Here is a 72,089-nt window from a genome sequence, read left to right as displayed (position 1 = left end):
GCCAAAAAAGAAAGGAAAAAAAAGATACTTAGAAAATATAGTAAGTGTCTTAATAAATACTCATGGATAAAGTGATATTTTAGAAGACCTTATCTTATTGATTCTTTAGCAGAAAAGACAGTTCCAATGAAAAAGAAATGCACATTTAGAACGGTATCCACAGTCCCCAGTGGATGTGTCTGGAAAGACACATGGAATCCTGTCTCCTGTAGTTTGGTTCCAATCAAAGTGAAAGAATGCCTGAAAGGAAAATTCATATACCTTGTGGGAGATTCCATGGCCCACCAGTGGATGGAATACTTCAAAAGTAGTATCAACAGTATGCCTCTGTCTAAGCTATTATTCATATCCCTTTCAGAACCTTCTTTTTCATTTCAAGGGGAGAAAGGAGTGGTTGTTATGAGGATTAAATGATGTAATGGTAATATAAAACATCTAACACATTACAAGGCACATAGGCACTTAGAAAGAAGCACCCAGCAAACCATAGCTACTGCAGTGAGTATCCTTAGTTTGTACTGGAGTTGGAGCTAGACTCCATTGTGCTAGAATTCTAATCCACTTGCTCCTTTTACTAAACCAAGACTGTATCAATAATCACCCAGAATCCACTAGTAGATCTTAGCACTCTTACCTGGGAAACTGTCACTGCCAGCCCTGTGTCCTGGGTCCTGGCTCTTTCCACTGGGGACAGTACAGCTGGTGTGGCTCCCCTATGGCCATCATGACATGATGCCATTCCTGTGATCTCCAACCTAGAGAGTAAGCTAATTCTCCCAGTAAAAAAAAAAAAAAAAAGGAAAAAGCCAACAGGGCCCTGGATCCCCTCCCACAGAAGGGAAAATTGTGACCTCTGGTGAATGACTAAACTTCTGCAGACCTCAGGTCTCTCATCTACAAAATTAAGGGTCTGGTGATAACCTCTGGCATTACATTTCTGTAACCATGGGTCTCTTAGTTTATAGAAAGTACTGCATAAATGAGTTATCTATTCTCTTCACTGACTTTTTAAATTGCGGTAGGTAGCAAAACATTTGTTGCACGTTTTGTTAAAATTGCATGACCATTGTGTGCTTTGGAAAAGGAAAGTGAAATAGACAGGAAACAGAATGAAGAAAAAAATTCTGCCATTGTCCTCCAGTATCACCATTTTCAAACTTCACCAGGTTAAGATTTCAAATGCAGTCCCTTACTCCTAAGATGGCACATGTTATGTGACTTTATCAGATATCTTTGATAGTCTGATAAAGGCCTAATTAATATGATGAAAAATGGAGGGACTTCACTTTATTCATTTTTTTCTTCTTTTCAACAGTTTTAAGATTGGGTAGACTATTTTCATAAGAATTGGGAACTACTTCAAGTTTAAACACAGATTCTGTCATTTACTAGCTGTGTAATCTTGAGCAGGTCATTTCATCTCTGGATTCTCTTTTTTATAATATGGCAATTAAATTTACATATGTATGTATATACACAAATGCCTATATATATGGCTTTGAAGTAGATTAATGCATTGTAACAAATGCTTTGCAAACTATAAAGTATGTCACAAATTAATAGTCATACTAGTATTATAGATGATGTAACCAGTACCATTTCATGCATATGTAAAAGAAACACAGGAGCATAGAATATGATTCCAGTCTTAAGGGAACTTAACAGAGAACCTGGGAAAATGGGTTTACTTTTCTTTGAAAGATATCATTTAGTACCTTTCTCTATCTTCAAATGAGTTTAGAGGTAAGAAAATGTTTCTTTATAAGCATTTTTAGTAATACCTATAAAAGTGACTACCTCATCTTCCAATGAAGTTCCTTTACCACTTACCATCCCCCACCCATTTGGTTCTACATGGCCCTACAAAGGGCAGATATTTCTTTTCTCTTATGTTATTTATTTTTTCCATAGTAATAATTTCTTAGTTGTGTAATATCCTTTGGCTGCTCAATAATCTTCAAACTCTTTCTCATTCAAACCGCTAATAAATCACCCATGATTAATTTATTTAATTATAAACACCCAATCTTTTCTTCTGTTTTTATGATCTTGATAACTTTATTTTCCTTTCATGGTAGGGTTGCCTATTTGTCATCAGCCCTGAAGTCAGTGGATCTGCATGGTTTTGGAAAATTTCAGCACCAACTTGCTGTGGACTTGGATAAGAACATCCACATCCACACTGATGAAAGAAATCAAAGATGACACAAATAGATGGAAAGATATACCATGCTCGTGGGTTGGAAGAGTTACTATTATCAAAATGATTATACTACCTAAGGCAAACTACAGATTCAATGCAATCCCTATCAAATTACCAAGGACATTTTTCACAGAACTCGAACAAAATATTTTAAAGTTTGTTTGGAAGCACAAAAGACCCAGAATAGCCAAAGACATCCTGAAAAAGAAAAGTGGAGCTGGAGGAATCAGGCTCCCGGACTTCAGACTATACTACAAAGCAACAGTCGTCAAAACCGCATGGTACTGGCACAAAGACAGACATATAGATCAGTGGAACAGGATAGAAAGCCCAGAATTAAACCCATGCACCTACAGCCAACTAATCTATGACAAAGGAGGCAAGAATATACAATGGAGAAAGGACAGCTTGTTCAGTAAGTGGTGCTGGGAAAACTGGACAGCCACACAGAAAAGAATGAAATTAGAACACTCCCTAACACCATACACAAAAATAAACTCAAAATGGATTAAAGACCTAGATATAAGACCAGACACTATAAAACTCCTAGAGGAAAACATAGGCCAAACACTCTCTGACATAAACGACAGCAACATCTTCTCAGATCCACCTATCAGAGTATTGACAATAAAAACAAAAATAAACAAATGGGACCTACTCAAACTTCAAAGTTTCTGCACAGCAGAGGAAACCCTAAACAACATAAAAAGACAACCCACAGAATGGGAGAAAAGCTTTGCAAGTGAATCAACTGACAAGGGATTAATCTCCAAAATTTATAAACAACTTCTGCAGCTCCATACCAAAAAAACAAGCCTATCAAAAAATGGGCAGAAGATCTAAACAAACAATTCTCCAAAGAAGACATACAAATGGCCAAGAAACAAATCAAAAGATGTTCAACATCACTCATTAGAGAGATGCAAATCAAAACCACTCTGAGGTACCACCTTACACCAGCCAGAATGGCCAGCATCCAAAAGTCTACAAACAATAAGTGCTGGAGAGGGTGTGGAGAAAAAGGAACCTTAGTACACTGTTGGTGGGACTGCAAACTGGTGCAACCACTGTGGAAAGCAGTATGGAGATTTCTCAGAAAACTAAACATAGAACTACCATTTGATCCAGCAGTCACACTCCTGGGCATCTACCCAGAGAAAACCACAAATCAAAAAGACACATGTACTCTGATGTTCATTGCAGAACTATTTACAATAGCCAAGACATGGAAACAACCTAAATGTCCATCCACAGAGGAGTGGATCAAGAAGATCTGGTACAAATACGCAATGGAATATTACTCAGCCATTAAAAAGAACAAAATACCAGCATTTTTTGCAACATGGATGGACCTAGAAACTATCGTACTAAGTGAAGTCAGCCATACAATGAGACACCAACATCCAATGCTTTCACTTACATGTGGAATCTGAAAAAAGGACAGACTGTACTTCTTTGCAGAACAGATGCTGACTCACAGACATTGAAAAACTTACGGTCTCCGGAGGAGACAGTTTGGGGGGTGGGAGGATGTGCTTGGGCTGTGGGATGGAAATCCTGAGAAATCAGATTGTTATGATCATTATACAACTACAGATGTGATAAATTCATTTGAGTAATAAAAAATTTTTTAAAAAATCCACGTCCAATGGCAAAAAACATGGTTACCTCTTGCTTGGATCTTTTCAAAGAGATTGAGTACATTGCCCAGGTCATTGACAGAACTGGAGAAGAAAAAAACACTATCATTGTTATTTCTCTGGGCCAGCATTTCAGACTGCTTCCCATTGATGTTTTTATCCCAAGAGCCCTCAGTGTCTGTCATGCAGTGCAGCACCTCCTTGTGAGAAGCTCAGACACTATGGCTGTCATCAGGGAGATGCACAATGATGTGGAGAGATTTAGTGACTTCCATGGTTACATTCAGTATCTTGCCATAAAGGGCATTTTCCAGAATCTCAGCATCAGTATTATTGATGCCTGGGATAAAACCATTGCTTACGGCACAAATAATGTCCACCCACCTCAATCTGTAGTCAAAAATCAGATTCATATATTATTATGTTATCTAGCAAATAAATTTTATCTCTGAAATGTATGTACTTAATTAAAAGCATCTATTAAGTGTTTGCTATCATGCCAGATGCTGTTGGTTCTGAACTCTTAATTAGTAAGAGAAAAGCTGCATTGTGGCTGGTCCGTTATCCAGCAGTTCAACCAAATCAGTTATTTATAACTTGGGCTTCTACTTGAAAATAAACATAAAAGTACTTACCAAAAGGAGTGAGCCTTTCACAAACAGGAAGTCAAGACCCCTAATGGTTAAAAGTTCTCTCTGATGTGTGGCAATTCAGAGCAATAAAGTCATTATAAATATTTGGAGAAAGCAGTCCCATTTCCTTACTTCTAATACAAATTCAAGATGATTGCCAAGTGGGGAGGGAAGTCTTAGGAAGCAGGTCTCCGTGTCCACAGTCCTGAAGGAGGAGCAGCATTTGAAACAAGGCGTGAACAAAACCCTCTGACAGCTCTCTCCCTAGAGAGCTCCCCACTGATAGGAGCTAATCTATTCTATAGAACTTATCCTTTAGGAATATAGGATAAAACAGCTGAAAGCACAGTGCGCTGGGATTCAGTCCTTTGGCTGACAATTTCATGACGCTGCAAAAGTCACTTCAGCCCTCTGGGCCCCAGTTTCTCAAATGAAGGGGTTAGTCTGAGGTTTGTGATTTTCAGACCTTCCTCTGAGCAGCTCCGCGTGCCACAGGTGGTGCTTCTGGTACTGCCTGGAGGGACAGGAGTTAGACATGCTTGGTGAGCAGGGTTCAAGTTTTTCCATCCCACTTCAGCCAGAGTATCAGCCATTTTGACCTACTCGGGCTTCCGGGTGGGCTTTTGATTTGAAAAAAGTTCAACTGCTTAAAACATGCTTGAGAGCTATTATGTAGATATTCACCAACACTGGTTACTATAATCTACACATATGGGTTAATATTTTAATCACTCTCACTTGCATTTGAATAGACCTCCCCAAAACTTGACCAAAAAAGAGTATGAGAATTTCAATTGACTAGGGTGATTATCAAGAAATTTGGTATTATATTCCAAATATAATTTTGCAATATATTACCTTAATTTTTCCCTCTAAAACATGCCCCAGATATCACTGAACCCCCGACCTACTCTTGCTGCATCTAGGAAAAACAATTATAATAGGAACATCTTAAATCTACTTACCCAGTTTCCTCTGGACAAGGGATAATAACGTTTCCACTCATTTGCCCATGAACCACCACTCACAGGTCAGTGCCCAGTAAACACTCAGATGGTCAAAAACATTTGCTAAGTCCCTTTCCGTGCCAGGAACTATTCTAGCCTTTAAAGATAGAGTGGTCAAAAAGGCACATGGGGCATTCCCTGATAGCTTAGAGGTTAAGGATCTGGCATTGTCACTGCTGTGGGCTGGGTTCAATCCCTTGTCCAGGAACTTCCACATGGTGTGGGTACGGCCAAAAGAAAATTTTAAAAAGGCACATGAATTCTCTGCCGCCAAAGAATTTATATTGGAATAAAGGAAAAATATTTTAAAAAAGTATAAAATTACCCCACACTACTAAAGTACTATGAACAAAGTATATAACAGGGAACTATGAAAGAGAGTGACAGCAAGGCGGTGATGGACAGAACTAGAGCAGTTGGAAGAGGGTTTCAGAGGAGAACACGTCTCAAGGAAGATCAAAACAGTGGAAAGGAAGCATCCACAAGACAAAGGGAGTCAGAGATCCTAAAGACAGAACGGCAAAGTGCCTAACCCCCGAGATATGATGGTTTATTTACAGAACAAGAGACTGTTACGCCTGGAGCATTGCCTGAGAAATATGGAGGGAAAAGTTAACAAGCAAGGTGCAGCCAGATCATATGCGTGTGGTCTTTGTAGCCCATGGCAAGGAGTTTGAACTCTATCCTAATTATAGTTGGAAGGTAGTGGAAGAAGGGAGGGAGGGAGGAAAGGAAGGAAAGAAAATAAGAGGGTGGGAAAGAGAAGAGGGGAGGAAGACGAAAAGGAAAAAAGGGAAGAAAACGGGAGGAAGAGGGGAGAGGGAAGGACCGGGAGAGAGAGAGAATAGAAGAGGGAGGGGACGGGGACTGATGGCGCCACTCAGGCAGACTGCTACAATTGCTAAGGTCAGAATGAACGAGTTGTGAAGCCATGGAAACCTGGAACAGCATCTGTTTTCCATTAATAGAGTGACTTTCCATTACCACTCTCCAAATGGGTAAGGGTGGATAAGGGTCACCGAAAGTCTTGCTAAAGGGGCAGGGTTTTTTTTAAAGAACACAGAGGACTATCATTTTAGAAGAGGGACAAAAATTAGATGTGATGGAGAGGTTTTTTTTTTTTAAAAAAAGGGGAGTTCCCGTCGTGGCGCAGTGGTTAACGAATCCGACTAGGAACCATGAGGTTGCGGGTTCGGTCCCTGCCCTTGCTCAGTGGGCTGACGATCCGGCGTTGCCGTGAGCTGTGGTGCAGGTTGCAGACGCGGCTCGGATCACGTATTGCTGTGGCTCTGGTGTAGGCTGGTGGCTACGGCTCCGATTAGACCCCTAGCCTGGGAATCTCCATATGACGCGGGAGTGGCCCAAGAAACAGCAAAAAGACAAAAAAAGAAAAAAAAAAGGAAAAATGAGAAATATTTGTAATGTGAACACCCTAAAAGGATAGGAGGTAAGCTCAGAATAATACCTTCTGAACGACGGCTCTCAGAAGTTAGCACTTTCTGGGGAAATCCATGGAAGGTTTTCGGTTCTTCCCAAAATGAATCATTAAAAACACAGAGGCAACTTGCCATGTCTGCCTGATGTTTGATGGGTCATCTTCTGTCAGAGATGCTCACCCAGTCTAGTATGTACACAGCAAGTGCAAGTTGGCCTTTCCGATGGAAGAAACGAGTAAAAATGATGGGCACACACCCTTTCAGCCAGAATGGATTCTTAGACAAGATGGATAAATACTCCTAAAGGAAACAAAGAGGTAAACATTTCCAAGGGAAATAACTATCAAGAGGCAAGCATGTTAAAGAGTATACTCAGAAGATTATAATTACACATACGAGGATCTTTCCAAGGAGGAGGTTTCAAAAAGTGGTAAAGTCTAAGTACTAGTTGGTGCTGAATTCTTGCACTTAAAATCTCTCGTCACTGTATCGTCTGGATCCAATTAGGAGACAGTAATCACGCAGTGACTAAACAGGGGAAGTCTGATATTAAAAATTATTGCACTCTGGGGAGTTACCATTGTGGCTCAGCAGGTTATGAACCCGACTGGTATCCATGAGGATGCAGGTTTGATCCCTGGCCCCGTTCAGTGGGTTGAGGATCCAGTGTTGTGGTGAGCCATGGTATAGGTCACAGACACTGATCCAGAGCTGTGGCTGTGGCATAGGCTGGCAGCTGCAGCTCCGATTTAATCCCTCACCTGGGAACTTCTGTAGTCTTCAGGTGCAGTCCTTAAAAGAAAAAGAAATTACAGTCTGATAAATGAGTGACTATAAGATAACACTCCTTAGGGAAGCAGGAGGGTATCCAAGGACAGAACAACTGGGCAGGGGCCCTTCCCCGGGACTGCAGTTCACACCTTGCTGGGGAGGCACAGTTCAGCCACTGGGTGGCAGACAACATCGCTGGTTTGCCCTGGGCATGGCTGGTCTGCAGTTGCTGGGCAAGTAGAAAGCCACCTCCGTAGTTGGTGAGGGTGCAGTGGTCAGTAATGCAAAGTGGGTGAGGGGCCGGCTCAGGCCAGCAGCCCAGGGACCTGCAGAAAGAATCAGTGCCCGTGCAGGCAGGAGGCCTTCACGTGTTGGCCTATATATGTTTGCATACATATAATGTATATCCCCTGACACTACATTTCTTTTCAGATACTGTCACGTATCTTCTCCCCTTGGCACAAAACCCTCTTGAAAATGTCCTCATTACCTCTTCTTCTCTGTTACAACACATTCCAGTTGGGCTTGTGTTCTACACTGCTCCTGTTAAGGTCACTTTTGTGTCATCCAGCCCAATGGCTACTTCTCTGTCTTTATCCCTTTTAGCCTCTCAGTAGTATTTAACCAAGTTGAATACACCTTCTTTATTCAAACTCTCGCTTTCCTTTGTGGGACACAACTTTCTCTGTGCTTGCCTCCTGCCTCCCTAGAGACTCCTTCCCACTCTCATTTGCCAACTCCACCACTTGGCCTCTATGTTTGGAATACCCTGGGATTTAGCCCTACCATCTGCTTTGATTTATCTGCACTCTCATTCAGGGTGATACCTGCTCTCTCTTTACATAACCACCTGTATGCAACCACTTCTACGTATCTGTCTCCAGCTCTGATCTCTCCATTGCCAGAGTTCCCCGGTGGCTCATTGTCCCTGCTGTGGCCTGGGTTACTGCTTTGGCATGGGTTCCTTCCCTGGCCCTGGAACGTCTTCATGCTGTGGGCAGGACAAAAAAAAAGAAAAAGAAATCTCATTGCCTACTCCACTCTCATTTTACCTATCTAGGAGTCATCTTAAACTCAACATGATCGAGACAGAATTCTTGATTTGTATCCCCACACACATTTGTTCCCAGTCTTCTCTAATTCAAAAAATGTTGGCAAGGTCCATATAGTAACCAGAAGCTATCCTTGATTCATCCACTCCTCTCACTCATTCTAAAGTCCTTCCTTATTTTCTTAAAATACATGTAGAAAATCTGTCTCTTCTCTATTTCCATTGCTACCATCCCAGCCAAGCTACACCACCCCTTTTCTGGACTTAGGCAATGACTGGTCTTTGTGCTTATAAGCTTGAAACATCTACAAGTCATTCTCTACACAGTAGCCAGGCTGATCTTTTAAAACGTAAATCAGATTATTTCATATCCAGAGGTAAAATCTTTCAATGGCTTCTAAATTCCTTTTCAATGACCCAGAAGGCTGTCTTTCTTGTCAGTCCAATCTCAGGTCAGTTACCACCTGAGAAATCATTCTTCCTGAGCACACACTCTAGATGGAGGTCTCTCCAACTCCCCATTAATTTGGCCATATTCTCTTTTCATATGATTATGTATCACAATCATGGAGTTCTTTCTCACTGTGGCATAGTGGGTTAATGATACAGCTTTGTCTCTAGGAAGGCACCAGTTCCATTCCTAGCCAGGCTCAGTAGGTTAAGGATCCAGTGTTGCCACAGCTGTGGCATAGGTTGACAAAGAAAAAAAAATGCTCTCGTGAAGTTAGGCTATATATCTATTTTTTTCGGCCACCCCAAGGCATATGAAAGTTCCCAGGCCAGGCACTGAATCTGAGCAGGAGATGTGACCTACATCCCAGCTGTAGCAATGCCGGATCTTTACCCCAGTACACTGGGCCAGGGATTGAATCGGTCTACCACAGCGACAACAATGTATCCTTAACCCACTGCCCAGCAGTGGGAACTCCAAGGTTGGATATGTGATTTTTATCTGCTCTACTCAATGCTACTCAATTCACTGTGTAAACTGTTCTTTTTTAATGGAAAGAACATCCTTCACAGCTTTTTCCAATTATAGAGATTTCAGTCATCCTTCAAGATCCAGATTCATACGGTCGCACTCAACCCCTCCCCCTTCTGCACACTCACAGCACTGTTCTCACAGGGCGATCATGTTATATCATGTTAAATAATTCTAGCTGTGTCTGATAACACAGACAACATTTAAACGAAATCATACATTGCATGAGGGCAGGGGATATTTCTTTCTCACTTACAAACAATCCCAGACCAGAAGAGTGGACAGATTACACCTGGACTTCCAGTTATTTCCAAGCGTGCAACTGCAGGCATGACATAAAAGATTGGGACTAAATAAATAGAGTAAAGAAGCATCCTATTCGACTCACATGGGGAGAAAGCAAAGTTTCAAAGTAAGCTTCCTTCAAGATACAGAGAGAGACAACAGATTATTGACAGGAAATATGACTCACTCTCTCATCTGCCTTCATCTGTATTGCCTCTTGTATGAACTCGGGTCGTTTCCGTCCTGAACAATACTCCTGCTTCTCGTAACACAGCCCCTCTTTTCCTGGAGAACCGGACCTTCCTTCCTCCCTTCATGTCACACGCGTGGAACTGTCAACCATGTGATTCTGCTGCTCTTTGGCTCCTCATCCACATAAGGACTCTACTCCTTAAGAAAGTGATTGGTCCTCATGGACTCTATTGGAATTGTTGGGTTTGTGTTTTTTTGTTTGTTTTGTTTTTTTTCTGAAGAGCTATGGGTCTCTCTCATTGTGAAAGCTTGAACACTGAAGACCATTTGTGACTTAAGTGTCTTGGAACGAGAGTTTGAAAAGGATCAGTCTGAGAATGGATCCAAGAAAAGAGAACAGTATAACCTAGAGGCTTAGACAGCTTGATTACCCTTAGGTGAACCCCTAGATGAGTCATTAGATGTTTTTCATCCTTTAGTTGGCATGGAAACTACTAGCATGAATTAGAAACTACAGCTGGAGGAGTCCTGGGTTAGGCACTTCTGTGAAGTCAACTTGTTTCTGGATTGTAAACAAATATGAGAGATCACAGAGGCAGTCAGAACCACAGGAAAGTCATTAGAACCACAGGAAACTGGAAGATGTCAACAGTACCAGGACTTATGCTTGATACCAAAGAGAACGTTCTTCCTACCCTGATGGGAAGTAATTGAAATGAGAGCATTTCTATTCTTGGCTGTGAATCTTACCAAGATGAGTAAAGGTGGACCCAGAGAGATTGTAAGGAGACCCAGTGAGTTTATTTCACAGATTTCTTCTGAGACAAAGAGTGAAGGAAACACTCAAGGACTCCTAAACCCCTGCATGTATTTTACACTTAATCCCCACAAATCCTAAAACGTTTGTATTGTTAAAACATCCCACTCTATAGATGAGGAAGTTCTGCCTTAAAAGTGAAGACCTCCATTGAGAACCTTTTGTTTACCAGCTATGGGGTAATAATATCAAAAAGGCTCTAGTGATAAAAGATAAACAAATGATTAACAATACAAAGAAATAACAAGAAATTAACAGTATAAAGTAGGAAGTTGATGACAAGAAAAAAAACTATGGAATTTATTCAAAATGGTGGAGCTGACACATGCCGCAGCCTTACCTCTTATATAAGCAATGTATGGAAGGAGAAATGTCTGGAAGGAGATTAATAAAACTTCATTATGATGCTAAAAGGGAAGAATTTCCGCCAACAGAACAGAGAATGTGAGAAAATCCTAAAAGACTGAAATCAGAAGACATTAAAGTATGCAATTAGAGCATAAGATGAATTCAGGACTGGACTGCCCCGGAATTTCATATGCCAGGATCAGGAAGGGGCCCTGGAATGACAGACAGAGAAGCCAGGAGGTAGGACCCCCACCCCAGCCCACCACACCTCATACGAAAGCATGTGTGCTTGAGTTGGAAAAACAAAGCAGTATCATGCATAACACCCAAGAAGAAAAGGCAGTCTGGACTCTTGAAAGACCAGGTATTGGCACATAGCACCAGGTAATATTTCTAACAACTCTCCCAGAAACAAACTGCAATAAACACAACAGTTTCAAGGAGGCTAGCAGGAAATCTCAAATCCAAAGATGAACACAAACAAAAATAATCATTTGAAAAAGGCTCAGTTGAAAGAAAGGCATTGTGCACAACAACCAGAAGAAGGAAACAGATCAAGTTGTTTAGAAATTTAAAATAAAGACACTTTCCAGAGTGAAATGAGATACTTAGAATTAACTCAATGTTTATTAAACTAAACATGGAATAGATGAAATAAAGAAAAGCTTGAGGGACACACAGCAAATCAAGATGAAAACAATAAACTGAAGAGATGAAATAATAATCCAAGAGTTCCTCAAGCATAGGGAATGAAACAAAAGTGAGATCAAAATTATGAAAGGAAAGTTTACAGATAATACATCTCAGATCTAAAGAGTCATGAGTCCTTCAAAGTATCAGGCAAGATGAAGATAAAAAGATCTGCATACCTGTCATAAGACCAAGGATACAGAGAAAAATCCTAAAAGTTCCAGAATGATACTAACTTTGGTGTCTGATATTTCATCAGCCATATTAGAGGCAAGAGGAAAATGGAACGGTGACTTCAAAGCTATGAGAAAAATATTTTTTATGTTAGAATACTATACCACATAAATATTTGTGGAGGCAAAGCATAAACCTAGTCAGTCTATATTGTCCCTTACTGAAAGAACTACTGAAAAATTCACAAGATGAGAAATGAATCCAGTAAGTAGGAGTAGATTTTAGAAGCAATATTGGTTAAGGAAAGCAGGGAAACAATATTGCTGTAGTTGTGGGTAAAGGAAGTTGTAAAACTTAATCATAAATATTAGTACTATGGGTGGTGAATGTAGTAACTGGAATAATTGCTGGGCTTAAGCTAAATGCAAGTGTTCTAAATGGTACACATATATTCATTAATGCTATATACCTAGGAGGTATATACTGGGAAACTGATGATGCTAAAGCACAGCGACTTGGATTTGTCACAGAGCTAGTAGGTGAGAGAGCCTGGATGTGAACCTATAAATAGCACTGAAATGCAAATGACATCAACATGTCTGATGGACTGAACCATGTCCCCCCAAAATTGACATGTTGAAGTCCCAACCCCCAGAGCTTTAGAATACGGTATTTGGAAACATGGTCTTTAAAGAGGTGATTAAATTGAAATGAGGCTCTCTGGGTAGGGTCCTAATCTGGCAGAACTGCTGTCTTTATAAGAAAAGGAAGGAATGCCAGGCACACGCACACAAAGGGAGCAAAGGCCACGTGAGGACAGCGCAAGGAGGTGGTCCCCTGCAAACCAAGGAGAGAGGCCTCAGAAGAAACCAATTCTGCTGACATTTTGATCTTGGATGTCTAGCCTCCAGAACTGAGGGGAGATCAATGTCTGTTGTTCGCACCACTCTGTCTGTAGCATTAGGTTATGGCGGTCCTCATAAACTATTTTTGGGGTTTTTTTTAGGCCAGCACCCACGGCATATGGACGTTCCCTGGCTAGGGGTTGAATCAGAGCTATAGCTGCTGGCCCACACCACAGCCACAGCAATGTGGGAAATGAGCCGCATCTGCAACCTACACCACAGCTCACAGCAATGCCAGATCCTTAACCCACTGAGCGAGGCCAGGAATCAAACCCGCATCCTCCTCATGGATACTAGTCGGGTTCGTTAACCACTGAGCCACAATAGGAACTCCAGTCCTAGTAAACTAATACAGTTTTAAGTGATAACATTGTAGCAATAGGCAAATTGTACATGCTATGAAGTTCCAGGTGCACCTTCTAACTTATAAGTTTAAGCTTACTGTTTAAAAAAAAAAGAGAGAGAGAGAGAGAGCATCCCATAAATAAGTATTTAATTTTAAAACAGAAAAGAGAAAATGTGAAAAAGGAAATAATCGATTTTTTTAAAATGGGAAATGGGAAGAAACCAAGAAAGGCATAGTAATTGGACTTAAAAAATAAGATAGTAGGAGTTCCCGTCGTGGCGCAGTGGTTAACGAATCCGACTAGGAACCATGAGGTTGCGGGTTCGGTCCCTGCCCTTGCTCAGTGGGTTAACGAGCCGGCGTTGCCGAGAGCTGTGGTGTAGGTTGCAGACGCGGCTCGGATCCCGAGTTGCTGTAGCTCTGGCGTAGGCCGGTGGCTACAGCTCCGATTCAACCCCTAGCCTGGGAACCTCCATGTGTCGCGGGAGCGGCCCAAGAAATAGCAACAACAACAACAACAACAATAACAACAACAAAAAAGACCAAAAAATAAAAAAATAATAAGATAGTAGAAGCCTGTATTTATCAGTGATTGTATTATATATTAAAAAAGCAAAATTCCTCCTCTAAAGAGAGGTCAGAAGCAAGTGCACTTGCCACAAAACCCAGGTACTGCCCTCCTGAACAGTTATCTGTTTTATGTTCACACAAAAACCTACACAGGATGGTTTTAGCAGCTTTATTTAGAACACCCCCAAACCTGGAAACAACCAAAATGTTCCTCAACAGGTGAATGGTTATACAAATGGCGATACCTCCATACAGCAGAATGCTACTCAGCCCGGCAAAGGAGCAAACACTGATATAGACAACAGCTCAGAGGGATCTCAAGCGCCCCTTGGTAAGTGAAAAGGCAATCTCCTGATATCAGCTAAAGTGGGATTCCATTTACATAACACACTCGAAATGACAAAAGTATAGACAGAAAACAGAGTCATGATTACCGGAGGTGAGAGAAGGGAGGAAGAGGAGGTGAAGATGGGTAGGGACATAAAGCGGTGGTAGCCTGACAGAGATCTTTGTGGTGATGGAACAGTTCTATCTCTTGGTTGTACGGGTGGTTACGCAAATCTACACACATGATACAATGACTTACAACTATGCACACACGGTGCACCAATGTGAAATCACTGGTTTTAGTGGTGTACTATAGTTATGTAAGTTGTGACTATTGGGGAAATCTGGATGAAGGGCACAGAGGACCTCTCTGCACTATTTTTGCAGTTTCCTGTGAATCAGAGCTTAAACTAAGTGCAAGGTACTGCTCCCAATGCTGTGAACGTATTAACTCATTTAGCAACACTCTGAGCTACATACCTAGGAACTGTTGGCACCAGGGCATAAAGACGCTGTTTTTACATGTATGTGAACAATGCCTGGCAAGTGGTAAGCCTGTAAAAAATTTTGTTTAATGAATAAATGCTATTAGACAATCATAATAATAGTGAATAATTAGGATAACTTAAAACAAAGTAAACACTAGATAAAATAATGCAATGTAATATATGAAAAGATAATGAGAGCTAAGTGGTTTGGATCAAAGAAGAACAGCAAAAGATACAGGTTTTCAGTTATGTTAAAAATGCATTACATCTTAAAATTCCACTAACTACACATATGTCATTAACTGTATAGATAATAAATTATAATATAGTTAAAACTTCCAAAACTATTAAGGGGAAAAAAGCATAAAATATAATCATCAAGTGAATGAGAAGATAAGCCCAGACTGCGAGAAAATATTTGCAAAAGACGCATTTGATAAAAAAACATACATCCAAAACATACATACAATTCTTAAAATTCAACAATAAGAAAAAAACTCCAGTTTAAAAAGTGGCCAAAAGACCTGGACATACACCTCACAAAAGAAGATATACAGTTGCCAAAAAAGCATATGAAAAGATGCTCAACATCAGATATCACAAGGAAATTGAAAATTAAAACAATGAGCAGCATTGAGAACTAAAAAAAAAAAAAAAAAAAAGCAATGACCTACCACAATATACCTATTAGAATGGCCAAAATCCAAAACATTGACAACACCAAATGCTAGGGAAGATGTGGAATAACAAGAACTTTCATTCATTGCTGGTGGGAAAGCAAAGTGGTACAGCCACCTTGGAAAACAGTTTAGTAGTTTCTTACAACACTAAACATACTCTTACCATATGATCCAGCAGTTACACTCCTTGGTATTTACCCAAATGATCTGACAACATATGTCCACCCAAAAACCTACACATGGATATTTATAGCAGTTTTGCTCATAATTTCTAAAATTTGAAAGCCACCATGCATCCACCTGTAGGTAAATGGATAAATAAACTGTGGTATGTCCCAACTAAAGAATATTATTTAAAGCTAAAAAGAAATGACCTATAATAAGGCATGGAGAAAACTTACATTCAAATTTCTATATGAAATAAGCCAATATGAAAAGACTACACGTTAAGTGATTCCAACTATGTGATATTCTGAAAAAGGCTTACCTACTGAGACGGTAAAAAGATTAGTAGTTACCAAGAGTTAGGAGGACAGCGTAATGAATAGTTGGATTTTTAGGGCAGTGAAACTATTAAAATGATGGATATATGTCATTATACATTTGTCAAAACCCACAGAACGCACAACACCCTGAGTGAAAACTAGCACAAACTATGGACTCTGGGTGATAATGATGTGTCAGTGCAGGCTCATCATTTGTAACAATGTACCACTCTGTGCATGATATTGTTCCAGGGGAAGGTATGCATGTGTCGGGGTATGGGGCATATGAAAAATCTCTGTACTCTCTGCTCAGTTGTGTGAATATAAAACTGCTCTAAAAAATACAAGTCTATTTTTCAAATCATTGCAGTAGAGGACAGAAAATATGAGGAAAACATAAAGAGAAAAAAGATGGGGGATATAAATTCAAACTTAACAGTAATCATATTAACTTTAAATAGACCAGATTTTCAGGATAAATGTCAGTGATTTATAAATTAGAATTAAAAAATAAAATTGTTTTTTAAGCTGTTCAAAAGATACAGCTGAGACACAATGGCACAAAAAGGCTGAAAGGAAAGACATGGGAAAACAGTAAATAAAAACAAAGGGGATGCTGGAATATCTGTTTTAATATAAAACAAAGAAATCTTGAGAGCATAATAACTAATTAATTTTGCTAACCTCTAACAGCTTCTTCTACTCAGACTGTATTCCTGGATCAAGAATCAAAACAAGGACATGTCAGGAGTACCCACTGTGGCTCTGCAGTAACGAACCCAACTAGTGTCCATGAGGACGCAAGCTCGATCCCTGGCCTTGTTCAGTAGGTTAAGGATCCGATGTTGCTGTGAGCTGTGATGCAGGTTGCAGACATGGCTCAGATCTGATGTTGCTGTGTCTGTGGCGGAGGCTGGCGGCAGCAGCTCTGATTTGACCCTTAGCCTGGGAACCTCCATATACCACGGTGCGGCCCTAAAAGGAAAAAAAAAAGAGAGAGAGAGAGAACATCCCCATTCTAGATCTGGCACCTAAAACGTGAGTTACCAGAAGGAGTATACTGTCCTCAGGAAATGTTTAGACACAAGAATACAGCAACTGGGAGGCAGGTGGAGCTCTGGGTAAGATGAGATGTCCTAAGACAAGCCTGATTTTGCTATAAAGACTACAGCCTTGGGATCACTATATTATGAGATTCTTAAGAACATAATGTTTTCCTATTCATGTTTGAATCATTAGCACCTAAAACCTCATAGGTACGAAGTAAATGCTGGATGAATAAATGAGTGAATTAATGTGTGCATGGTGCAGTGTAATGATATAACTCTTGATTATCAGTATCAAATTCATCAATACAGTAAATATTGCTGTAATCTGTTTATGCCAAAGGCCTATGATAGGCAAAAGGAACATAAGAATATTAAAACACACATAAAAGCCTGCCCTGGCTTCTCATGCTCCCCACTTGCTCATGCTTCTCACACTTCTACTATAATCCCTGTCCCAAAATGTATTTCTACCACCCTTTTTTCTTCACCCCCTCCCCTCCCCGGTACGGCTTCCCAAAGAATGGTCCACACACATACACATACAGCTTATGCGCCAATCCATGGACTGCTTGCTATGGGTCCTCAAGATACGTACAGAAATTGAGAGTAAGCATTTGAAGCTTTCTAGACAGTTTCAGATTGCCATGATATTCATGCAGGTTTTCATTGTGTTTTCAAAAGTTATGGAGGTTGACAGTTTGGAAATAAATAAATAACATGTCTTTCACCACAGATAGTTTGAGAGGCTTTGTGTCAGAGCTGTTTGCTGAATATATGTCACTTGTGATCTTTGAAATCAAATCTTAGAAACCTGGCACAGAAAGAGAGTTGGAATAACCGTCACATGACAAAACTGAAGATGCCAGGTGGGGAAGGGCCTGAGGCATGAGAGAAGAGCAGAAAAATTAACTGCACCCCCTTTCTCTATCCTGTAGAGCAAATACTCTTGCCCTCTTTTATTAGATCCTTTTCAAACTGGTAGAAATAACTCAACCATCCATCAGTTCTCCACATGGTGTCCACAGACAATATGTGCTCTTATTTGGAGCCGTCTAAAGACCCAAGGTTTTCAGAGGAAAGCCTAACCAAAGAGTAGAACCACCACTGGGAGTATTTTTACAGTATGACCACAAGGATCTTAGCTGTCTTAGAAGAAGGTGACTTCCATTCTCAAAGGTCTTGAACAACGTATGAGAAGAGAAACAGGAATCTCAAAGAATTTCTGGGAGATACCCAGTTAGCAAAGCCTGTGGAATTATACCATCTAATTGCACTATGTTTTATTGTCTCTTCGAATCTATACCCCAGGAAAATAAAAAACAAGTGACAGTGACTACAGATAGATGGAAATAAACATCTTCATAAGCAAGAAAAAATGAGTTTTCCACAGTCACAAGAGCTGATTAAGAACTCAAGGACTTTTCTAACTATCCAGGTAGAGAAGTCATTAAGACAGGTGAGTAAGCAAAACTGGGGAATTGCACCACTCTCTACGGAGGGAGGGGAAAAAGCAAAGCAAACAGAATTAGAAAGACTGTGTCTCTGCCAATAGCTTCCCTTAAGTAAGAGAAAGGAAGAAAAGAGGGAAAGTTCAGAAGAAAAATGTTGGAAACAAACAAAAAAAACCCAATAGCAAAATCTTTCTTCCTGATGAGGACAGGCTGGTTTTGACTGACAGTTCATAAAGATAGATTATATGTCTAACAACCAACCAGCCAAAGTACCCAGGGCACCACAGGGAGTGAGCAGATACACAGTCACTCAGCCTAACATCTAGTTGGAGAAGGAAAGCAGTATGTCAGAAATATTGGCTTGCAACTGATGTTATTTTTTGCCTTGTTTTCTGGGTGACACTGTCTGGGTGGAAAAGGTATAACTACGCCACAGGAATTGAGAATATGAGAGATCAACGTGATCTAGAGTTATTCGGGAAAGGATTCTGCAGAGAGGGGTCCTAAGCCGGGAATGTGTGACTGCAGTTTGGATGGGCTCGGGCACACGTCATCCCATGTCATCCCGGGGGGGCAGCTGGATGCAGCATAAACAATGACAGAAAAGAAGGAGGGTATTTTGTGTGTGTTTGTATGTGTGTACCCTTTCAGTGCATGCTGGGTTTGTCATTTACATAAATAATTTTTGTGATGAAGATTTGTCCTATTTCTTACTTTCTTCACCTGGCACTGTTTTTAAGAGCCCTCCACGTTGTATATAAGTCCTGTAAGTTGCTTATAACTACCTTGCAGGGTCCCCACATTAGACACCCGCTACATTTTTCTTAACCAGGCATATGGTAATGTCCAGACTAGGGGTCGAACTGGGGCTGCAGCTGCCGGCCTACACCACAGCCACAGCAACACTGGATCCAAGCCACATCTGTGACCGATACCTCAGCTTGTGGCAACGCCAGGTCCTTAACCCACTAAGCGAGGCCAAGGATCAAACCCACATCCTTACAGACACTATGTCAAGTTCTTAACCCACTGAACCACTATCAACCATTTCATAATAATACATATTAAAGGCTAATTTTCTATAACTACACACACAAATATATAAGCAACTGAAATAAAATTATGTTAGTGATTCCTCACAGACCTGACTGAGAAGTCCTCTTTGATATGCCCAAATCAGACTGCTTAAACTTAGGACACAGGTATATACAATTAAAAAAAGAAAAAAAAAAAAACTAGGGACTTCCTGTCGTGGCTCAGTGGTTAATGAATCCACCTAGGAACCATGAGGTTGCAGGTTCAATCCCTGGCCTCAATCAGTGGGTTAAGGATCCGGTGTTGCTGTGAGCTGTGGTGTAGGTTGCAGATGCGGCTCAGATCCCATGTTGCTGTGGCTCTGGCGTAGGCCGGCGGCTACAGCTCTGATTAGACCCCTAGCCTGGGAACCTCCATATGCTGCGGGAGCAGCCCTAGAAATGGCAAAAAGACAAAAAAAATTTTTTTAATTTTAAAAAATAAAAAAATGACACCATGTTGTTTTCAAAAATGACTTTTTGTTCATTTGTATTCCCATTAACAGTACAACAGAGTTAGGTATAAAAATGCAATATATATTATGACCCCGTTGGGCTTAAGCCAGCAAGATAGTGATGTTTAGCTTTAGAACATATTTAAAGGAGAACATTTATGTAACCACCTCAGTAAAGCAGAAAAAGACTTTGACAATTATTCAACTTCCATTAATGATAAAAAACACTTAACAAACTGATTATTAGACAAGAGCTTCCTTAATCTAATAGAAGGCATTTAAAAAATAGCAAATACACATCAAACATCATACATTTAATCAAACATGGTGAAATACTGAAATTAACAGTGGGAGTTAGTCAAAGCTGCCCAGTATGGTCATTTCTTTGTTTTGGTTATGTGCTGATACAAAAACACTATAAAAATAATAAGGTGGAAGGGAGGGGGACAGAAATGACTGGGAAATGGCATAAGGGAACTTTTGGAGTTAATGGTAATATTCTATGTATTGATTCTACACAGGTGTACATATTTGCTAATACTGATAAAATTATGCACTTGAAAATGCATGAACTCTTAGCTAGGCTGCTGTCTGATGTGGTTTACATCGAGTGGGAAGAGAACCATGGAGGAGGTCTCTCATGGCCATAAGGGAAAGGCTAGGGTATGACACATGCCACCTCTTATTGTATGCAAATCATACCGCAATACAGTTAAAAAAAAAAAAAAACTGCTCCAAATACTTAAGCAAGGCTTTAATAATAACTATATCAGGCAGCCGATGATGCAAAAAAGACTATAAGTTGAAGAGATCCTCAAGAGTAGATGCAGGCAGGCTAAACTGCTGAGAAAAGAAAAATTCCAAAAGGCAATGACTCACACAAGATAGGAGTTTATGTCTCTCTCCTGTAACTGTCCAGGGGGGCTTCTGCTTCTTGAAGGCAGCAAGGAAGCAGGGCATTCATCACGGGAGTTCTGTCATCCTCTAGTGTCCTTAAGGTGGGGTCAGTGAGCCCTGATAGGGGCTTATGGAGAGACTATGGAAAGTCTGTGAACTTGAAAAAGTCTTATAACTCGAAAAAGTTACATCTTTATGTCCACTAGCTTCTACATGAGGTACAATCCTCTCTTCAATTATGAATACTGACCGCAAATCATAGTAGCATTAACAGTACCTGCCAGAGTTCCCGGTGTGGCTCAGTAGTTAACAAATCAGACTAGGAACTATGAGATTGCAGGTTCGATTCCTGGCCTTGCTTAGTGGGTTAAGGATCCGGCGTTGCCATGAGCTGTGGTGTAGGTTGAAGACGCGGCTCGGATCCCGCGTTGCTGTGGCTGTGGCATAGGCCCAAGGCTGCAGCTTGGATTAGACCCCTAGCCTGGGAACCTCCATATTCTGTGGGTGCAGCCCTAAAAAGTCCAAAGACCAAAAACAACAACAACAACAACAAACAGTACCTGTGGCTCAATCAGCAATTGAAATCACAGATATTTTTGTATCATATTTGCTCTGACAGAATCTGGAAATATCACTCACATGTAACATCACTTAAAATGATTACAGGAGTTCTCTTGCGGCACAGCTGTTCAAGGATCTGTTCTCTTGTCACTGCAGCAGCTTAGGTCACTGCTGTGGTGTGGGTTCAATCTTTGGCTCAGGAATTCCATGTGCCTCCAGGGTGGCTGAAAAATAATTATTATAAAATATTAGACCTAGCTGCTATATCTTATTATTTAGTGTGTTAATAAAGAATTGCTTAAAAACTATATAAACAATTATTTCAAATATTGATAACTGTGCCTTGACAATTATTTTTGTCATCATTCTGTGTATTTTAGGTAGTTAAAAACATTATTTGGAGAAGAGATCCAAGGGTTTCGCTAAAGGGGCCCATGTCACAAGGAAGTTTTAAGAAACCTCTGGGTTAGGATATTGCCGTCACCTCCATGGTCAAAGCTAGGCTGCTGCCTGATCTGGTTTACGACAAGCGGGAAGAGAAAAGGGAACAGAGAGGAGGTCTCTCATGGCCATAAGGGAAAGGCTAGGCTATGTCACATGCCACCTGTCCATGTTCCACAGCAGACAACTCAGTCCCATGACCACAGCCAGACACCGATGGAGTCTGGGAAACACAAATACCGTGTTTGTCAGGTGTTGGGAAGGAAAAGGTTTTCCTCGACCCTCTTTAGGTCCCTGGCTGAGTCTGAAAATTAACAGGAGAAAAGCATGTTCACTGCACTGAATTTATATGATATGTACATGGGAATCTTCACAAGAGAATGAAGAGTCAAAGAAGTGGCCAGAGCAGGAATCTTTAATACCTTTTAAACAAAGAGACAATAATTTATAAATAATTGATAAGACAAAGAGGTTTGGGCTAGGGCTAGTCCAACTAGAGCTAGGTAGTCCTTTTCCTCCTTAACTAGATAGTTTAACAAAGTTTGCTCGCATAGTCCTCTGGTGCCCTCTCTGGGCTGATAAAATCTATCTCCAATAAAAGGAGGTTTTTCTGCGTTTACTTTCTTTTCTTTTCTTAACGGCCGCACCAGGGACTGAATCTGAGATGCAGCTGCAAACTATGCTGCAGCTGTGGCGACACTGGATCCTTTAACCCAATGTACTGGGCCAGGGATTGAACCCACGCCTCCAGAGTGACCCGAGCTGCTGCAGTCGGATTCTTAACCCATTGTGCCACAGTGGGAACTCCTGCATTTCCTGTTTCTTAATTGCCTTCAGCCCCAAATAATTTTTATGCCAGAGGCATACTGTGGGGTGACATATTCTAGTGTCCTTCCCAGACACTGGGTATACCACCCTAAGATAAACATTACCCCATATGTGCCCAGCTGCAGTTGTGTTACTAGTGGTAAAAGGGACAGCTAATAGTCTCTTCCCATTGACTCCATCAGGTCGAAGGACAAATGGACATAAGCACAAGGGAGCCAAATGAGTCAAAGACTCACACCAAGATTTTCCGAGTCGTCATACCAGTCACAGTGAGGGAGAGGAAGAAGCAGGATAGAAAACATTCCACTTGGGCAAGATGACTTTGACATTTCTGGGAGCACTAGTGTCCTGATAAACCTACTTTCCCAGGGTGAAAGAAAAACCTGTTTGCAGCATTTGCTGATTTCCGTAATATAAATCTACCCATCATGGTCATGTTCAAGCTGCCAAGATGACGTCATGGCACAAGGACTTAGGAAGAGAGGAGCACAGTGGGCTCTTGCAAGAAGGTATGGGCTGGCACACTTCTGCTGGTGAGGCTGAGATTTTTTTTTTTTTTTCCCCACTGTACAGCAAGGGGATCAAGTTATCCTTACATGTATACATTACAATTACATTTTTCCCCCACCCTTTCTTCTGTTGCAACATGAGTATCTAGACAAAGTTCTCAATGCTATTCAGCAGGATCTCCTTGTAAATCTATTCTAAGTTGTGTCTGATAAGCCCAAGCTCCCGATCCCTCCCACTCCCTCCCCCTCCCATCAGGCAGCCACAAGTCTCTTCTCCAAGTCCATGATTTTCTTTTCTGAGATGTTCATTTGTGCTGGATATTAGATTCCAGTTATAAGTGATATCATATGGTATTTGTCTGTCTTTCTGGCTCATTTCACTCAGCATGAGATTCTCTAGTTCCATCCATGTTGCTGCAAATGGCATTATGTCATTCTTTTTTACGGCTGAGTAGTATTCCATTGTGTATATATATCACATCTTCTGAATCCAATCCTCTGTTGATGGACATTTGGGTTGTTTCCATGTCCTGGCTATTGTGAATAGTGCTGCAATGAACATGCGGGTGCATGTGTCTCTTTTAAGTAGAGTTTTGTCCAGATATATTGAGATTTCTAAGTAAAGACATTTGCATATACAAAGCTCAAGTTTAGCGGTAGAATCTGGGTGAGACATGGATTTTGGACTTAATCAGATGATCTGGCCATAAATTTCTGTTTAAAAAAAAAAAAAAAAGACAACAGGCCCAAAATGGCATTCCTTATGCTAAGCCCCATGTCACCAAACCAAAACTTAATTACAGTTTCAGCTTTCCCAGAAATGGAGTCTCAAACCAGTCAATCAGGAATCATCTGATCAGCACAAGTTAAGTAATGTTTGGTAGACTCTTGCCATCCCCTAAAGGAAAGTAACCTTGCAATAGCCAATCCACCTTTTGCCCAGTACTACTTTCTTTGTTCCCACTCCCTTCTGCCAATGAAAATCTTTCATACTGTACAGCTCCCCAGAACTCCTTTCTAGCTGCTGGATCGGATGCTGCTCAACTCACACCAACTTTTGCTCAAATAAACTCTTAAAATTTTTAACATGCCTCAGTATCTTTTAACAGTTCTAGTGTCAAAAGAGGGAACCAAAGAAGGCTCCAGAACAGCACGTCATTGAAATCATAGGCTATGTAGCCTTTTCAGATTGTCTTCTTTCACTTAATAATATTCATTTAAGTTCCCTCCATGTTTTTCATGACTTAGTTAATTTCTTTATTTCTTTATTTTTTTATTTATTTTTTTTTTTTTTGCTTTTTAGGGCCGCACCCTTGGCATATAGAGGTTCCCAGACTAGGGGTCGAATTGGAGCTGCAGCTGCTGGCCTAAGCCACAGCCACGTCAGATCTGAGCTGCGTCTGCGACCTACACAGCTCAAAGCAATGCAGGATCCTTAACCCACTGAGCGAGGCCAGGGATCAAACTGCAACTTCATGGTTCCTACTCAGATTTGTTTCCACTGCACCATGATGGGAACTCCAATAATTTCTTTTTGATGCTGAATAATACTCCATTGTCTGGATGTAGTGATTTTTACTTATCCTTTTCACTAAAGGACATCTGAGTTAGTTCCAAGTTCTGGCAATTATTAATAAAGCTACTATAAACATCCAGGTTGAGTGTCTCTGCGGATATGTATCCACGGGCAATTTTACATTAATTTCATTACCTACTATTTTACTAAATTATTTTATTGTTTGCCATTTTTCCATAGATACTTTGGAATTGTCCAGATAACCACTGCATCTGAAAATAAATATTATCGGAGTTCCCATCGTGGCGCAGTGGTTAACAAATCCATCTAAGAACCATGAGGCTGTGGGTTCGATCCCTGGCCTTGCTCAGTGGGTTAAGGATCCAGCGTTGCCGTCAGCTATGGTGTGGGTTGCAGACACAGCTCGGATCTGGCGCTGCTGTGGCTCTGGCGTAGGCCGATGGCTACAGCTCGGATTAGACTCCTAGCCTGGGAACTCCATTTGCCTCAGGAGCAGCCCTAGAAAAGGCAAAAAGACAAAAAAAAATAATAATAATTAATAAATAAATATTATCATCACTCTTCCTTCCTAATTCTAATGTCTTTAACTGCTTTCTCTTGTCTAATTGTCTTACTATACCTCCAACCCAATGGTAAATAGAGTGGAATGGGGTTATGTTCTCTTGTTCCTGATTTTGGCAGCAAAGCTGCTGGTATTTCCCCTAAAGTAAAATGCTAGTCTTTAGCTAAAGTATATTTCTTATGTGCACAGAAGGTCATTTTTTTTTTTAGTGTTTTTAACATGAATCAGTGCAAATTATCTCAAAAGTCCTTTTGTGCATCTATGGAGAAAACTTCATGATTTTTCTCATTAGCTGTATTAATACAACAGATTATATTAAAAGATTTGCTAAAACTGATCTAAATTTATATTCCTAGTATAAAACTCTCTGGGTCATTATACACTATTTAGTGTTCATCTGGATTCTGTTGGCCAATATTTTATTTAATATTTCTGCATAAATATATATAAACCTATAGTTTTCTTTGGTATAATCTTTATCAGGTTTGGGGAAATAATGTGTGTGTGTGTAAACACAGACATACACACACACAAGGAGACTGATCTATTGTCCCCCTCATACTTACTTCAATGCGACTTTTATGGATATTTATTTTAAACCAGGATCTGCGCACTAATGCATTTGTTTTTATTGCAGTATCTTTGCTTTTAGAACACATAGTTCAGAAATATGTGTGATTCTAACCAGAAATACACATATCTATAATTTATATGTAGATGTATATATAATTTATATGTAGAAGTATATATAAATATATAAAATCTGAAACTATAATAAGCTAAATATGAGTTTATGCTGATGTTTGTCTCATCTGTTACCACATAGTTCACTCAGTCCTTCCTCTCTTGCTTATCTGTAACCTCCTACTCCAACAATGAAAAATCTGGCTCACACCAGCTGTCATCCATTTGCTTATCTGTTCAATCTCATTATACATACACAACAGTTTCTGAATTACTAACCAAGAGTGCAGTGCTTATATGCAGTTCCCTCTGTCATTAGTCCTACAGTCTCTACCACTCATTGCCAAAGTCAAGTCCCCCACCACCACCCTGTACCGCTTCAGTGAGATTATGTCATGCATTTGCAATACAGTTAGAGTTTGTCACACTCTGCATTCCATCCTTGATTTTAATTTTGCATATATTATGGTTCACTGTGCTATAAAGTTGTATACAGGTTTTGCAGTGTCATGTATCTGCCACTACAAATATTATACAGAATAAGTTTACGGCCGTAGAAATCCCATGCTTAGGATTTTTAGGGCAGCAAAAATACTCTGAATGATTCTATAAGAATGGATATTTGCCCTTATACATTTGTCCAAATCCATAGAGTGTACAATACCAGAGTGAACCTATGGTAAACTATGGATGTTGGGTGATTATGTTGCATTATTATAGGTGAATCGGCTGTCCCCCTAGAGTGAATGATGCCAATAATGAGGAGGCTGTACATGAGGCGGGTAGGAAGGATATGGGTAATTTCTATACAGTCTTCTCAATTTGCTGTGAACCTAAAACTGCTCTTTCAAAAAATTCTTTTTTGCAGTTCCCATCGTGGCTCAGTAGTTAACAAATCCAACTAGGAACCATGAGGTTGCGGGTTCGGTCCCTGGCCTTGCTCAGTGGGTTAAGGATCCAGCGTTGCTGTGAGCTGTGGTGTAGGTCGCAGATGAGGCTCGGATCCCGCGTTGCTGTGGCTCTGGTGTAGGCCAGCAGCTACAGCTCCGATTCAACCCCTAGCCTGGGAACCTCCATACACCATGGGAGCGGCCCTGGAAATGGCAAAAAGACAAAAAAAAAAAGAGACTTTTTTTTTCCATTGAATCTGTGCCCTCATGGATGCTAGTCAGGCTCGTTAACCACTCAGCCAAGACAGGAACTCCTTAAAAGAGTCTTTTAAGAAAATTTCTTTAGTCCCCAGGGCTTCACCTAGTCAACACTCTCCCCTCCCCCCAAGCCTTTAATCGCTGACTCGTGTTCCATCTCCATAGCATTTTCCTAGAATTTCATGTTAACACAATCACATAGTACACAACCTTTTCAGGTTGGCCTTTTTCTCTTAGCAATTTACATTTAATTTTTATTCATATTTTTTCATGGATATCTTTTTTAAATTACAGAATAGTATCCCACTATGTGAACACAGTACAATTTGTCTACATATTCACCTACTGAAAGACCTCTTGGTTGCATCCAGTTCTTGGCAATTATGAATAAAGCCACTATAAACACTGATGTGCAAGTATTCAGGTGGACATAAATTTTCAAAGCAGTTGAATAAACAGGTAAACTGTGATGTATATACCTATGTTCATTTTTTGCATATGGACATCTAATTGTTCCAGCACTATTTGTTGAAAGACTATCATTTTTTCAATTAAAATTGCCTTTGTCAAATACTAAGGGACATTTACTTCTGGATTCTCTTTTCTGTTCCTTTGATCAATGTGTCCATTCTTTCACTGATATTACATTTTTTTCATAATGGTGGTTTTACTCGTAAGTCTTGAAATAAAATAATGTGAGCCCTCTGACTGTGTTCTTTTTTTCAGAATTGGGTTGGCTACACTAGTCCCTTGGCCTTTCCATATAAATTTTGGAATCAGTCTGTCAATAGCTACCAAGCAGCTTGTTAAGCTTTTGATTGAGATTGCCCTGAACCAACAGATCAAGTTGGAAAGAACTGACATAACAATACTGAGTCTTCCAATCCACTATAGAATGCCTTCCCATTTATTAGATCTTTTATTTCTTCCATCCGTGTTTTGTAGTATTTCATATACAGATTCTGTACATACTTTGTTAGATTTATACTACTTCACCTTTAGTTGGCACTACTGTAATTTTTTAAAATTTCAAATTCCAATTGTTCATTGCTAGTATATAGGAAAACAACTGAATTTTATATCTTCACCTTATATCTTATGGCCATACAATATTCACTTATAAGTCCTAGTTTCTTTATAGATTTCTTGGAGTTTTCTACATAGATAATTATGTCATTTGTGACATGGTTTCTCCCATTCCAATCTGTATGCCATCTACTTCCCTTTCTTATTACTGCACTGCTAAGAATTCCAATACAGTATTGAAGAGGAGTGATGAGAGATGGCATTCTTGTCTGTTCTCAACCTTGGGAGAAAGTTTTCCATCTCTCACAATTAAGTATCATCCTTTTATTTTCCTAGCCTTTCTGAATCTATGTTTCAAGTGTGTATCTTATATAGAGCACAGTGTTGGATTTTGCTTTGTTAAACAATCTGAAGTAATTCTCAATTGGTGGGACAAGTTCATTTATATCTATTGATGTGCTAAATGTGCTTGGTGTCAGTTATAATATTATTTTGTTATAATTATACATATTCATGTTTTATAAGGTCTATATGTTCTTCTATTTTTGAATATTTTCATTATCAAAATTTGTATTTTTGTCCTAATGGTTACTTTTATTCTAATCCTTTTATGTAACTCTTTTTTCTCTCTTAGTTAATATCTTTTGGTCTCTTACAATGAGCAATATTGAAATTAGTAGCTTCATTTCGTCTAAACTCTGTCTCTTCCTCATCTGACTGGAAGTAATATCCTTTTACTACAGTCAGTGATTCTAAGGCAATCAGCAAGCTAATTCTGCTTTATATCTCTGCTCATTCTCCAACCATTTTTTTTTGCTCTAATGCATCTACACAGCCATTGCATACTACATTCTATACCATATAAGCATTATTTAGATTTATTTCTATAAGTAAATATATATTTAATCCTTACCACAAATCCTTCTATCAAACTCTCCAATCATTTTGGGCTTAAAAGGCTCATTCTGTTTAAAAGATTCCTTAGAAGAGTCCCTGAATTCTAATGTGTTCATAAGAATTTGTCTGTGGTTTTTAAATTGAAGGTCAAATTTTCTTACTATAAAAGTTCAGCTTATACTTTCTTTCTTAGAGTTTCTTAAACATTTTTAATCCATTGACTTCTGGCATAAAGTGTTGACATTAAAGAGCAAAGAACACAGAATTTAAAGAAAAGACATAAATAAACTTAAAATGAAGTGCTACATAAAGATCTACAAAAAAGGTATAATAATCATACATTTTGATGGTTCTAGCAAAAAATCTCAACATAAAAAAGCAAAAAGTCAGAATCACAAGCTAAAACCGATATAGCCACAGTGGAAAATTTTATTATACCTTTCAGAAACTTATAAATCAAACAGATCTAAAATTAGTAAATAAATATAAAATCTGAATACAACTGATAAGACTATACTTGATCTAACAAATAAACCCTGAGACGTAGAGGGGCATTTTAGCATACTGGATTAAGGGATATATTTTTATTTCAGACATTGTTTTGTTCTGTTTATAAAATTTCTTTGGTTCTTTTTAAATATTTCTCTAACTTTGCTAAGATTTCTTATCTTTCCATTCATTACAATGTAATTTTATTTACTTCACTGATCATGGTTAGATTAGCCATTTCAAAGTCTTTGTTGATCATTCCCACATTTGTGTTATCTCAGGACTGGGTTCCGTTCCTCGTCTTCCTCTTCTCCTCCTCGTCTTCCTCTTCTCCTTCGGGAAAGATCACCTTTTTCTGGTTCCTCCAATGCTAAGTAACTCTGAATCGACATAGTGACTTTTGGAGACGGTGGATTCTGTTTTACTTCTCAGAATTGTGTTGATATTATTGTTGTGGCAGGCGATTAATTTGGTTCAACTCAAAGTGCAAAATCTGTCTCACCTATAGTTGGAAGTAATTCAAATCCCAGGTGAGTTATTTGGCTTTAGCTGCACACCGCTGTGAATCTACCCCATACATGTGCTTCAGGGCTCAGTAGAGATTTGAGCAGAGTTCACACTAAGAACTGAGGGGGTGCCCTTCTCTGGCTCTCACTGTTCTGCAGACTTAGCTCTAAATTGTTCAAGCCATTTTTTAAAACAGTGGGTTTCTATTGCATTTTAGCTGCTCCTTGCTTCTTTCTGGACTGCCCTCAGGCTAAAGCTTCACAATAGGAAGTTTTCTTCTTGATGGCGCCTTCTTCCAAGTTTCATCTCCCTTCCAAAAGCTTCCTGCCTTTGTTTACTCTTCATAGCCTTCAGGTACTTGTTCTGGTATTTTATTCACCATTGATCATTGTTATGTGAAGGAGAGTCAATCTGTCATAGCTACTTGGTCACATATGAAACAGAACTCTTTTTTATTTTACGTTATTTTCATCCACTCCCCACCCATATCTTCATTTCCCTTTGCTTATGGTTCCCCATTCCAAACTATTATTCCTCATGTATTCCAGTTCTTATTCAATACATACGCTTAGGCATATATGTGACTTGGAAAGGTATATAGTATTGCGTTAGCGCGTATTTTAATTTATATAAATGGTTTCTTTTTTCACTCAAAAATTTGTTATATCTAATCATGTTACTAACTATAAATCTAGTTCATGATCTCTGAGAGCTACAATGCTCAATCATACAAAGTTTAACTTATCCATTCTCCCAGATAAACTACATTCATCTCTTTCTTAATGTGCCTAATAATATGAAAAACATTTTTATACATGCTTTTAATTTATATTCATTGACTATTTTCTATTAGGTTTATTAATATTTTTTTTTATTTTCAGTAGTAACTTTTATATTCTACTTAAGAATTCTTTATTAGTTTTAGATGTTCTATATCTATATAACCCAGTCTGTCATCTATTTGTTAACTTTCTTACATTGTCCTTTATTGAATTAAACTTTTAGCTTAAGAGTAATTGAATATAAGAAGACTTTTTCTTATAGTTTCTACTTTTGTGATTTTTATTCAAGAAATACTTCCTGATCTGAGGTCATAAATAATAAACTTTTTTATATTCCATTTAATATTTAATTTCTTTATATTGTATCATATTGCATACAATATTCATATTTAAGTCTTTAATTTATTTGCACATAGTGTGAGATAGAAATCTTTGTTTTATTCAATTTGTCAATAAATTGAATAATTTATTCAATTTAATTAATAAATTAATTAAAGGGAGACAATTCTCCCTGTACAATTTACTAAGTATAATTTTCTGATTTGATGTTACCATTAACATATAACAAACTGCCATATATAAGCAAGTATATTTCTAGGGCTTCTATTCTATTTGATTGGCTTATCTGATACTATAGTTATACAATAATATTTTAATGCTGTAATTTTTCTAGAGTTAGTATTATTTTATAAATAATTCCCAACAATTCACAATTATATTTCACTAAATCTTAAAATCAGCTAATCAGGTTCTCTCTCCCTACCCCAAGAAAATTGTCTTGAGAATTTAATTAGAAATATATGTATAAATAAATAAGTACACCATTAAAAAAAGAAATATATAATATTTAAGTAGAGGGGTATCATGATGGCAGGACAGGAGGACTTGATTGCCTCCACATAGAAATATTCCTTCAAGACCACAATAGGTAACTGTAATACAGAGTGACAGACTGGATTAAAAAAAACACAAACCTACAATATGCTGTAAGAGACAGTCTACAGAGACTCACTTCAGGGCAAAAGACTGAAAGTGAGGGTATGGAAAAAGATATTTCATGCAAATGAAAATAATAAGAAAGCAGGGGTAGCAATACTTGTATCAGAAAAAACAAACTTTAAAAACAAAGTACATAATGAAAGACAAAAAGGACATTATGTAGTGATAAAGGGCTCAATACAAGAAGAGGATATTACCCTCAATAACATATATGCACCCAATATAGAAGCACCTAAACATACAAAACAAATACTACAACATTAAGGGAGAAATTGATAGGAATTCAGTAATAGTAATAGACTTTAACTCCCCAATGACATCAAAGGGCACATCATTCAGACAGAAAAGCTATAAGGCAACAGAGTTCCTGAATGACAGAATAGATAAGTTGGACTTAATTGATATCTACAGGACACTACATTTAAAAGAGAGAGAGGGAGAAAAGAAAACATTCTTAAAAAAAAAAAGAAAAAAAGAAAAGAAAACATTCTTTTCAAGCATGCATGGAACATTCTCTAGGACAGACCACTTACTAGGTCACAAAATAAGCCTCAACAATTAAGAGGATAGAAATTGTCTCACATATTTTTATGACCACAGTTTTATGAAACTAGAAATCAATTACAGAAAGGAAAATGGAAAAGAATAAACACATGAAAATTAAACAACATGCTACTAAAAAAAACCCAATGGGTCAATAATGAAATCAAAGAAGAAATCAGAAAATACCTTGAGGCACATTAAAACAAATTCTAACTTTACAAAATCTATGAGATGCAGCAAAAGTAGTTCTAGGAGGGAAGTTCACAGCAATACAGGCCTTCCTCAAGAAACTAGAAAAATCTCAAATAAATAAACCCACCTACCTGCAAAAAATTAGAAAAAGAAGAGACAACACCCAATGTCAGCAGAAGGAAGGAAGTAATAAAGACCAGAGAAGAATTAAACATAAATCAAAAAAAAAATGGAAAAGATAAAAAAAAAACAAGAGCTGACTTTTTGAAACCATAAACAAAACTGACAAACCTCTAGCCAGGCTCACCAAAGAAAAAAGAGAGAGGATTCAAATAAACACGAGTTGAAAGAAGAAAAATAACAACTGATACCACAGAAATCCAAAAAAAAAGGAAAATACTATGAACAGTTATATGCCAACAAACTGGACAACACAGAAGATATGGACAAGTTTCTATAAACATAGAGCCTGCCAAAGCTGAGTCAAATAGAAACAGATAATTTGAACAGACCAATTTCTAAAAGTGAAATAGAATCTGTAATTTTAAAACTCCCTGAAAACAGAAGTCCAAGACTGAACAGTTTCACTGGGGAATTCTACCAAACATACCAAGAATTTATATCTATCCTTCTCAAACTATTCCAAAAGACTGAAGAGGAGGGAACAATTCTAAATTCATTCTATGAAGCCACCATTACCCTAACCAGACAAGGACTTCACACACATAAAAAGAAAATTTTAGGCCAATATCTTTGATGAATATAGATGAAAAAAATCCTCACCAAAATACTAGCAAAACAATTCCAACAATACATAAAAAGGAGCATATAGCATGATCAAGTTAGATTCATTCTGGGTCACAAGGATGATGCAACATAAGCAAATCAATCCACATAAGACACCACATTAGCAAAAGGAAAGACAAAAACCACATGATCAACTCAATAGACACAGAAAATGCATTTGATAAAATTCAACATCCAGTCATGATAAAAACTTTCACCAAAGTGGGTATAGAGGGAACATATCTCAACATAATAAATGCCATTTATGACAAATCCACAGCCAATATAATACTCAACAGTGAAAAGCTGAAAGCCTTCCCACTAAATTCAAGAACAAGACAAGGATGCCACTCACTACTTCTATTTAACATAGTATAGGAAGTTCTAGCCACAGCAATCAGACAAGAAAAAAATATATAAAGACGTCCAAAGGAAGGAAAGATGTAAAACTGCCACCACTATTTACAGATAACATGATACTCTATACAGAGAACCCTAAGGTCTCCACACAAAAACTATTAAAATTAATAAATGAATTCAGTAAAGTAGAATACAAGATTAACATATAGAAATCTGTTGCATTTCTTGACACTAACAATGAAATCTCATAAAAAGAAAGCTTTTAAAAATCCTTTTTAAAGTCACCTCAAAAAGAAAACCTATGAATAAACTTAACCAATGACATAAAGGACCTGTAGGTTAAAAACTATAAAACAATGATAAAAGAAACTGAAGATGATTCAAATAAATGGAAAGATATCATGCTCTTGGATTGGAAGAATTAATATTGTTAAAATTGCCATACTACCCAAAGCAATCTACAGATTTAATGCAATCCCTATCAAAAGACCCATGGCATTTTCCACAGAGCTAGAACAAATAATTACACAATTTATATAGAACCACAAAAAACCCAGAATTGCCAAAGCAATCCCGAGAAAAAACAAAGCTGGAGGCATAACTCTTTCAGACTTCAGACTATACTGCAAAGCTGTAGTAATCAAAAACTGTGTGGTATTGGTACAAAAACATCATATAGATCAATGGAACACAATAGAGAGCCCAGAAATGAGCCCACATGCGTATAGTCAATTAATCTATGACAAAGGAGATAAGGATATATGGAGAAAAGACAGTCTCTTCAACAACTGGTGTTGAACTGACATGCACTACCACATGTAAATCAGTGAAATTAGACAGTCCCTCACATCATATACAAAAATAAACTCAAATTGGTTTAAAGACCTAAATATAAGACATGATACCATAAAACTCCTAGAAGATAACATAGGTAAAACATTCTTAGACATAAATTAAAGCAATATTTTCTTAGATCAGTCTCCCAAGGCAAAGGAAATAAAAGCAAAAATACACAGGACATAATCAAACTTGAAAGCTTTCACAGAGAAAAGGATACCATCAATAAAATGAAAAGACAACCTAAGAATAAGAGAAAATATTTGCAAATGAAGTGACCAATAAGAAGTTAATAGCCAAAATATATAAATAGCTCATACAACTCAATATCAGAAAAAAAAAAAACAATCGAAAAATGGGCAGAAAACCTAGACAGATATTTTTCCAGAGAAGACATACAGATGGTCACCATAACTAATTATTAGAGAAATGCAAATCTCTACCACAATTAGGTATCATCTCACACTGGTCAGAATAGGCCATCATCAAAACAGACTACAAATAACAAATGCTGAAGAGGGTGTGGAGAAAAGGGAACCTTCCTGGTGATGGGCTTGTAAATTGCTAAAGCCACCATGAAGGACAGTATGAAAGTTTCTTAAAAAACTAAAAATAAATACAATACCCTGTCACTTATAAGTGGACTCTAAAACATAACACAAATGGACCGATCTACAAACAGAAACAGGATCACAGACACAGAGAACAGACTTGTGGATGCCAAAGGGCAGCAGGGATGGAGGAGGGATGAATTGGGAGTTTGAGATTAGCAGATACAAACTATTAAGTACAGAATGGATAAACAACAATGTCCTACTGCATAGCGCAGGGAACTATATCCAATTTCTCGGGAGAGAACATAATGGAAGACACTGTAAACCAGCTATAATGGAAAAAAAAATCATTAAATTAAAAAAAAAGAACATAATGAAAAAAATATAAGCTAATATACATATATACATGTATGGGTCACTTTGCTAGATAGCAGAAATTGGCACGACACTGTAAATCAACTATACTTTAATAAAAACATATATAAATCCCCCAAAATAAAAACAGAGCTACATTATGAGCCAGAAATTCCATTTCTGGGCATCTATCCAGAGAAAACTCTAACTTGAAAAGATACATGCACCTCATTATTCAGAGCAGCACTATTTACAATAGACAAGACATGGAAACAACCCAAGCACTCATCAATGGCCAAATGGATTAGGAAGATATGAGATATATATATATATGAGTTATTACTTACTCAGCCATAAAAAAGAATGAAATACTGCCATTTGCAGCAATATGGGTGGACCTAGCAAATAGTATACTTAATAAGGTAAATCAGACAGAGAAAGACAAATATTATATCACTTATACATGAAATCTTAAAAATAATACAAACAAATCTATATACAAAACAAAAACAGACTCACAGACATAGAAAACAAATTTACTGTGACCAAAAGGGAAAGAGAGGCAGGGAGAAGGTATAAATTAAAAATATGGTATTAACAGATACAAACTACTATATATAAAATGGACAGGTAACAAGGTAACTGTATAGCCCAGGGTAATCTACTCAACGCTGTGTAACAACCTATATGAGAAAGGAATCTGAAAAGGAATGAATACATGCATACGTATCACTGATTTACTTTGCTGTACATCTGAAACTAACACAGCTTTGTAAATCAACTATTTTCCAATAAAATTTACTTTTAAAAAATGTTTTACCTTTTCATTCAGGGGCTTTTAAAAAAATGTCTGCAGGAGTTCCTGTCGTGGCGCAGTGGTTAACGAATCCGACTAGAAACCATGAGGTTGCGGGTTCGGTCCCTGCCCTTGCTCAGTGGGTTAAGGATCTGGGGTTGCCGTGAGCTGTGGTGTAGGTTGCAGACGCGGCTCGGATCCCACATTGCTGTGGCTCTGGCATAGGCCGGTGGCTACAGCTCTGATTCGACCCCTAGCCTGGGAACCTCCATATGCCGTGGGAGCGGCCCAAGAAATAGCAAAAAGACAAAAAAAAAAAAGTCTTCAAAGAGTTTTCAAAATGCCATCAAAGTCAGAGATTATCTTCTACTGCATTGTCTAGTGATTATTACTGGTACAGTAAAATGCCATTGATCTTTACAAGTTTATTTTGTATCTAGCTCCTTGCTGACTACATTAATGGTAATTTGCTGCCTGGGGGGAGGGGAAGGGGGGCAGGACAGTAACAGCATCTGCAAAAAATTTAAACAGAAAAGAAAATGAAAAATAAGACAGTTTGCTTCTTTTACAATTCTCACACACTTGATTGTTTTGTTAGATTTTATTGTTCAGGACTTCTAAAGTCCTAAAATCTTAGCCTTATTCCTGACCTTAAAAGGAACTTGGGTTCTGTTCATCTTCATTTTTAGGAGTTCCAGTCGTGGCACAGCGGAAACAAATCCAACTAGGAACCATGAGGTTGCAGGTTTGATCCCTGGCCTCACTCAGCGGGTTAAGGATCTGGTATTGTCATGAGCTGTGGTGTAGGTCATAGATGCGGCTCGGATCCCGTGTTGCTGTGGCTGTGGCGTAGGCTGGCAGCAACAGCACTGATGAGACCCCTGGCCTGGGAACCTCCATATGTCTCGGGATCAGCCTTAGAAAAGACAAAAAAAAAAAAAAAGAGGTTGGACTTTACAGAGTTCCTGTTGTGGCTCGGTGAGTTAGGGGCCCGACATAGTCTCCATGAAGATGCAGGTTGGATCCCTGGCCTCACTCAGTGAGTTAAGGATCCCAAGTTCCTGCAAGCTGCGGGAAGAATTGCAGAGGTGGCTCAGATCTGGTGTTGCTGTGGCTGTGGAGTGGATTGCAGCTGAAACTCTTAATTTGACCCCTGGCCTGGGAACTTCCACATGCTGCAGGTGTGACTGTAAAAAAGAAAAAAAAGAAGAAAAAAAAAAGATCGGACTTTACCCCAAGAGTAACGAGGAGCCACTGAAGGGATTTAAGCAGGGAGGGACATGAACAGTTTTGCTTGAGAAGGACTAATTTAGCAATAACGAGAAAGTTAATTGGAGAGAAAGCAGGACTAAAGGCTTGACCCTTCCGAAGACGACTCTAATCCAAGCGATGAACAATGGCTGGCGGCTTGAACTACAATACGGTCGGGAAGGAAAAGACTATTAGATGGAGGTAAAAGATATACGTAAGTAGAACTAACAGGAGGTAGTGAGACTGGGGATCAGCTGTATAAAAAAGGAAGAGCAAATGCACTTAAATCAATCATTACTTAAAATTATTCTCTGAGCTATATATTTTGGATTTAATACATTTATCTACAAGCGTTCAGGCATTCTCTAAAACAATGAGGTTAAAAGATAAATGTTTACATTTTATTCAAAACTGTCAGAGTTCAAATAAAATTGATGAGAACATAAATAAATAGTCAAACACATAATCGGTAAAAATGATTTGGACAGGTTCATTTCATAGCATGTCACTTTCCTCGCCATTTCCGTTTTGGTCTGCTCTAACTTACCCGTTTTTCCTCCGTTATTGGAACACCTCTACAAAGTCCCCATAATAAAACACCACTGAGTCTATTAAAGTCACCAAAAGAGACCGAGCTGAGAATAGAGGGCATCATGGAGAAACTAGATCAGCTGGTCCCACCCAGACTCCTCACCCACCCTGACCCCCACCACCAGCGCCACACACAGCACAGACCCCATTCTCAGCCCTCGAGATACATACCACAGGGGAGATCAGCTGGACGTCCTGCTGGAAGTGAGGGACCACTTGGGACGCATAAGCCATATGGCAGGGATTTCCTGAGGGCCAGGATGTCCTCTCCAGCCCTGCAGGCAGGCGCCTCGGGAAAGGTGAGCGACCTCAACAATGGCACCTACCTTGTCAGCTTCACTGTTCCGGGAGGGCCAGGTATCTGTCTCTCTCCTGCTCATCCACCCCAGCGAAGGAGTGTCACCTCTCTAGAGGGCAAGGAACCAAGGTTACAACAGGGTTATTTTCAAAGGTAAAGTTGTTAATGGCACCGCCAATGACCTCACTGAATGTGGTCTGACCCTAAGCCCAAGTGCCAGACTGTGTGAGTAGCTGGAGACTTGAAACTTCCCCTGCCTGAGACCTTAACACATACTCTGTGAGGCCTTGATTGACAAGACCACCAGGAATTGAGAAATTTCTTATATTCCTGTCAAGGAAGAAAGCCTTTTCTTCACAGGTAAATATCCTTAGATACCCTGAGAGGCGCCCACAGGCAAAGCTACAGGTCCCATCTCAATTAATACTGAGCATGACCCACTTAGATGCCTCTTCTACTCAAGGAGCCCCCATTCATGATTCCTACCACCAAGGCGGGCACTCTCCCTCAGATATTCAATAAAAGAGGGCTGCTCAAGGTAGAACTATTACTATATATGCCTGTCCTTCCCCATGATGACCAGTATTCTCAGATTCAGTCATGTCTTTCACTATAGACTTAGAGTTTATAAGATATGTTCAGAGGAAAAGTATTCTGCTCTGTCTCAACACATATTACACCAAAAAAAGATTCCTTGATAAGTATATGCTATCATCCCCCATTTCATATTCTGTATATTCTGCCTCTCAAATATCTCTTACATTTATCCATTTCTCTCTATGCCGAGTTGCCAGATCTGAGTTCAGATCGTCCCCAGCTCATCTAAGTTACTTGCCACAGCTTCGCTTCTACCTATTCCATCTTCTCTAATCCACTGTCCACACAGCAGCCTGAGTTATCATTCTCAAAAGCCAACTCCTACTGGTTACAACCAAGTGATCTCAAAATCTGATCTCAGGCTAGAAGAATCCTTCATGCTGCCTGAGTTGTGAGCTAGTGATTCTTAGAAGCCTTCAGTTGAAAAGGCCTCCACAAACTGGGGTGTGAGCATGTGTCTCATGTCAATCATGGCAGCATTGATGCTAAGGCTTTCTCCCCTTGCTCACAAACAGATGCACACTCTGGTCTGCTGTCTCTATACTAAGCTACAAAATCCTTCATGAGTCACTCTGGGAATCTGCAAAGGGCAACATACATGCTACCACAAATCCCAGAACCTTGGGCCAATCCTTGAGACAATCTATAAGCTCCAGACCCTTTTGTTCCTTTGCTAACTTTCTTTAAGTCTCAGTCCATTTCCTTTTCCCTTTCCATTCTTCCCCCCACTCCAGGGATCCATCTTTTTCCCTGGAGAGTCACTTTTCCTTAAGCTTGGCCATAGAATGGAATGCTAGGTTCTCAGTAACCCCTTTCTTAGCAGTTTTCCAAGCCAAGTTCATGATCTTTTTCCCTTAAGCTTCAAAAAAATATGCTAAGAGGAAGTATAGGTAGATAGCAAACATGGAAAAATAATACATATTCCAGATCCTATGCAGTTATCCAAGTGTTGGCCCCTGATCTACAGTCCCTGACTCCCTTTCAAAACAAGTAAAGCAGAGAAAGACAAATATCATATGATTATCACTTATATGTGGAATCTAATAAAAAAGTGATACAAAGCAACTTATTTATAAAACAGAAACAAACTCACAGATTTCAAAACCAATCTTATGGTTACCACAGGTGAAACCATTGAGGAGAGGGGGCAATTGGCAATTATACACACTACTGTATAAAATAGATGATTAATGAGAACCTACTGTATAGCACAGGAAAATCTACTCAATAGTTTGCAATAACCTATATGGGAAAAAAGAATGCTTATACTTACATGTATGACTGATTCATTTTGTTGTACACCTGAAACTAATACAATATGGTAAACTGACTATACTTCAATAAAATTAAATTTAAAGAAAAGCACAATTGGATTTCTATGCTTTCCTTTGATCTCTGCTGGTACAGCTCTCCAATCCTCCTCTGACTCACTAATCCTCCTTATGCCTAAGTCCCATTAAGGAGGAAAATGTGCTGACCCCTTCCCTTCTCTGGATTGAACCTGAAGACATGTCCATAACAGAGAATCAAGTACCACTTATATCTGCTGTACTACCTGGCACCTAGTTCCCCATCCCTCCATGTCCCCTTCCTGCTTGCTGTCACTCATATGAACACATACACAGGATTGGAACAAAGAGAAAGTCAAAGGCAAGTAAGAGCTTTGAAACAAGAAGTGTTCAAGAGTCTTTTATCAAGTGGAGGAAAGAAATGCAGTGTATGTTTATTCGCATGTATGACTGAAGATGACTTTCCTGCCAGTCACTTTGATGAGGGAGACAGCAGTGGACTAGGCAAATGCATTGCCTTCTTTCATAAAGCTTACAATATTTAGAAAGCCAGTTTCTAGGAAAAATGGAAGGTAAACATAGCATAAAACAAATATAAAGAGGGAAGCAGGAACCCTGAGATAGGTCTTCATGCCATTTGTGCTAAGGAACCTCAACACCTTAGGTGACAGGGATTTTTAAATAAAGGACTTTAAAACAAGGGATTTTAAGCAGTAATGCAGCTGCATGTGCCATTAGAAAGGATGCTCTGAGAGTTGTGTTGAAGAATTTGGATGGAAGAAAACTGAGACAGCCTGGCTAGAGGCTCACAGAAATCCAAGAAAAATATTATTTGAATAAGTGATGTGGAAGCAGCAAGAGAGAAGAGAACTTGTGGATTATTAGATAAATACTTTAAATCTAAAATTCCAGGACACACACTGATTACATGTGACAGAAGAGCAGAGTGCCCCTGGATGTCAGACGCTCTCAGAAAGGTACATAATTTTCCTAATGCGTATATAACAGATACAAAATTTAAAATACAATAAAATATTCTAATTCATATACAATGTCTGATACATACAAAATGTAGTTAATAGTCTTCAGCTGCAGAACATTTAAAATTCTCCTTCAAGCAGGTGACTTCTATTACCTGTACTCTATAGACAGACAGGACGCTAATTCGTTGTCTTAGCTTCTGAAAGTCCCATGCGGGAGATGAAATGATGAAACATCTTAAACATATCGGTGTCTCCGATGTTTGCTTTGTCCTATGGCAGGTGGTGCTTGGGGTGGGTCTTCTAGGAGACATTCTTACTCAGAGGAAAGTTTACCAGCATCAACCCTAGCAATCCAGATTTTCCGGAAGCACAATCCCTAGCAGGCGTCTGTGATGTCAATCCCCTTGGATTTTAAAGAGAGAAATCAATTCGGTGAAATTAGCTCAAACTCTTTTTTAATAAGAGATTTCATCTCAATTTATCTCAATGGGGAAAGTATTCATTTCCTACATTCATATTTAAACCTGGGAATGCATCTTCTAGAGTCAATGATTCTGTCTAGGGGACATTCTGTGCAATCTTTGATGGATACCCACTGCTTCAGAGTAGCAACATTTGGTTTGATTAGCCTAATTCTCTGGGCACATAACTTCCTAACCTTTAGCTGAGGCACTTAGAAATATTATATGCGGTTTTCCATTTCATTAAATGCGTTTTAGTGGCAAACACAAAGCCATGTTCCTTATGAAAGAATAATGTTTATACTTAGCTTTAAAATAACTGCCTTTAAACCTACGAGTTTACCAATAACAATCATTTTGAGATTTACTTCAACTGATTTATTGCCTAATATTTATTCATTTATTCAGCAAATGTTTATTGAGACTCTAACAGATATGTGGCATTATAGGCAAATGGAGAAAAATAAATGTTCAGCAAGGTTGCAATTTAACCCACCAATTTGATAAAGGAAGTGAAAACGCAGAAGGGCTTATGTTAAAGATGGTATTTGGCTTATCCCCGAAAGGTTTCTGTAGACAGGGGATGAGGTAAAAGAGAAAACTCATAAAGATCATGAGTAAGGCGGTTAGGTTTAGCAAATAATAATACAAAGTATCAGTTCGATTTCAGGAATTTCTAATTATTTATGCATATTACATGAGATAAAGGGAAAATACTACAAGAGACACTAAAAAAGCTTCCTTGTTAAAAAGAATTCAAATTCAGTATTCTGTGTTTTTTATCAGATATCTGATAAAAAGCTAGTCCTGAGCTTTTATCATCAACTTTGTTCAATAGCCCAAAGGAATGAGATTATTTGGTGATATATAGTGAAGGATGAGGCTAGAAAGAGGAAGAAACTAAATCGTGGAGGCCTTCAAGTACAATGCCGAGGATTTTAGGGTTTACTGAGTAAGTTTCTGAAAGCTGCAAAAACCAATTAAGAAAGAGAGTGGTGCAATTCACTTGGGCTTTAAAAAGCTAATTCGCAATTTAACAAAAACATGCATGACCTATAGAAAGAGAATTTAAAATGCTACTAAGTGATATAAAATAAAATTTATATCAATAGAAGAAAAAATACTGTTGGGTCTGGGTGGGATGACTGGATATTCAAAAAATGTCAATCATCTCTGTATTGTTTTCCTGTGGTTGCTGTAACAAAGCGCTTAAACAACAAGAATGTATCATCTTCTAGTTGCGCAGTTCAGCAGTTCACCATCTGTCTCACTGTGCTAAAATCAAAATCTGCCACCTTCCTTTCTGGAGGTCAGTGGGGGTGGGGGGGCTATTTCCTTGTTTTTTCAAGCTCCTGGAGGCGGCCTACCTTCCTCACTGCCCCTTTTCTCCATTTTTCAAAGCTGCACCAGCAGGTGAGTGGGTCCAGTCCTCACACTATCTCCTTCTGACCTGCCCTCTGCCTCCCTCTCCCACCTTTGAGAACTAATGAAATTTAAATTGGTCCCACCCAGATAATCCATGATAATCTCCTCTCAAAATCCCTACCCTTAATCACATCTGGAAAGTCCCTTTTGGGGAGGGCACAGTGTTAGTTTGCCTGTCACAATCTCTAAAAGAATCAATAAATAGAGTGGAATCTTAATACTATTACCAACATACTGGTCAAAATACTCAAGCCTGTTCTAAAATTCTCAAGCAAAATAAACATGTAAAACTGATCTTAAATTACTATATATTTGACATAGTCCTGCAGAGAGTTTAGTTTAACACTTAGCAAAATGAATGCCCTGACACAGTAATGCTATATGAGATGTGGTTGACAATAACAAATTCAAAGTCTATCTTCTCACCAAAGTAGGCCAGCGCATGGTTGGGATGGATGCATGGATATTAAGTTTGCAGGTTCTGAGAGTCCACCATCCAGGATGCAATGCTGTCAAACCTCAGAGAAGCACAGCATCCCTGGGAATTCTAACACAATTACAGGAGTATGAGAAACCTCTTCAGCAGCCCAAAATCACCAGGACTCAACAACTCCTCCAGGTCAGCCTAGAGTAACGATTCCAGGAGTTTCCAGTTCTACCTGCCGTAAAGCCCCTTTTGCCACTTTGTCCATAGGTTACACACACAGTGCAGCCATGTTGATGACTATTCTGTGGACAGTGACAATCAGAGGCTGTAAGGTCTATGGGGGGCTAAGTATGGAGAGTGAAGCAGAGGCCATGGGTGGTCTCTCGATACCCATTCCCCTCTCCCTCTTCAGTAATCGAACATCATAACCTTAGCCAGTCCCACTGTCACCAAACTAAAGGCCACAAGCTTCCTTGCAGCTAGTGATGGCCATGACTAAACTTTTCCCAGGATTGTGAGTATAAGTGATATACAAAACTTTTTTTTTTTTTTTTTTTGCTTTTTACGGTTACACCTGCAGCATATGGAGGTTCCCGGGCTAGGGGTTGAATTGGAGCTGTCGCTGCCGGCCTATGCCAGAGCTATAGCAACACAGGAGCCGAGCTGCGTCTGTGACCTACACCACAGCCCACGGCAATGCCGGATCCCCAACCCACCGAGCAAGGCCAGGGATCGAACCTGCAACCTTACAGTTACCACTCAGATTTGCTTCCACTGCAACACAACGGGAACTCTGATATACAAAACTTCTAGGTCATACCTTTAAAAGTAAAACAACTTTCCCTCCCCTTCCCACTGGCTGAACTGTAGATGTAACAGTAAAAGATGAAAGAGCCACGTTAGACCAGGAGATTGAAGTCACAGGTTACGAAGGGCACCTTAGTGATGGTGATGGTGTCACAGGTCTACACATACATTCAAAATCATCACACGGTACCCACTGAGTAGATGCAGGCTATTGTATACCAAATAAATCTCAGTAAAGGAGTAAAAAATAAAAATAAAATTGAGATCATCACACCAGCCCCCCTAAAAAAAAAAAGGGCAGAACAAGAAGACAGAAGGAACTGTTGTCCCTAACACCGTGCACTATCAGAGCAGCCCTGGCCTGCTCACACTATGACTGTTATGTGAGAGAGAAATGTGTATTGCTGAGTCATTATTACTTGCCTCCTGTCTAATACAGAATGTGATACTAGGACAGAAGGGGTGATATCACCAAAGCAAAATACAGTGCGTTGGCTTAGTGATAGGAGAGTGACACAGCAGGTGACAAGGAAGTATGACATGGGAGGAATCTGATGATTGCTGTTAGGCCAGAGCAAAACATTTGGTGCCCTGTTACCTGAGATACCTTGGTGGGCAGACCATGTGTAATTCTAGCCGAACTCGCTGGAATATCTCAGAACATCAGTGTGTGTTGGCTGCTATATGTCACTTTGAGCAAAATCCTATTTAAAAATATGAATTCAAGTCAGGTATTTTGTACTTCTTGAAGTTCTTAAAATGTGGCCATGTTATTGTTGTTTTTTTTGTGTTTTTGTTTTTTTTTATAGCCCCACCTGTGGCATATGGAAGTTCCTGGAGCTAGGGGTCAAATGAGAGCTGCACCTGCCAGTCTATGTGTGGTTATGATATCTTTAAGCTTTGGAGTTCCCTTTTGGTGTAGTGGAAACCAATATGACTAGGAACCATGAGGTTGCAGGTTTGATCCCTGGCCTCACTCAGTGGGTTAAGGATCCGGTGCTGCCGTGAGCTGTGGTGTAGGTTGCAGCTCGGATCCTACATTGCTATGGCTGTGGTATAGGCCACAGCTGTAGCTCTGACTGGACCCCTATCCTGGGAACCTCCATATGCCGTGAGTGCAGCCCAGCAAGTAAAATAAATAAATAAAATATTTTTAAATTTTTGACTTAAAAATGTTCCTATAAAAAATGTTCATAGGAAAAAAAGATTATTTCCTCATTAATGGATCAAAGGTGAGTGATTGAATGCAAGGACACCAACTGGGAGACCAGGAATAGTCAGGTTAGAGATGCAATCAGCACAGCATCAACAGGGATGGCAAAGAAATGACGGAACTTCAAGACTCAACTAGTATCCAGATTTGGGAGAAAATGAACAGGAAGAAGTCAAGATGACTAAGAATCTATCAAAAAAAAAAGAAGAAGAAGTGTCTAAAACAAAGCTGATGATCAAATAGTACTAGTAAGGAAAGCAATTAGGAAGTAGGAGTTAGCAGAAGAAAGAAGGGTAGCCAGTTAACTTATGACAATAAAATCACCTACCATGAGCATCTCTTTTACCAAAGAGGGAAAAGGTAAAAGAAAAATGCCAGGTCTGAAAGAATATCTCTGTCCCTGGTGGTTATATTTAGAGAGAAGATGGATGACGTTTTGCAACCAGATTCAGTTATACACAATTAAGATGAATGGCTGTCTGAAACAAACTCAAAGATTTTGAAACCAAACTTATGGTTACCAAAGGGGAAACGCTGGGGGGAGGGGTAAATTAGAAGGTTGGGATTAACATACACACACTATTATATATAAAATAGATCGGTAACAAGGACCTACTGTATAGCAGGGAAATCTACTCAATGCTGTGTAACAACCTATATGGGAAAAGACTCTGAAAAGGAATAGATACATGTATACATATAACTGATTCACTTTGCTGTGCACCTAATACCAACAACATTGTAAGTCAACTATATTCCAATTAAATTAAAGAATAAATTTTTAAAAATGTTTAAAAAGATAAATGATCTGACTGTGGCAGCTTGGGTTGCTAAGGAGGCATGGGTTCAATCCCCATTCCAGCAGAGTGGGTTAAAGGATCTGGCATGGTCACAGCTGCAGCTTGGGATTTGAAACCCTGATCTTCAGAGTCTAGGGTGTGGCCATAAAAATAAACAAATTTGAAACTATCTTCTCCCATTCTGTAAGTTGTCTTTTTGTTTTCTTTTTGGTTTCCTTTGCTATGCAAAAGCTTGTCAGTTTGATTAGGTCCCACTGGTTTATTTTTGCTATTATTTCTGTTGCTTTGGGAGACTGACCTGAGAAAACATTTGTAAGGTTGACGTCTCAGAGAATGTTTTGCATATGTTCTCTTCCAGGAGTTTGATGGTGTCTTGTCTTATATTTAAATCTTTCAGCCATTTTGAGTTTATTACCTGGAATCTAATATACGGCACAGAGGAAACTTTCCACAGAAAAGAAAATCATGCACTTGGAGAATAGACTTGTGGTTGCCAAGGGGGAAGGGGAGGGAGTGAAAGGGACTGGGAGCTTGGGATAAACAGATGCAGAATGTTGCCTTCAGGATGGATTAGCAATGGGATCCTGCTGTGTCGCCCTGGGAACTCTGTCTAGTCAATTATGGTGGAACATGAAATGTGAGAAAAAAGAATGTATAGATGTATATGTAACTGGGTCACCATGCTGTACAGTAGAAAAAATATATATATAAATAAATGATTAAAAAATAAAAATAATAAAAAATAAAGTAAAATAGGAGTTCCCGTCATGGCGCAGTGGTTGACGAGTCCGACTAGGAACCATGAGGTTTCGGGTTCGGTCCCTGCCCTTGCTCAGTGGGTTAACGATCCGGCATTGCCGTGAGCTGTGGTGTAGGTTGCAGATGCGGCTCGGATCCCGCGTTGCTGTGGCTCTGGCGTAGGGTGGTGGCTACAGCTCCAATTCGACCCCTAGCCTGGGAACCTCCATATGCTGTGGGGGGCGGCCCAGGAAATAGCAACAACAACAACAACAACAACAACAAAAAGACAAAAGACAAAAAAATAAAAAAATAAAGTAAAATAAACAACAAACAAGAAAGATAAATTGCTGTTTGAAAGGAAAACTCATTGACCTCCTGGGCGACTCTCCACTGCAGCAGTGGATATACTACTTGTAAAATGTATGTGATTACCTTATATTCTTTTAGAAATTCAAACTGAGAAGTTACGATCGTGGAGCAGTGGAAACAAATCCAACTAGGAACCGTGAGGTTGCAGGTTTGATTCCAGGCCTTGCTCAGTGGGTTGAGAATCCAGCGCTGCTATGAGCTGTGGTATAGGTCACAGACTCAGCTTTGACTGGGTCTGCTGTGGTGTAGGCCGGCAGCTATAGCTCCAATTTGACTCCTGGCGTGGGAACCTCCATATGTTACAGGTACAGGACTAAAAAGCAAAAATTAAAAAAGAAAGAAATTTAAACTGATTTTCTTAAATTTTTATTTTATTGAAGTATAGTTGATTTAAAATGTTGTGATAATTTCTCCTGTACAGCAAAGTGATATATAATCTTTTTCGCATTCTTTTCCATTGTGGTTCATCATAGGATTTTGTTTGTTTGTTTCTTTCTTTCTTTCTTTGCCTTTTCTAGGGCCAATCCCACAGCATATGGAGGTTCCCAGGCTAGGAGTCTAATTGGAGCTGTAGCTGCCGGCCTACGCCAGAGGCACAGCAATGCGGGATCCAAGCCACGTCCGAAACCCACACCACAACTCACAGCAACACCGGATCCCCCCAACCCACTGAGCAAGGCCAGGGACCGAACCCGAAACCTCATTGTTCCTAGTTGGACTCGTCAACCAGTCAACCACTGTGCCACGACGGGAACTCCCATCATAGGATTTTGAATACAATTCCCTGTGCTATACAGTAGGACCCTATTGTTTATCCATTCTATACATAAAAGTTTGCATCTGCCAATCCCAAACTCCCAATCCTTCCCCTCCCCTTCCTCCCTGCTCCCCTTGGCAACCAGAAGTCTGTTCTCTCTATCTGTGAGTTTGGTACTTTTTCATAGATATGTTCATTTGCATATTTTAGATTCCACATTTAATCATATGGTATTTGTCTTTCTAACAACTTATGCTTAGTATGATAATCTCTAGGTCCATCCATGTTGCTACAATGGCATTATTTCATTCTTTTTACCGCTGAGTAATATCCTATTGTGATATATATATCACAATAGAAAATTGTACATACTGTGATATATATATATATATATATATTTTTTTTTTTTTTTTGCTTTTTTAGGGCCAAATCAGTACTGCATCTTAAAGCCAACATCACAGCTACAGCAACGCCAGGTCTGAGCTGCATCTGCAACCTAAACCACAGCTCATGGCAATGCCAGACCCTTAACCAATGAGCAGAGCAAGGGGTCGAACCTGCATCTTTACAGACACCATGTCGAGTTCTAAAGCTGCTGAGCAACAATGGGAACTCTGTTTTTATTCTTTAAGTAAAAGTTTGGGTCATGATTTCTATTGCTTGTGGCTGCAAGCATCCTACTTGATACTTCCATAGGGTAAAGAAGGATAAATGTGGTCATCACGAAGGTCTAGAACAGGAGTCATGGGGAGTCCCCCTTGTGGCACAGCAGAATCGAATCTGACTAGGAACCATGAGGTTGCAGGTTTGATCCCTGGCCTCGCTCAGTGGGTTAAGGATCCAGCATTGCCATGAGCTGGGGTGTAGGTTACAGATGCAGCTCAGATCTGGCGTTGCTGTGGCTGTGGCATAGGCCGGTGGCTACAGCTCCGATTAGACCCCCAGCCTGGGAACCTCCATATGCTACGGGTGCAGCCTTAAAATAAATAAACAAATAAATAAATAAAACAAACAGGAGTCATCTAACTTCCTCGGTAAAGGGCTCCACAGTAAATGTTTTAGGCTTCACAGACCACCTATCTCTGTCACAATTGCTCCACTCTGCTAACGTAGCATGAAAGTGGCCAAGACAACGTGTAAAGGAATGCAGATGGCCAGATTCCAATAAAACCTCATTCATGGACGTTGAGTTTTGAATTTCATATATTTTATTCTTTTGATTTTCTCCCATCTCTTAAAAAATGTAAAAACCATTCTTAGACCATGCCCCACCCCCCAAAAAATGGTGAACTTCTTTGACCTCCAAACCATCATTTGCCAACACCTGTGTTTATATCCAAAAAAGGTGGTAGAACTGAACACAAATTCCTTGGCGGCTGAGGGAAAACTGGTAACAAACTAGAAAGAGAAGAAAGCTGCCATAACTTGAGAAAGTTTATCTACCAGAAAATGACAGCAAATATCACTTAATGAATGAAACATAACAAACATTTCTCACTAATGTCAGAAAGAAAACATGAATGCCTGTCACTATTTCTATTCAACAATATACTGACAGTATATATATCAGAAAGGAGCAGAAGTCACTGTTCTGGATATTTGATCATTTTCTTAAAAAAAAAAAAGAAGAAAAGAAAGAAAAGAAAAAGAAAAAAAACTAAGAGGCTAGGAGTTCCCTGGTGGCCCAACTGGTTAAAGATCCAGCTTTATCACTGCTGTGCTGTGGGTTCAATCCCTGGCCCCAGAACTTCCACATGCTGTGGGCATGGCCAAAAAAAATAAGAGGCCAAATATAAAAATTTAGAAGGTAACCTAACAGAGCTCAATATCCAAAAATTAGTTTCCCTCACAGTAGCAACAGACAATTAGACAACATAAATAAAATTCAATGGTATCTCTGCATAGAGAGTATACACATGTTGCATTATATTTATTTTAGAAACTAGGGACTTTTGACCTATTATAAATGCATCTTTTAAAATTGTTACCAATATAAAGCATAATATATTATAAATGTGAAAAAAACTTAAAAGTAAAACTCAGTGAATTATCAAAACTTTGAGCAACCCAATAATTAGGAAAGAGAAAAAAACAATGTGCAAGATACACATAAACACACACGCACCCCACTCTCCAGCCCCAAACTGAAAGACTAAAAAGACTTAGAGATGCGATACAATTTGAATCAAAATTTGAACAGGGTGTGTGTGTGTGTGTGTGTGTGTGTGTGTGTGTAGGAGCATAATTTAACAATAGGATTCTAAACTTTCTAAGGAAGCTCAAAGGGCCAAAAACAGCAAGATACTTCTAAAAAAGATTACAGAACTTACTTTTCCAGACACCAAGATTTATTTTAAAGCTATTTATAGAAGTATGACGGTATAATACTGGTGCAAAGAGAAACAAGACCAATGAAACAAAATACAGAGAAGAAAACCAACAAATAGACCACTGCAGAGCAGTGAGGGAAGGACTGCCTTTCCAATAAACAGTTCTGGGAAAACAGGATATCTGTGTGGAAAGAATAAAAATGGACCCCTACAGTCCTTGGGAGATCATAGACCTAAATGTGAAAAGCAAAGCAATAAAGCTTCTCAAAGAATATGTCTTGGAGACAGGATTAAGATGGCGGAATAGAAGGACTGGAGCTCAACTTCTCTCCTAAAAGCAACAAAATTCACAACTAAAGACTGAGCAATCTCCACCCAAATGGACCGGAAACCCATACCCTACTCCAGAAGAAAAAGAGGAGGCCACATCAAGAGGTAGGAGGGGTGATTTCGTGATATAAACAACCCCATACCTCCCGGGTGGGAAGCTCCACAGACTAAAAACTAACTGGCTCACAGAGACTCACCCTACAGGAGTGAGAGTTCTGAGCCCCACATCAAACCCTCACACGCTGGGATCTGTCACTGGGAGAAAGAGCCCCTGGAGCATCTGGCATTGAAGGCCAGCAGGGCTTGTGCGCAGGAGCTCCACAGGACTGGGGGAAACGGAGACCCCATTCTTAAAAGGCGCACACAGACTTTCACGTGCACTGGGTCCCAGGGCAGAGGGAGGTCTCCACAGGAACCTAGGTCAAACCTGACTGCAGTTCTTGGAGGACATCATGGGAAAACAGGGGTGAATGTAGCTTATTGTGAAAGAAGGACATCGGGAGCAAAGCTCTCTGGAATATTCAGCAGTTGCCTTTCTCTGGAGGTGGCCATTTTGGGAAAATCTGGCCCCACCCGTCAGTCAGCACTGAGAAGCCCCTGGGCAAACAACAATCCTGGTGGGATCACAGCCCCACCCCTCAGTAAAGAGGCTACCTAAAGAGCCTCAGGCACACAGCAGCCCCTAATCCCATCCAGAGACTAAGCCCCACCCACCAGAGGGATTAGAATCGGCTCCACCTACCAGTGGGCAAGCATCAGCCTCTCCCATCAGGAAGCCTACAGCAAGCCCCCCATACCCACTTCAGCCACAGGAGGGCAGACACTAGAAGTAAGAGAGGCTACAGCTCTATTATCTATAAAAAGGTCACCACACCAAAAACCTATAAAACTGAAGAGACAGAGAACTAGAACTCAGATGAGGGAGAAAAGGAAAACCCCAGAAAATCAGCTAAGCAATGAGGAGATTCTCAGCCTCCAGGAAAAAGACTTTAGACTGTCAATGCTGAAGAAGAATATGTCTTATACTATCTGTAGTCAAATGCCACGTTTTTAAAAATACCTAAAATCTCAGGGATCCATAATGGGTCCTCCTGCACATGACTGGTTCGCAGCCTGAGAGGCCCAACTTGCTGCGTTGAGTTCAGTTACACCAGAACTATCAGCAAGATGAGTCCTCTACTCACGCACCTGCATACCATGTTACGTCGCATTACCATAAAGGTTTCTGAACTCTTACTCTCAATTTCTATACTTATCTCATCCGGGACCAGTAAAAAACAGCTTAGAAATAGTACAGGTCCTTGGACCACAGTTTGATCAGCATAGTAGTCAACAGTTCTTAAGACTGTTGAAGGTAATATAACAAAATATCTTGGAGTTCGCGTCCTGGCGCAGTGGTTAACGAATCCGACTAGGAACCATGAGGTTGCGGGTTTGGTCCCTGCCCTTGCTCAGTGGGTTAACGATCCGGCGTTGCCGTGAGCTGTGGTGTAGGTTGCAGACGCGGCTTGGATCCCGCCTTGCTGTGGCTCTGGCGTAGGCCGGTGGGTACAGCTCCGATTCGACCCCTAGCCTGGGAACCTCCATATGCCGTGGGAGCGGCCCAAGAAATAGCAACAACAACAACAACAAAAGACAAAAAAAAAAAAAAAAAGAAAGGAAATACCTTTATGACCTCAGGTAGAATGTTTTCTTAAAATGAATTCCAAAGGCACTAATCATAAGGGGAAATACTGGGTAAGTTTTGGTACATTAAAATCAGGAACTGCTAATTAAAAGATACCATTAAGAGAATGAAAAAACAGAGGTTCCCTGGTAGCTCAGAGGGTTAAGGATCAGGTGTCACTGCTGTGGTTTGGGCCACTGCTGTGGTACAGGTTCAATCACTGGCCTGGGAACTTCCACACGCTGTGGACATGGCTGAAAAAAAAAAAGAGTGAAAAAATAAACCAAAAACTTTGTAATATATAGAACAAAGTACTTTTTCTTTTTCCAGCACCCAGATAACTTAAAATCCCAGATTGATAAATCAGACTATGTAAAAAATACAACATTTTACATGTCCCCCCCAAAAAAAACCCCATAAGCAAAGACAAAAGATCAATGAAAACAGAAAAGTAACACTTGCAACTTTTAGACAAGAAGTCTAGACAATAAACTAATATATCTATTATATAAAAAGCTCTTATAACTGAAAATAAAAAGGCCCAGATAGAAAAATTCACAAAAGATGTGAGTAGGCAATTCAGTAGAAGAAATGAAAATGGCCCTTAAACACAGAAAAAGAAATACATATATTTAAACTACACTGAAAGACAATTTCTCATCTATCAAGATGACAAAAATCCCAAAGTCTGAAAACATACACTATTGATGAGACTGGAGAAACAGGCCATTCTCAGACATTGCTGATGGGAATTCAAAATGGTACAGCTGCTAATGGAGAGAAATTTGGCAATATTTAGAAAAACTACACAGGCATTTACCTTTTGACCCAGCAATCTCAAAGATAGTAGCAAAAATATGAAACAACTATACATAAGATTATTCACTGGAGCACTACTTGTGATATAAAAAAAAAATGAAAGACAAATCAGATGTGCATCAATAGGGTACCAGTAAAACAAATGACGATACATCCTCTCAAGAAAATTCAACACCACCACAAAAAGGACTAGGGCAAGTGATATAAACTGAGGCTGTAGTCCCAAGACATACTGTTAAGGGAGAAAAGCTGCAGTACAAAGTGTGCAACCTCTTAGATAATAAAATGGGAAGAACAGACACAACTGTATTTGCATAATTACAACAACCAAAATAAAACCACTGGGAGATAAATAAAAAAGTAAAAGTTATCTATACAGACATGCAGAATTCAGAGCAGAAGGGACATGGGTAAAAGCAACACTCTCTTATGATTTGTTACATGGCTTTGAGTTTGGAATCACACACATGGGTTATGTATTAAAAAATTAAATCGAAAGGAAAAAAAAAAATCCTGGTAGTTCCCTTGTTGTGCAACAGGTTAAGGATCTAGCATTGTCACTGCCAATGGCTTGGGTTGCTGCAATGTCTCAGGTTGGATCCCTGGCCCACAATTTCCACATACCATGGGCATGGCCAAAAAAGAAAGGAAAAAATTACCAGAAAGAGAAAAAAAATTCCTAAAGATGAAAAAAAAAAAAAAAAACAGTAAATAAGCCCAGCTATAAATCGAGTTGGTGACACAAAACTATGTTTTTCCGTGTTTCAGAGATGTAAGAATACAGCATTCTGACTGTACTTCCATAGTGGAATATATTCTAAGAATAAATAGAGCTAGAAAAAAATCCCAAACTTCACACAACAGTCTTTTTATTACAGTATTATTATTTTGTAACTATTTTTTACGTTTTATTGGCTAAGGCAAATGTTTATATTAGTGACATGAGGAAATGAGGTTTTTAGTGAAAAAGAAAAGATGCAAGTTAAAAAAAATTTAAAAACTAAATATTCAAAAATTGAATTGGAAATATCTGTACGAATTCATGATTAAGAATTTTCAAATTTTCCAATATATGAATTCTTTACGTATCTTTTTTTTTTTAAGGCCACACCCACAGCATATGGAAATTCCCAGGCTGGGGTCAAATCTGAGTTGCCAGCAATGTGGGATCTGAGCCATGTCTGCAACCTATGCCACAGCTCACAGCAACGCCGGATACTTAACCTGCTGAGCAAGGCCAAAGATTGAACCCGCATCCTCACGGACACTAGTTGGATTCGCTTCCGGTGAGCCACAACAGGAACTCCCCTATATTTTTAAATTTACATATTTCCTAGCTTTATCCACTGAAAAGGCCTAGAAGCAAAAATAACCCCTTAGCAATCATCACTCCTAGCACCAGATTATGGTCTCTAAGAACATTTCCTCATTAAAAGGAACCAAGGAACCTTGGAGAAAAGGCTGATTGCAGGACTGGGTCAGGAAAGACTGTAATGAGTCTAGATATCTTGTATATCAGAACAAAAGTGTCAAAGGCAAACGGAGTCATGACACAGGACACAGGAGCTAACACAAAAGGTCTCCTCGCTGACCACGGATGGAACAATTTCAGCATCAAAAAGAATAATGACTGCAGCTGACTAAAATACACAGAACATATAAAACCCATGTGCTCATAAAGATACTTAAAAAAATAGACGTGCAAGATAAAAATCCTCATGAGTCATTACCTGGTGGAGGTAACTAGGGTAACTAACTCCTTATTCTGGAAATAGGCAATTAAAGGGAAACATATGAACATTTATCTTCTTTCCTGTTAACATGTATTTCATAAAAACCAAGAATGTTAATAGATGAGAAAAAGCTCTTCTTTGCAGAAGAATTATAGCTAATGAAAGTGAAAGAAACTATGGAATTAGAAAATCACATTTAAAAACTTTTCGATAAATAATTAAGGTAGCAATCATCAACAAATGAAAACACAGTAAAAAAAAAAAGTCAAAGATGACTTTTACTACAGATGCAGTAGGCTGTCACATCTGTATCCACCAATCAAGCTTAACTTTACTAATGACAAGACAACCTATCATTATGTGCCACATGATTTGACAGAATGGAAAGTGTACATCACCACTTAACGAGTTATTCTCACAATGCGTTTTCCCCTTCATAATCTCACTGAATGACTCCCAAATCTATACTTTTAGATCTCCAGCTTAATACCAGCTTCCATCAGACATCTGCACTTAGACTCAACAGAGACCTCAAATATAGGATGTCTAAAAGCCAAAAAACATGTTCTACCTAATTTTTTCCTCTCCCTATATTCCATTTATTGATCAGTGACATTAGCATCCACCTAATTATCAAAATGAAAAAAGCCATGTTTCAAAAACAGTTAGTAAGCATCTATTCTGTATCAGACACTATGTTCGCCAATTTTGATCCAAATGAACAAGGCAACAACTACCATCCTCAATCTAACAGAGAAGACAGCAGGGAGAGTCAGTGCAATGTGGTGAGAGGTATACTAGAAGTACTGCAAGAAGTTCTGGAGGCAGAGAAAAGAAAAGCTACCTCTATCACTATGATAGAGAGATGCCATTAAAAGTCTTAGAGTTCCCACTGTGGAAAGTTGACATCGAATTCAGCCTTTGCCATATAAAGGGTTCATAAAGGAGGTGTGGCTGTGCTTCTCAAGGCTGTTAGGTCAGTCCTGCCACTTTGTCTGCAATCTTAATCACATTACATCTAGATGCCCTGGTTTTGTTCTTAGTGTCCCTGTTGACAGTTCTGGTTCTTATGAGACCAGAAATCTTATCCCTGTTATTAGTACGCATTTCATTAATAACAGAAGAATGTTTATTCTCATGCTAAACAGACTGTAAAGGCTATTGCAATGTATTGAATTACCTTGAAAAACAATTCTTTAAAACATGAATTTGGAAAATTCCAAGAAATTAATTCTAGTTCTTTACACCCTTATTCTCTTGCCTTTTTTTTTTAAGCTTTTTAGGGCCGCGCCAGCCGCGGCATTAGGAGAGTCCCAGGCTAGGGGTCCAATCAGAGCTATGGCTGCCGGCCTATGCCACAGCAACGCAGGATTCGAGCCTCCTCTTCGACCTACACCACAGCTCATGGCAACACTGGATCCTTAACCCACTGAGCAAGGCCAGGGATCAAACCCGCAACCTCAAGTTCCTAGTTGGATTCATTTCTGCTCCCCCACAACGGGAACTCCTAACCTTATTTTCAATATAAATGAAAATTAGTTTATATTTGACTTACAGGGGCTAAGTAAATTGCAAAAAATGAGTTACAAGCTTCCCTTTTTTTTTTTTTTTTTAACAACTGCAAGGATTCCACAGAGTTTTGGTTTGGTTTTTTTTTTTGTTTTTTTTTTAAGGTTTAGTTGCTTCACTTATTCAATACAACCTCTCTCAGAATTCAATCTATCCTAGATCAGACTAAGAACATAGCATGAAATTGCCTGGTGATGTATTGTGGGTGGGGAAGTTTTTTGTTGTTGTTTTTTTTTAATTGGGAAGATTTAACATTTCCTCAGTTTACCCATTACCTTGAAACCTGAGAGACTAAAGTAAATGAGATGGATAGAGTGAAACTTACTTTGCCTTAACTTGTGTCCCCAACTAGATTTTAAATTATTTTTGATCAGGGATCTTGCTTCGAATGCCCCTTACTATGCCTAGTACAAGTCAGACCCTAAAATGTTTGTTAAACAAATGGATAAAGCATTTAGTGCATTTTAAACAACTGTCATAGTTTCTGGAATGCCTAAGAGTTTGTTTGTTTAAATTTCAGTCTCCTCTGCTTGAACCCAGCTCATCTTAGGGGATGAGGCTATAACTATGGAATGAAAAAGTCTTCTTCTACGCAAAATAGACCCAGATGTCCCTGAGCTGCCCTGCAGCACAGGCTCTGGATGATGGGACAAAATCTAGGAATATTATGCTGCTCAGCCTCTGCACCTTCCCCTAGGGTTGTAGTCACATAAGCTAATACCACCTGCCCTGCCCCCCTCCACGGCATAGGAGGTAGGTCTGCAGAATGGTTATATCCCAACCTTGAAAGGCAGACTGCCTGGATTTGAACCTTCATTCTGGCAGTTAATAGCTTTTTGGCCATAGGCAAATTACTTATCATCTTCCACTTCATTTTCTAATCTATTAAATAAATATAAGATAGGACCTATCTCATAGAGTTGACTGTTTCCCCACATTCAATGAATAATTAAGTAGCTGGTTAAGTCTTCCTCTTCTCCTCAAAACCCTTTCATTGCCCAGAAAGAATTTGGATCCCATATTCAAGGAGTTCCCATTGTAGCTCAGAGGAAACGAATTGACAAGCATCCATGAGGACGCAGGTTCGATTCCTGGCCTCACTCAGTGGGTTAAGGATCCAGTGCTGCCATGGCTGTGGTGTAGGTCAGCAGCTATAGCTCCGATTTGACCCCTAGCCTGGGAACCTCCATGTGCTGAGGGTGAGGCCCTAAAAAGCAGGAAAAAAAAAAAAAAACACTTTAGATCCCATATTTAAAATAATTCAAACTTTAAGCCTTCTGGTTACTTAAGTACCAGTGATCTTCAGACATAACCTATCTTGGCAATGCACATTACAGGCCACACCTTGAACCCTGTTATCTATCAACCAGTTGACAGGTCATGCTTTTTAACCACAGCCCCTTAATCTTCTATGTTTCTTACACAAGCATATCTTGTCTTATTACACTTTACAGATACTTCATTTTTTACAAACTAAAGGTTTGTGGCAACCCTTCATTGAGCAAGTCTATCATTGCCATTTTTTCAATCGTGTTTGCTCACTCTGTGTCTCTTTGTCACATTTTGGTAATTCTTGCATCATTTCAAACTTTGTAATTATTATTTTACTGTTTATGGTGATCTGTGACCAGTTATCTTTATGTTACTACTTTAATAGTTTTGGGGGTACCACAAGCTGCACCCATGGGTCCTAGCTGCTCCACTGACCCGCTATTCCCTTGCCTCTCTTCCTCTCCTCAGGCTTCTCTATTCTGAGACACAGCAATACTGAAATTAGACCAATTAATAACCCTACTCTGATCAGACAACATCAGGGAAAGACCCTCCACCAGTCAAAAGATGACAACTCGCCAAAGGCTCAGATGATGGGTAGCACTTTCTAGCAATAAATTATTTTTAAATTACGATTTGGACATTATTTTTTGAGACACAAGGCTATTGCACACTTAACAATCTACAGTATAGTGTAAACATAACTTTTATAGGCACTGGAAACAAAATATCCAGGTGGCTTGCTTTGATGTGATGTTCACTTTATTGTTGTGGTCTGGAATCAAACCCACAGTATCTCCAAGGTATGCTTGTACTCTCGTTCTCATAACACCGCCCACAAACCTTGAATTCACTCACTAATCCAGGAGACAGAAAAGTACTGAATGCCTTTCATGTCCCAGGCACTGTTTCCTTGATTCTTTCATTTTCTTTCAACTTAGAAGACCCCTTCCGGCCCCAATTTCCTTTTCTTCCCAACACAGGCTCTGTAGCTAATTACCTGAACTGTTTTCTCCACTAAATCCTCACATTCATGGAACACGTTTTTCTGTTTGAAGTCTCAGTTTCCTAGAAGGAAAGCATATTTTAATTCTTAATTTGTCCCTTGGACAGTTTCATCTTTCTGAAGGTTAAAGAAACAAAACTGTTTCATTAGATATCATTCACGACTGGAGGTTACAAGTTAATTTGTATTCTCACCTTATACCAAACATCAGGTGAAGCTCAGGTTGTTTATAGATTCAATCATTTTTTTAAAAAATCCAACTACTACAACAAACTCAGGGGTGATAATCCCTATGAACACTTCACTTAAAACGTAGAAGACTAGCTTCAGTTAAACAAGAGATAAAGGATAAAAACTTCTGCAACAGAATGACAGCAATTACTGAATCTAGTTAACTAGAGTACTAGCCAAAACCAAAACAAAACTATGGTTAGAGGAGTTTCCATCGTGGCGCAGTGGTTAACGAATCCGACTAGGAACCACGAGGTTGCAGGTTCGATCCCTGGCCTTGCTCAGTGGGTTAAGGATCCGGTGTGGCTGTGAGCTGTGGTGTAGGTCGCAGACATGGCTCGGATCCTGCGTTGCTGTGGCTCTGGCGTAGGTCAGCAGCTACAGCTCTGATTCGACCCCAAGCCTGGGAACCTCCATATGCCGCAGGAGCAGTCCTAGAAAAGGGAAAAAGACAAAAAAAAAAACAAAAAACTATGGTTAGAAAACAGAATATAAATATTATAAACTATGATAACATAGAAATGCTATAAATGACAAAAGTTAGAGGAGGGCAGGTGGAGAGATTTCCTTATTTTTTAACCTGGTATTTAAAAATACTTTTTAAAGCTACTAAGTGCACACACATATATATACATACATATATACTAAAAATATGTTTTAATAAATGGGTTATATATAATATACATTATATATTATATATTTATTATAGTATTATGTATATGGTATTTATATTAAAGGAGATACTATATAGACTATATAGTATATACTATACTATACTATAGTGTATGCTATACATTGTATATAATATATAAAACAATATTCTATATAGTATGACATAGTATCTATAGTATATTCAATATATCTAACTATATTTTAATAAGTGGGTTATAATATAATATATATTGTATATTATATATTTATTGCATGTAGTATTATGTATATGGTATTTATAGTAAAGCACCTACTATATAGAATTATAGTATATACTACATTATACTATAGTATATGCTATACATCATATATAATATATAAAACATAATATTCTATATAGTATCACATATATCATAGTATCTACAGTATATTCAATATATCTAGCTATATATAACTATGCATATAAAATATATAACTTTATTAAAATACACTTTTAAGGAAATAAATAATTTAATGACCAAAAATAAAGTAATGCAAAGGAGAAAACTGGGGCAAGACAGTATAAATAATTTTGGTCACTGCTAACAATAGAGGTCAATAGATATTGCTGAAGAAAGAAGATTAAATGTCTTATGTTACTGTGTTGTACATATTTTTTATATTATACAACCACTAGTACACATAAACCTTTACATTTTTTACAACATACACCAAAAATACCCTTAAATTTCAACCTGGTAATTCCAATTCCAGGATATATGTACAAGATTATTTTTTCTTTCTTTCTTTTTTAAATTATAGTTGATTTAGTGCTGTCTCAATTTCTGTTGTACAGCATGGTGATGACAAGATTATTAATTTCAACCCTGTATTTATAGAAAATCAGGAAAATCTCATATGTCCACCAACAGGGGGCTGGTGAAAGAATGACACATCCGTACAATGGACGACTATGTCCATCTTAATGGATAACTTCCTTTTAACTAATACGTGCTAAACAGAAGAGCTATTCAGAACGCATCCTTTCATCAAAAAGGAAAGCCCAGAGTAATGCATAAAATATTACTGTTTATGCAGTGTGTGTGTGTGTGCGCGCATATACAAATGTGTATATGCACACACAGGCTCTGGAGAGATATTTATAAAAGAGCTTAGAGTGATTCATCCTGGGAGGAAAACTGTGTGGGAAGAATGAAAGAGAGAAGCTTCATGCTTCTTTCCCTCGTGAATCTTCTTAATTTTGGATGTTTATGTGGTGCCTATTCAAAAATTAGTAAATTTCTACCCCCTGAAAAAGAACTTTACATTTCACTGTTGAAAAGGTTTATTTTTACTATGATTTTTCCTTTCATCTTATTAGGACTTACACAGTGAAATATTTCTTAATATTTACTTCTTTCCATGTACAGTTGTAACCACTCTTAAAAAAAATTTGTTAGTCATATACTTTTAGGTTCAATATTTTTAATGGGGTTTAATATCTTATGGAATATAGTTCAAGTAAAAAATATGGAACAATTGACACATACGTTCTACCAAAATCTTTCAGCACTTCATTATGGAAATTCCTGGCTTGAACTTGTGGATAGTAATATACTAATAAAGATATAAACCCATCCTTAAGGTTAACAGAGACCGGCTCAGGTGTGTACATTTGTCACATTAAGTTTAGTGTGACTAATAGGTGCCTACCTTTATGCATCACAGAAATACCTTCAAAGTGGTCTTACTCCATATAGCACCACTGGATCCGGCAGATTCACCAACAGAGACCAAGCTGAGAATAAAAGGAATCATGATCAACTGTTCCCACCCAGACCCTTCGCCCACGTGACCTCCAACACCAGCGCCACACACAGCAAAGACCCCATCCTCAGCCCTCAAGACACATACTGCAGGGGGGATCAGCCGGACGTCCTGCTGGAGGTGACGGACCACTTGGGACGCAGGAAGCCATATGGCGGGGATTTCCTGAGGGCCAGGATGTCCTCCCCAGCCCTGCAGGCAGGCGCCTCGGGAAAGGTGAGCGACCTCAACAATGGCACCTACCTTGTCAGCTTCACTCTGTTCCGGGAGGGCCAGGTGTCTCTGTCTCTCCTGCTCATCCAGCCCAGCGAAGGGGAGTCGGCTCTCTGGAGGGCAAGGAACCAAGGCTACAACAAGGTGATCTTCACAGGCCACTTTGTCAGTGGTACCTCCCAAGTCAACAGTGATTGTGCCCTGTTTTGGGTTTGTTTGTTTTCCTCTTTTCACAGCCACACCTACAGCAATCCGGAAGTACCCGAATCAGGGCTGCAGCTGAAGGCCTACGCCACAGCCACAGCAACAACAGATCTGAGCCATATCTGCAACCTACGCTGCAGCTTGCAGCAATGATCCTTAACCCCACTGAGCGAGGCACGGGATGGAACCCACATCCTCACAGGTATTATGTCAGGTCCTTAACCCCCTGAGCCCCAATGGGAATTCCTACGCCCTGGTTTTAAATTCAAATTCTGAACTGGGTGTACCTGGATACACGAGAGCAGGAAGACTTTTATTACATGAAGGCTCAACACATGCTCTGTGAGGCCCTGATCATGTGACCACTCAGTAAAAAAGAGTAGAGACTTTTACATAAGGCAAGCAAGCCTTCAAGCTAATGTGCACTGAGACATTTTCCCATACCCACTACTCCAATCGTTTTAATTAAGTGAACACTGCACGCTCAACATCCAAACACCTATTGGCTATTGGCTTTGTTCTTCCTAAAGGCCACAGTTCTATCAAGTGCCTTTCTCCACATAGGTCCTTCAGGCCTGGGAGTGGACGGCTCCCTACTGTTACAAGCCTCCAAGTATTCCACCAGCCCTTGTTGGTTTCCTTAAATCTTGCCCTTTATTAAACTCTCCTAGGTCACCAAGGTTGCACCTGTTATTTGTTTCCTCCTGAGCCAGAGGAAACTTCATATGCAAATTCACCAAAAGGGTGTTCACAAAACTGCCAGAAGGCCATGCAGCCAGGGGTTAGCAAACAAGGAGGGAAGTGATGAAAGACAAGCAGGAAAGTAGGCAGAGCCAGAGCCCTATCATGAAGAATCTGCAAAGGAAGTTAGGATTTTATTGCAAGTAAAACAGGAAGACTGCAAAGTGTTCCATACAGGAAGAAACTCTTCTTTTTTATTAAACTAATTCATATGCATTTTCTAAAACATCAAAGTCAGCTCACTAGAGCATCAAATATACTAAACCCCAGCAATTTCTACCACACTCTCCTCATCCTCCAGATACAATTTTAGTTACTATAACTGTTTAAACACTATTTACCACCATATTTTAAAAATATTATGCTTATATAGTTTGATCAGCTACACAAATCTCAATTTTCTGAACAAATAAAGGATTTGTTTTTCTCAGGTAAAAGAAGCCCAGAGGCAATGCAGGGCTGGCACAGGACTCAATATGCCATCAAGGACTACTTGAGATCTTTCTGCTTTGCCTCCTAAGCACATGACTTCCTTTTACATTCTTGTCACCTCAGTGTCTCAAGATGGATGCTGCATCTCCAGCAACTCAACTGTATCCCAGGCAAAGGATTCTAGGAAGGCAAAGGGCAAAGGGCACATTCCAGCTCCATCTGCCACCCAATGACTTCTAATTATGTATCACATCTATCATTGGCCAGAATGATGTAAAATGACCACTCTTACGGACAAGACAGGCAGGGAAGAGTTCCCATTGTGGCTCAGTGGGTTAAGAACCTGACATAGTGTCTGTGAGGATGCGGGTTCAATCCCTGACCTCGCTCAGTGGGTTAAGGATCTGGCGGTGCCATAAGCTGTGGCATAGGTTGCAGATGCATCTCGGATCTGGCGTTGTGTTGCTGTGGCTGTGGTGTAGGCCAGCAGCTGCAGCTCCAATTGGATCCCTAGCCTGGGAACTTCCATATGCCACAGATGGGGCCCAAAAAAGAAAAAAGAAAGAAAGGGAGAGAAATAAAATTTCTTTCCTAAGCATGCTGCCACTCTACGTTCCGTTAGGAAGGAAAAGAGGACTCCAGATAGGTCTTAGCAATGTTTGCGATGCTATGTCTTGCTTTTTCCATTTGGCATCTTCTGTCAGTCCCTGGGGTCAGTAGTAAAAGATTTCACTCTCTTACATCACACTTGCACCACATTTGCCTTCACTGCCTTCTTTAACTATGCACAAGGGCTTTTCAAGTTAAATTAGTAGTGTTTTGCATTGCTAATTAAATGTTGCTATCAGTTAAGCCAAGTAGTACACCTTCCTTGCCCCCTCCAAAAAAATACAAATGTTTCAATTTCACTAAAATTTTACTTGCTTAGCTTCCTATGTATTCATCTTTAATTTGTCTACATCCTCCATCATATCTGTCAAAATTCTTCCATTTTTATTTCCCAAAACATCAATCGCACCAGATAGAGTTTCAGGGCAATCTTTATCCCTGCAGAATTCTTTCCCAGGATCCTTTATTCTGGACTGGAATGATAGCTTTCTACCTGCTGCACAGGACCTAGGATGCTCCTCACCACTTTCAGCATCTCCTACCTCCTGAATTTACTGCTCATTTGGCTCAAGCATATCTTCCAATAACTTTCTAAAAGAGGAAAAAGAACATTGAATTTTTACTTCTTGCACATCTAAAAATATCTTTAGTCTGCCTTGGCACATGTTGGATAGTTTGGCTGGGTTTAAAATTCTGAGCTGATGATAATTCTCCTTCAGAATTTTAAAGTACTTTTTTTTTTTTTTTTTCAGTTTTTCTATAACTACAGAATTCAGTGCCATTATAATTCCTAACACTTGCTATTGTCACCTGTTTCTCTCCTCTTCTCATCTCTTTTCTTCAAATCATCTCTATCCTGATATTATGATTATACAATTTAAGGTGGGTACAAGGAGGGATTTGTTTGTTGTTGTTGTTGTTGTTGTTGTTTTCATTTATTGTGCAGGACTCTCCATGGACCTTTTCAAACTAGAGGCTACTGCTCTTAATTTCAGAAATACTGTTTTACTGTTTCTTTGAAATTGCCTCCCTGCTATTTTCTCTAATCCTTCTGGAATTCTGAATAGTCCAATATTAGATCTCCAGGATTTATTTTCTAAACATCCTAAGTTTTCTATCTTATACCACTATATTTTCTGCTACATTTGCTGCAAGTTTTTCCTGATCTTATCTCTTGGCATTTCTACTGCCAATTTTTTTTTTCCTTTGGTCTTTTAGGGCCACACCCATAGCATATGTAGGTTCCCAGGCTAGGGACTGAATTGGAGCTGCAGCCACCAGCCCACGCCACAGCCACAGCAACATGGGATCCAAGCTGTGTCTGTGACCTACACCACTGGCAATGCCAGATCCTTAACCTACTTAGCAAGGCCAGGGATCGAACCTGCATCCTCATGGATACTACTGGGGTTCATTAACCACTGAGCCATGACAGGAACTCCTCTATTGCCATTTTTTTTTGTCTTTTTGTCTTTTTAGGGCCTCACCTGTGGCATATGGAGGTTCCCAGGCTAGGGGTCTAATTGGAGCTACAGCTGCCAGCCTATGCCACAGCCACACCAGATCCGAGCCATGTCTGTGACCTACACCACAGCTTGAGGCAATGCCAGATCCTTAATCCACTGAGCAAGGTCAGGGATTGAACCCTCAACCTCATTGTTCCTAGTCGGATTAGTTTCCACTGCGCCATGACGGGAACTCCTATTGCCAATTTTTTTTTTTCAGTCCCCATGTACTTTTTTTTTTCCATCTTAGAGCTCCTATTTGTTCTCTGAATAGTCTTTTTCATAGTATTCCATTATTCCCTGGAAGCAACAGTTTCTCTTATACTATCCAAAGATTCAAATTATTATTACGGGATAAATTTTTTGAATTTTTATTATTTACATTGTCTCTGTTTCTTCTGGGTTTCTTCTACCTGAGTGATTATTTAGTCATTCATCCATATAGGAAGTATTCATCAAATGCCCGAAGCCCTTAGATGTCCACTCACGTCTTTTCTTTGTGCACTTAAAAATCCACCTGGATACTCTATGTGCATGGATGAGGCTGATCAAGGGCACTGTGCAGTGATAAAGTGGCAAACAGCCCTATGCACTGGAATACACACACACACACATGTACCCATATTGGAAGCTTTTTCCTTGTCTGTTCAATTTAAGAGAAACACACCCTAATCTCTGATGAGTCCAGATCCTGTCCAAAATCCTCTGTGTGATCTTTCAGGCCCAGTAACAGGTAATTACAAAGGCTTTATCTGACAGGTCTCATGGGGAAAGCTGCTCCTCTTCCCTCACCAGACCTGGTGCACAGCCAGTGTTCAGCAGTTTCTGAAGGAAGCTATAGCCAAGGACTCAGGCTTCCCCAGCCAGCCATGCTCTTTCACATATCTTCACTCAGAAAGATATCTGACAAATAGTGGTCACCCAATAATATTAGGTGAATAAGTGAAATATCTGCAAAGCAGCAGGCACTGTGTGAGGCCCTCGGGATACCATGGTGTGCCAGCACCTGGTTGCAGGGAGCCTATATTCCAGGGGAGGAACCCGAGGCCAACAAGGGGGACTCTCAGCTCACCAGCTGTGTGGTAGGGGGAGAGTAATCTTCCTTGAAAAGGAAGTATTTGATTTTAGATATAAAAGTTGGGCAGAAGGGACTTCCTTGATGGTCTAATGGTTAAGATTCATTGCTTTCACTGCTGCGGCCCGGGGTTCAACCACTGGCCTAGGAGCTGGGGTTCCACAACAAGCCGCTGCATACCATGGCCAAAAAATAAAAAATGATAAAAAATAAAATAAAGAGTTGGGCAGATGATAGAGATGGGGCTTGGGCACAGAAGAAGAAGAGCATGTGAAAATCCAAAAGGAAGGAAAGAACATGGTGTGGAGGTACCTCAGTGCCATACTCCAGGGCAGAGTGACGTGCAACAGAGCTGGAGAAGCAGCCTGGGGGAAATCTGGGCCACATCTAAGATTCTGGTCTATGGTAAGGAGACAGCAGACCATTGAAGGGTTTTGTGCAGGAAAATGGGGGAGGGGAACATAATCAGATTAGTTCCTAAAAAAAAGATCAATGTAGCTGCAAACCAGATAACAGGTTAGAGTAGGTCAAGATTACGTGTGATCTGGGATAAAATTAAAATCTTCTACAATTAGGTTGTAGTGATGGGTACATATACTAAGAGATATTGAATTGTACACTTTAAATGGATAAATTACAACAAAAAAGTAAACAACCCAACTGAAAAATGGGCAGAAGACCTAAATAGACATTTCTCCAAAGAAGACATAGAGATGCCCAGCAGGCACATGAAAAAATGTTCAACATTACTAATTATTAGAGAAATGCAAATCCAAAACTACAATGAGGTACCATCTCACACCAGTCAGAATGGCCATCACTAATAAGCCTACAAATAACAAATGCTGGAGAGGGTGTGGAGAAAAGGGAACCCTCCTACAACTGTTGGTGGGAATGCAAATGGATACAACCACTTTGGAAAACAGTATGGAGGTTCCTCAGAAAACTAAATGTAAAACTACCATATGATCTAGCAATCCCATTCATAGGCATATATCTGGACAAAACTACAATTCAAAAAGATACATGCACTCATGTGTTCATAGCACCACTATTTACAATAGCCAAGACATGGAAACAACTTAAATGTCTATTGACAAATGAATGGATTAAGAAGATGAGGTACATATACACAATGGAATACTACTTAGCCATAAAAAAGAATGCAATATTGCCACTGCAGCAATGTGGATGCAGCTAGAGATTCTCATACTAAGTGAAGTTAAGTCAGAAAGAGAAAGACAAATACCATATTATATCACTTATATGTGGAGTCTAAAATACAGCACAAAAGACCCTATCTACAAAAGAGAAACAGACTCACAGACATAGAGAACAGATTTATGGTTGCCAAGAGGGAGGAAGTGGGATGGACTGGGAGTTTGGGTTTAGTAGATGCAAACTATCATATTTAGAATGGATAAGCAATGACGTCCTGCTGTACAGCACAGTGAACTATACCCAGTCACTTCTGACAGAACATGATAGAAGATAATATGAGGAAAAAAAAAGTGTGTGTGTGTCATATACATAAATGACTGGGTCACTTTGCTGTATAGCAGAAATAGAACATTGTAAATCAACAATAATTTCTTTAAAAATTTTTAAATAAATGGATACATTTATAGTATGTGAATTATATCACCATAAAGCTAGTTTGTTGGGTTTTTTTTTTTTTAAGTATATGTGAGGAAATAACTTTCCAGGCTATTTCTATAGCATGGATGATAGGATGATAATATAAGCCAGGGTGGCAGTGGCAGAAATAAGAAGTAGGGTGATTCAGAAGATTAGTAGGCACTTGGTTAATGAGATGTCAACTGAAAAAAAAAAAAAAAAAAAGACGCAACCTAAAAGTTGAGATTTATGTTTTATTTGGTGGACAAAACTGAGGACTTAAGCCTGGAAGACATACTCACAGAGAACTCTAAGGGACTGTCTGAAGAGGTAAAGGAGGAGCTAGGATATATATAGCAGGCTTTGCAACCAAAACCAAGTATTCAGAACATCAAAAGATTGCTGTTAATTAAAGAAAACCAGACATCTCAATGAATTTATTGTGTTTTCTATGTATTTTGGCAAGATGCAAAAGTCTGGGCTCACTGAAATCACTGCTTTGATATGCACCTTAACTATCTAGGGCCAGTATCCTACTTTTCTCCATTCTGAAACCCCACAGTGGCAATGGCTGAGGACTTGATGGCTACAACATCCTGTGTTTACTGATATGGCAGACAGCATGTTTCATACACAAAGAGGAAGGCTCAAGAATATACTTCTAACCCTCACAGACATAGTCAAAGGATTTTTGGTAGGGGTGTCAAGACAACTGAATGGATTAAAAAAAACTGTTGATAAAACTGGATATCCATATGCAAAAAAAGAATGAAATTTGATCCTTACTGTAGACTACAGAAAAAAATTAACTCATTATGGATCAAAAGACTAAATCTAAGATCTAAAACTATGAAATTCTTAGATGAAAACAAGGAAAGCTTTATGACATTGAATTTGACAATGATGTCTTAGATATAACACCCAAAGAACAGGCAACAAAAGCAAAAATAGGTATATTCGACTACATCAAAATTTAAAACTTCTATACATCAAAAGATATAATCACACAGGAAAATCTACTCAATAGTTTATAATAACCTGTACGGGAAAAAAAGAATGGATATATTTATACGTATGACTGATTCACTTTGCTGTACACCTGAAACTAATGCAACAATGTAAATCAACTAAACGCCAATAAAATTAAATTTAAAAAAAAGACACTATCAACAGAGTGAAAGAGTAATCTATGGAACGGAAGAAAATAATTGCAACTTAATATCCAAAAATATTAAAAGAATTTCTATAACTCGGGAGTTCCCATCATGGCACAGAGGAAACGAATCCAACTAGGAACCATGAGGTTGCAGGTTTGATCCCTGGCCTCACTCGGTGGGTTAAGGATCTGGTGTTGCCCTGAGCTGTGGTGTAGGTCATAGACGAGGCTCGGATCCCGAGCTGCTGTGGCTCTGGCGTAGGCCAGGGCTGCAGCTCCAATTCGACCCCTAGTCTGGGAACCTCCATGTGCTGTGAGTGCGGCCCTAAAAAAGCAAAATGAGAAAGAAAAAAAAAAAAAGAATTTCTGTAACTCAACAACATAAATTCAAATAACTGGATTGATTTTTTTTTTTGTCTTTTTTTAGGGCCACACCTTCAGCATATGGAAGTTCCCAGGCTAGGAGTTGAATTGGAGCTGCACCTGCAGGCCACAACCATAGCCACAGCAATACCAAATCCAAGCCAGGTCTGCAACCTATACCGCAGTTCACGGCAACACAGGATCCTTAAGCCCACTGAGCAAGGCCATGGATCAAACTGGAGTCCTTATGGATGCTAGTTGAGTTCGTTACCACTGAACCACAAAGGGAACTTCCAAATAACCTAATTTTTTAAAAGAAGAAAGGACGTGAAAATATATTTCTCTTAAAAAAATATACAAGAGTACCGATTGTGGCAGAGCAGGTTAAGAATCCGACTGCAGCAGCTGGGGTCACTGAGGAAGCACAATTTTGATTCCCGGTCCAGTACAGTGGATTAAAGCATCTGGTGTTGCACAGCTGCAGAGTATGTAGCAGCTGTGGCTTCGATTCAATTCCTGGCCCAGGAGTTTCCATGCGCTGCAGGTGTGGCCATAACAACAACAACAAAACAAAAGATATAAAGATATACAAATGGCCAACAAGCATAGGAAAGATGCTCAAGTCATTAATCATTAAAGAAATGCAAATCGGGAGTTCCCATCGTGGCTCAGTGGTTAACGAATCTGACTAGGAACCACGAGGTTGTGGGTTTGATCCCTTGCCTCGCTCAGTGGGTTAACGATCCGGCATTGCCTTGAGCTGTGGTGTAGGTTGTAGACACAGCTCGGATCCCGAGTTGCTGTGGCTGTGGTATAGGCCGGCAGCAATGGCTCCGATTCGACCCCTAGCCTGGGAACCTCCACATGCCACAGGAGCAGCCCAAGAAATAGCAAAAAGACCAAAAAAAAAAAAAAAAAGGAAAAAGAAATGCAAATCAAGGGAGTTCCCATTGTGGCTCAGTGGTAATGAACCCAACTGGTATCCATGAGGATATGGGTTCAATCCCTGGCCCCACTCAGTGGGTTTAGGGATCTGATGTTCCTGTGAGCTGTCATGTGGGCCTTGGACACAGCTCGGATGTGGCACGGCAGTAGCTATGGCCAGCAGCTGCAACTTCTATTTGACCCATTGCCTGGGAACTTCCATATGCTGCGGGAATGACCCTTAAAAAAAAAAAAAAAAAAAAGAAAAAAGAAAGAAAGAAATGCAAATCAAAACCACAATGAGGGAGTTCCCTTGGTGGGTCAGTGGATTAAGGATACCATGTCACTTCTGTGGCTCAGGTCACTGCTATAGCACAGGTTCAATCCCTTCCCCAGGAACTTCCATACACCACAGCTGCAGCCAAAAATAAAAAAATAAAACCTACACACAATCAGATGTCATCTCACACCCATTTAGGGTGGCTGCTATAGAAAAATTTTAAAAACAGAAAACAACAAGTGCTCACTAGGATGTGGAAAAATTGGAACCCTTTTGCACTATTGGTGATAATGTAAAATGGTTGTAGCCACTATAGAAAACTGTATGGTAGTTCCTCAAAAAATTAAAAATAGAATCACCTAGCCATATCACCACTAAATATATACATATCCAAAAGAATTGAAAGCAGGGTGTCACCCATGGTCATAATAGCACTGCTCATACTAGCCAAGAGGTGAAACAAACCAAATGTCAATCAATAGATGAATGCTAAACAAAATATGATCGATACACACACATACACAAAGGAATATTATTCACCCTTGAAAATGAAGGAAGGAAATTCTTCTTTTTTTTTTTTTTTGTCTTTGTCTTTTTAGGGCTGCACCCACAGCATATGGAGGTTCCCATGCTAGGGGTCGAATCAGAGCTGTAGCCTCCAGCCTACACCAGAGCCACAGCAATGCCAAATCCAAGATCCAAGCCATGTCTGTGACCACAGTTCACGGCAATGCCGGATCCTTAATACACTGAGCAAGGCCAGGGATTGAACCCACAACCTCATGTTTCCTAGTCAGATTCATTTCCACTGGGCCATGATGGGAACTCCAGGAAGGAAGTTCTGACACAAGCCATATCATGGATGAACCTTGAAGACATTATGTTGAGTAAAATAAGCCAAGTAACAAAAAGACAAATACTGTATGATTTCACTTACATGAAGTATCCAGAGTAGTCGAATTCATATAAACAGAAAGCAGAATGGTAGTTGCCAGGGGCTAGGAGGAACAGGAGAATGAGGAACAGTTATTAATGCATGAAGTTTCAGTTTTCTAAGATGAAAAAGTTCTGGAGATTGGTTCCACAACAATGTGAATTTACTTAACACTATTAATCTGCACACTTAAAAACAGTTTGAGATGATACATTTTATGTTTATATGTATTTTATTACAATTTTTAAATATATACTTTTATTTCCTC

General features: G+C 39.3%; 1 long non-coding RNA gene and 2 pseudogenes across 1 annotated transcript; 2 read left to right on the top strand and 1 right to left on the bottom strand.

Annotated features, from left to right (window-relative positions):
* The window catches only part of LOC125112111 (NXPE family member 4-like), a 14,363-nt pseudogene extending 10,068 nt beyond the window's left edge, over nt 1-4,295 (top strand).
* A 33,447-nt stretch (nt 4,296-37,742) lies between these two features.
* Nucleotides 37,743-47,646, top strand: LOC125112110 (NXPE family member 1-like; annotated as a pseudogene).
* An 11,168-nt stretch (nt 47,647-58,814) lies between these two features.
* Nucleotides 58,815-62,213, bottom strand: LOC125111112 (uncharacterized). Its single transcript, XR_007130833.1, has 3 exons — nt 62,012-62,213; nt 61,655-61,739; nt 58,815-59,142 (listed from the first exon to the last, which is right to left on the bottom strand). It is a non-coding gene; the product is annotated as an uncharacterized LOC125111112 (long non-coding RNA).
* Between the last annotated feature and the right edge of the window lie 9,876 nt (nt 62,214-72,089).

This window comes from Phacochoerus africanus, chromosome 11, assembly GCF_016906955.1.
Source record: "Phacochoerus africanus isolate WHEZ1 chromosome 11, ROS_Pafr_v1, whole genome shotgun sequence".
Taxonomy (NCBI): domain Eukaryota; kingdom Metazoa; phylum Chordata; class Mammalia; order Artiodactyla; family Suidae; genus Phacochoerus; species Phacochoerus africanus.
This window is presented reverse-complemented; position numbering and strand designations above follow the sequence as displayed.